The sequence below is a fragment of the Myxine glutinosa genome, chromosome 3 (genome assembly GCF_964187855.1).
Source record: "Myxine glutinosa chromosome 3, kmMyxGlut1.1, whole genome shotgun sequence".
NCBI classification, from domain to species: domain Eukaryota; kingdom Metazoa; phylum Chordata; class Myxini; order Myxiniformes; family Myxinidae; genus Myxine; species Myxine glutinosa.
Genome location: NC_136263.1, coordinates 50,295,611 through 50,367,518, shown reverse-complemented (window position 1 = coordinate 50,367,518; position 71,908 = coordinate 50,295,611). Strand labels below are relative to the sequence as shown.

Genomic DNA, 71,908 nt, shown 5'->3' with positions numbered 1-71,908 from the left:
AATGCACAACTCATCGTACCTTGACACGAATGGGTTATGGCAGAGTTCCACTTCTTTCAGCAAAAAACAAGAACCTGTGGTTACAGTGGGCTAAGGGATGAAAACACTGGACACTGGAGGATTTGAAAAACATTGTGTGGTCTGATGAATCCTGGTTCCTGCTGTTTCACGCTGATGGGAGGACTAGGGTAAGGAGAAAACCACATGAGTACATGCATCCATCATGCCGTGTGTCAACATTGCAGGCTGGTTGTGGTGGTGTGATGGTGTGGGATGTGTTTTCATGGCAAACATTGGGCCCCTTGATAAAAGTGGAGCAATGTTTGAATGCCACAGGATATCTGAACATCATTGCCAATCAGGTGCATCTCTTCATGGCAGCAGTGTATCCAACTGCGAATGGATTTCTTCAACAGATTAATGCCCCATGCCAAAAGGCTAGGATTGTCCAAGAATGGGTTCCATTAACATGACAGCGAATTCAGCTTAACTCAGTGACCTGCCCAGTCACAAGATCTCAATCCAATTGAGCATCTGTGGGATGAGATGGAACAAGCTATTCGGAGTAGAGATCCACTACCAGCCAACTTGACACAAATGTGGGAAGCAATGCAGTCAATATATATGGCCAACATCCCTGTTGAACACTTTCGACACCTTGTAGAGTCCATGTCCTGATGAATTGAGGCTGTTATGGGGGCAAAAGAGGGTGCAACTCAATATTAGGAAGGTGTTCCTAATGTTTTGTTCACCGAGTGTGTATATATATATATATATATATATATATATATATATATATATATATATATATATATATATATATATATATATATATATATATGTATATACATACATGAGAAACTGTATCGATTTTAATTGTGATTTAAAATTTAAAGTTATTTCTAACGACCACCTGTAGATAATTACTATATTGCAGCTCTTTCCCTTGCTATTTAACCTGACATAACATCATCTTTGCCAACTTGATGGATATTTCCAGTTGGGTTGTATGGGGAGGTGGAGAAGTTTGCCCCTTCCTGGGTTGTTCATTTTTCTGTCACAGATGCTTCCCTTGAATGATGACTCCTCTACTTGTGTAATATTGCGGCCTATGCATGGGACTGTTTGTTTTAATGAATGCCTTGAAAATAGTTTCATCCATCCCAATTTGTTTCCATAAAATGGCAGCATGACTTTGAAGAGGTGTTTTTCTCCCTTGTAAGCTAATTGAATCTGTTCCCAGAGGGAATTGGATTTTGTAGCCCTTTTTGTTATGCAGAAAGAATGGTCCCAAAAGATAAAAACGTTTTTTTAACCAATAGACATTCATTACAAATGCTTTTCCAGGGATATAGAAAAGTCCTAAAGAATGTTGGTTTAATATTGGTGTCGCTCCATTACCAGAGCTCCGGCAGACTTGGGCAGTGCTGGTGCTGGCGGGTGCAGTTGCGGCCGCTCTGGGTGGTTTGCTCGCTATTTGTGCCACACCTCATAACAGCTCCTTCCTCTTCCAGGCCGCTGGTGTCCTCTTCCTCATAGCAGGTGGGCCAGTTTGATGAACTGTAATTGAATGGAATGTCCTGTAAGCATTCCGATCTGAATCCTTTGGCCCATGATGTGGGGAACCCAGGTTAAAATCCCAGATGTTTGTCCATTGTGTAATAATGTCCTTGTAATTCATATAAAAGTATGTTGACGTCTCCCAACACTTGTTCTGTGTGTGATTTACATACAAGCTTCTCCACAAGCTATTAGTGTTAAAATAAAATTTAATCACCATTGCATCTGCTTCTCATACTATTGCTGTTCAATTAAAATAAATTTGTAGGATTTTCAAAGCTTTTTTTGTTTTTTAATTTTTAAAGAAATTTTCTATTTTAGAATTTTTCAAAGATTTCAAAATATAGGTCATGAAGATTATATTGTCATAAAAATAGCCAAAAGCTTTGGATTCAAGTCTTAAAAGTTTTTTATTTCCCACTATAAAGCCATCCTGCAATGATTCTAATGGAATGTACCAAATGAGTGAAAGGAAGGAAATGCATATGATTTAACCAGACTCGATGGTGTAATGGTTAGAGTGTCTGCCTTGAGTCTGGGCGATCAGCCGTTTGAACACCAGCCGAGTCATACGAAAGACTTTAAAAATGGTACATCCTGCTTCCTTGTTTGATGCTCAGCACCATTTACCAAACCCTGATTATTGTTGAAATATTATACGAGGAGTTATGCAAGGACGTCCAACACAAGAGGAGACAATCCAGTCCCTCATACCTGCTCAGTTTTGCCAATATCCATGTACCCTGCTATCCTTGATCCTTCCAGCTACCTATCCATCCCCATTTAATACCACGTTCTCACTTGAACGATTTTCTACGTGAATACCATGTGACTACCAAATCGCACAGGGCGTACGGGAGTCGCACGGCAGTCTGTTGATTATTCGCACAGCTTGTAGGGGTGTCGTGTGTAATCACTGGTAATTCGGACGGGTCGCATGCCCGTGCGAGTTTTTTCAGCTGTTGAAAATTTCCATACGGCTGTCGCACGTTTCGCATAGTTCGCATTGGTCGCATCGGAGTCGCACGGATTGCGCGGATCGAACGGCACTTGTACGGTGGACGCACGGCGCTCTGATTGGTTGTACGGCGGTTGTACCGCATGCACACAGGTCGCACGCGAGTTGAACAAAAATCGCATGGCACTTGCGCGGGACCCGTTGAGGTTGTACGGCAGTCGCACGGCAGTCGCACACAACTCACGTTATCAGGGAGGAAAAGTCACACGAGAGTTTAACGGCAGTCGCACGGCAGTTGTACAAGTGAGACTGCGCGGAAAAAAACAGGGGAATTCGTACGGAAGTCGCACGGCTGTACGATCTTTTTTAGCCGCACCGCAGTTGTACAAAAAATCGTTCAAGTGAGAACGGGCCTTTAAACTCTTCCACTGTTCCAGCTGCCACCTTTGCTCCAGGGAGACCATTGCACGCATTAACTACTCTCTGAGTGAAAAACCCATGCCTTAATGTCATCCCAACCCTCCTCTTTGTCACTCACAAGCTATGGCCCCTAGTCTGATCACTATTCCGCTGAATAGCTCTTCCACACTTATTCTCTCTGTACCCTTCCTTATATTAAACATCTCCATCAGATTCCCATGTAATCAACTCTTTTGTAACGAATAAAGTCCAGTCTCCTTCTGCCATTTCTCATCACTATGTCTAGCCAGGCTAAGAATCGATGTAGTCATCTCGTTCTGTGCAGGACCCTTTCTTTCTATGGAAGCTTGGTCCTTTCTCAAATTTGATAACCAAAACGGAGCACAATATTCCAGGTGAGGTGTCATTAAATTCCTGTACAATTGTTAACACTACCTCTTTTGATTCAGAAGTTATCCTTTTCTGAATACAACCTAAAACCCTGTTAGCTTTATGTATGGCTGCCTGGAACTGTGCTGTCTTTACTGCCCGCCTATATAACCACCCCCAGATCCTTCTCCTGTGTGACACGCTCCAAAGCCGCCCATTGCATTATATAATCCCTATTTTCATTATTTCTACCCATCACCTGCACCATACATTTCCTTTATGTTAAACTGCATCTGCCAATCTATGAAAGTATTGTTACGGCACGGGGTTCGTGTCTACTACAAGCGGCTTAGCCTCCATTCCCTCCCGAACTTAGTGGACCTGCGGCTGCCGCGCACGAATAACTTCATATTTCGGCAGGTTGTGAACCAGCAACTACGAACGCCAATTGGTCGGCGTGCGATAGCAGGGTCCAATCGTCTAACACCGCTTACCTGTACCATGTGACGGTTTCAATCGGGGAACGTACCCCGTACATACCCTCCGGCAGTGTACCCCGTACATACCCTCCGGCAGTGTACCACTTTCTTTTGTTCCTGGATGGAAATTTAGATGGCTTAGTAACCGTTGATACCCGCCGGGCTAATGCTAATTTTTCTACGGCCGATCGCTACTCTGGGTGCGAGTAATGGTGAACCAATGGAAGAAAAGACATTCACGGACAGAGAGAAAAGGAAACGTTTAACGATTTGATTTGTGTACAAATATTTACAGTGAAACCTATCGATAGGAAAGAAAAAGGGACAAGAAGAAGAAACTTAGCTTATTCTACACCTTATTACGATCACTACGAATAAACACAACAAGGCGCCAGCACACATTCATGGGGAAGGGGGAGGGGAAAACGAACGTTGGGAACCTGTTGCAAAATGGTACAAGGTTACCCAATGTTTCTCCTCGCAACCCCTTTTGTCTTGACCTCACCAACGAGCACCTGGCCGGAAAACGGCACTCCCCAACATGAGCACGTGAGATGTGTCGGGAACCGTGTAGAGCGAGTGTGTCAGGGAACCGTGCAGAGCGAGTGCCAGGGAACCATGCAGAGCGTGTGCGTCAGGAACCATGCAGAGCGAGTGCATCAGGAACCGTGCAGAGCAAGTGCCAGGGAACCGTGCAGAGCAAGTGCCAGGGAACCATGGAGTAAACACATCGTGATCTCGTGCAGGGTAAAGAGTACATTGTGGCCTTGTGCAGAAAGTGAATGTCGTGCACACGTGCGCCAAGAGGGAGTCCAAGAACACGTGTACAGTCAATGGAATCCAAGGCGAAGAGCAATGCAGGCACGTACTGAGGCCTGTGAGAGGGTCCAGCTTAGAGCCCATGTGCACAGCCGACAGAGTCCAAAAGCCAAGAGCGAGAATAATGCAGGCACGTGCTAGGTGAACAATGTCCAAAACCAAGAGAGAGACTAACATGTGTAAAGGCCTGTGAGAGGGTCCAGCCTAGAGTGGATGCACACTTGCTCAGTGAAAACCGGCAAAGAGGGAGAGGGTAATCATGCAGACACGTGCTGGGTGAACCCGGCAGAGGGAAAGAGAAAACACATGTGCAAGGCCTTTTGTCAGGACCCTGGCGAGGGTGGAGCTGCTGTTCGAGGGTGTCCGGCTCCCGATTGGTGGAGCCCGTCACTCCGCCCCACAAGCTTCCCTGAAGTTCCTCAGGCCTTCCTTCAAGACTATCCCAATGGTCTTTGGTCTGTCTTCTGTCCTTCAAGACTTTATATCAATCTGTGGATGCAATCTTGGTGCATCTGCCTTGTTCATTATCCCTTTATGAGTGGAGGGCCTGTCTTTCCCTTCCGCAATGCATAAAGACATACTAACCTGAAATAAGGGGAAGGGGCTAAGATAATGGTCTGCTATGAAATAACTATTCCAAGGGACCTGTATGGTGGTTGCCATTACTTTTTAGTGGTTTCCCAAAACCACAACAGTATCTAAATTTTCCTGAATGTGATTGCCACCCTCTCTGATATCTACCTTACATCCAAGCTTTGTGTGACCTGCAAATTTAGAATGCTGACTCTTAACCCCACAACCCAAATCATTGATGTAAATTATATCAATAATAATGGTACCAGTACTGATCCCTGAGGTACCCCTCCACTTACTTCTTCCCAGCCAGACATCCTCCCGTTCACAGGCACTCGTTGCTTATGATCACTAATCCAGTTTCCAATCCAGCGGGCTAGTTCACCAGCCACTCAACAAGGCCTCACCCTAGCCAACAGCCTTCTATGTGATACCTTATATCAAAAGCTTTCTGAAAGTCCACACCAACCCAGTCAGATAAACTACATGAATTGTCCTTCTCCCATCAAGCCAGTCTGAAACTGCCTCATATAACTCCAATAAATTAGTTAAACAAGACTTCCTTTTAGGAAATCCATGCTGACTACCTTTAATTAGTTTGCAATTATTCAAATGGTTCCACATCCGTTCCTTAATTAACGTCTCCAACACCTTCCACACAGCTGAAGTCAAACTAACACATATTTTTTAATGATCAATTAATTAGAGCATGATTTTGAAAAAACATTTTGAAAATCTAGTGTGTAGTGTAATAGTAAAATCTTCAGCAATAAAATAATTATATTCAACTTGTAACTGTGTTGTTTCTCACCTCAATGTTGTCGTACTTTTCTATAATAGTCATATTGCTGTGAATACTGTTTTTCTGTATTAAGAGGCAAATACTGTGCAATCAAAATTTGAGTTTATTTTTCGTTTAAAATTCAAAGTAAAAAAAATAAATTCTAAAACTAAAATTCAAAGTTAGGTCCAATTTGGTGAGCTCCATTCACTGCTGCTTGGTTCGATGATGTCATTCTCCAACATATACTGAACCACCTTCCGAAGATACTCCATCTTCACAGGGTTCATCCTATAGGGGTGTTGCTTCACAGGAGTGGCTTCCCCCACCTCAACATCATGATATACCAAGTCAGTACGACCAGGTACATCTGTGAACAAATGTGCAAACTGAAAAATTAGGCTGGATAGTTGTCCTTGTTGTTCCCTCGTCAAATGACATAATTTCACATCGAAATTGCTCAACACTTCCGTGTTTGTAAATCTGGGACAAGCCTGGTCACCAAAGTTATCAAACTTCACACCGGCCTCAACCTCTGGATTCTCTTGCACCCCGACTACAGGCACGACAGGTGAATGCAATTTTTAGGGTGACATAGTCACAATTTCGGTCTTCGAGGCCGGCCGATAGGCACAGTGTGACCAGAAGGGACGAGGTTCTCCTGACCACGTGGCCCTCGACTTGGTGGGGTTTGTCCGCACAATGTGGGCGCTTTCAGGATAACTTTAGCCGGGGAGCGTTTGGGCGCCTCGGTCTGATACTGCCGCCCATGCGCAGAACAACTTGTGAGTGCACGTCGGTCCCGGCGGTCCCACTGGCCTAGCGCTACCATGTTTAGACAGCGAACTCCGTCCCCGGGCACCGGCACCTACTCCCGGAAGTTTGAGAGATCAGCAGTGCCGGGCACGGTAGGACACCCGCGGAGCCCCGGCGGACCAGGGACGCGTGAGCCTACGCGTTAGCGTGCTACGGCGGAATCAACGGCTTCGGCCACGGCCGGGCCGATACTCGGCCCGGTCGCACTGGAAATGAACTGGTTCGACGCCCGCGCTGGAGAGGTCGCGGGCGACTGAGATGTATGAACAAATTAATTAATTAATTTGAGACGTCCGATTTCTAGTGTTTGGAAATTTGGAAGAGCTTGACCCTAGCCTTTCCCTTGCGAGGGCAAGGAGGAACTTAACACTTGACACTTAAGCTTAGTTTGAAGTACCCCCTGCCAGCGCTCACAGTGGGATGGCAGGGCAACCCGAAGGGACGAGGTTCTCCTGACCACGTGGCCCTCGATCTGGGAAGCGAGAGGCGTTCCATTAGTGGACGCGCCCCTCACGCCCGACTTTTGGGCGGCCCCGGCAGGCCGTTTGTTTTGACGTTCCGTGACAGGCCCCGCACCCCCACCTCCGGGCCGACCGGGCGACCGGAATGAATCCCGGTGTCCCGATCCGAACCTTCAGAGAGGGCCGGCTGGGGAGTGACTGGCACCCCGTACCTGCACTTTCCGTCCCTGCGGTCCCAAATACCGGAACCACCCACGGTCCCAAATACACGGTCCCTGCGGTCCCAAATACCGGAACGTGGGACGTGGTGACGTCATCGCGCTTTCACCTTAAAAGATTTATTTGATATAAATTAATATTTTGATATAAGCCTTAGAAAACCAACCCTATAGAAGTCAATACCTCCAACGACACAGGCGCGCATTCGTGCCGCGTGACGTGGTGACGTCATCGCTCTTTCACCTTAAAAGATTTATTTGATATAAGTTAATATTTTGATATAAGCCTTAGAAAACCAACCCTATAGAAGTCAATACCTCCAGCGGTAGGCCAACCAAAGTGAAAAATTTAATCAAGGCCTTCGCAATAACTGCCGCAGTAATTTTCCTAAGAGGCACTGCTTCTGGGAACCTCGTGGAAGTGCACATGATGGTCAGCAAATACTGATGTCCAGCCTTAGTTTTAGGTAAAGGGCCTACACAGTCAATAATGACATGGCTGAATGGCTCTTCAAAAGCTGGAATTGGTTTTAAAGGTGCGGATGGGACTTTCTGATTAGGTTTTCCCACCAGCTGGCAAGAATGGCAAGATTTACAGAATTCCGCCACATCACGTCGCAATCTTGGCCAGAAAAATGTATCAATATTCTGTCACAGGTCTTGTTCACTCCAAGGTGCCCAGCCAAAGGTGTGTCATGCGCCAAACACAATATCTCCATCCGGTACAGGGGTGGCACCACAATTTGGTAATGAACTTTCCACTCGTCATTTGCTGGCACCTCCGGTGGTCTCCATTTTCTCATGAGTATTTCCCCTTTCATGAAGTAACCAACAGGTATCTTCATAGCCTCTTCCTCTGTAACGGCTTTATCAATCAAACTCCGGAGCTCCGAATCTCTGTGTTGTTCTTCAACAAGTCTCTTTCGGACCAGCACCGTTTGTTCAACCTCGTTCCCAGATGTCTCCGACAGACACTCCATTTCCTCTTTTGAATTTTCCTCCAATACCTCTAAGGAACCCAAATCCACATCACCTTCCTTCTCCTTCTCTTCAAAGCGCTTCCTACCCATAGCACGAGTCACGGCACAGGATGGAAGGATACCCGGAATCTCCTGCTCTAACTGTGCGGTGTTATTTTCCATACTGGGCTTTTCAACCAACATTGGATTACCAGAAACTCGACCACCGGCCAAATCATTCCCGATAATAAAAGAGATTCCCTCTACAGGAAGGGTGGCTTGTAAACCTACAGTGACCGGTCCTGACACCAAATCAGACTCTAAATGGATGACATGAAGAGGAGCTTTAACTTAGCCACCAACCCCCTGTAAGAGAACACTAACACCAGTTGCCGTCTTCTCTGACAATGACAAAATGCCCTCAAGCATCAAAGATTGATGTGCTACTGTGTCCCTCAATACCCTAACAGGTCTCTGGTTCGTTAAGTCTCCATCCAGTGACACAAACCCCTCTGAAATAAAAGGTTTGTAACCCTTTTGGACAAGGTCGTTCTGTGATGCCGTAACTTTGGCATGGGAACCTTCACAAGGCACTGTCCTCCAAAGACGATTTCTCGCATTGGCCAATGCATTCGGAGTTGCACGAGTTTGACTCCGCTCCTGTTTTTTCCTTTTCAGGGCGTAACATTGGGACATAAAATGCCCAGGTTTCTTGCAAAAAGCGCAAGTAGGCCCGGAGGAAAAACTCGTGGTTTGCCTCGGGCCCCCCGGAAGATAGGTATGTCTTGGAACTGCAGTCTTCTGATCCCTAAAAGTCGCGGTATCAGATTTGTCCCCATAGTCCTCTCTAGGTCGCCTCCATGAAAATCTGTTCTCCGAGCCTGATTTACCATAACTCCCCTGGCTAACTCTAGGCGGGAAGTTAGGTTTGTGGAACCCTATCCTGTGTGTCAAGGCATAGTCATCTGCCATGGTTGCTGCCTCATACAACTCTGGTACTTTCTTCTCATCCAGATGTACTTTAATGTCCACGTGGACACACTGTTTGAATTCCTCCACCAAGATCAATTGTCGTAACAGGTTGAAGTCTTTCCCAATCTCCTTCGAGTCACACCACCTATCAAACATGGTTTCCTTCATTCTGGCAAACTCCACATGGGTCTCACTCTCCCTCTTCCTGGCATTCCTGAATTTTTGCCGGTAAGCTTCAGGGACCAATTCATAGGCTTTGAGAATGGCTTTGTTCACTATCTCATAATCTGCACATTGGTCAATTGGTAAAGCCGAATAGATATATTGAGCTTTACCCACCAAAACACTTTGCACTAACATAGTACAGGACCCCACAGGCCATTTTAGCATTTGAGACACCTTCTCAAAAAGTAAAAAAAACTTGGCTACATCCTTTTCATTGAAGGGTGGAACCAGCCTCACATGCCTACCAACATCCCAAGTGTTCTGACTGGTTGTCGAAGTAGCCGGCATGGATACTACTTCTCTCCGTTCTCCCAGTAATTCCAGCTCCTTGAGTTTAAGTTCCTTCTCATACTCCATGTCCCGTTCCTTTAACTCCCTTTCGGCTCTCCTTTCCTCTGCTCTTTCCTCTGCTCTTCTTTCTTCTTCAGCTCTCCTTTCCTCTGCTCTTCTCTCCTCGAGTTCCTTTTCAGCTCTCCTTTCCTCTGCTCTTTCCTCTGCTCTTCTTTCCTCGAGTTCTCGTTCCTGTTCTGCTCTTTCCTTTGCTCTTCTTTCCTCGGCTTTCCATTCCAACTCTTTTAACCTTTCCTGGCTCTGCAGTTGCATCTCCATTTCCCGGAGCTCCACATTACCTTTTTCCTCGGGTAACCAATCCAAGGCTACCTCTTCCCATGTTCCTTGTCCCATTAGAGACTCCACCACCAATGTCTGAATCTCAGCTTTCTTCATACTAACTCGGACCTCCAAGTTAAAATATTTGGCCAATATCATGAGTTCCGATCTTTTTAACGCCTGGAACTGTGCCTCATTAGGGGACGCCGCAAACTTTTCTGCATCAAACACCATGGTGACTATCAGTTAGCACCTGATAACCTTCACACAAAAAAAATCCAATTTTTAATTTTTTTTGGGAATGTTAGAAAATTCCAAATTTGGGAATTTTGGGAATGTTAGGGAATTCTATCCCAGACGGGCCCCCAATTTCTGTTACGTGCTCCTCCCCAAGCCCCGGTCACGGTGTACCTCCGAGCCCCGAGAGGAGTCATGGCAGAAAGATGTGCTATTCTGTGTGTCAAAGATCAATGGTGAAACCACACCAATTGTTACCAACAAACAAGTATTGTATTAAGGTCACACAAGAATAACAGTACAATAATAATATTAATCAATTGTACAACCAATATATCATTCCTATGATGGTACCATCAGTTTCATACAATATAACTCACTGTGCTCCAAGTGAGTGAAAATAACATTCCCAATGCCTCTGTCCCAGCTTCAAACCAAAGTCGATCCACGCTCCAATGATCGTCAGAACGATGTTGAATCGAAACCAGAATCCCGCTCGGTTGACAGTCACACTGCCAAAGATGGGCAAAGGTACCCTCAAGAGGCGACTGGGAAATCACACCTTCGGGTATGGACGTTCACCGGCTCCCCACACGGCGAACCGCAAATTCCCACTCGAAATCCACGTCACACATGCAAACCAGGCTAACGGCTGGATGCGTTGAAATGGTTGGAGCGAGGTGAAAAACCTGGAGCGATGCGAAATCGGGCGCGAGACAAAACGGCCAACGGCCCGTACTCGAGACGTAATGGCAATCCAATGATTATCTTCGGAATCAACCGCAAAACCTGACACGCAGGTTTAACTGTCACAGCGATAACAACTCTGTCGCAGGAATCCCTTTCCCAGGAAACCCAAAGTTCACTCGTGACCCCCATTCGCTAGCATTTGTTCAAAACCTCAACGCAGCTCAGCTTCTTCTCCGACCTCACTTGCTCCGCCTCCTTTTCCTTCCTCTTCTCCCTCTTCTTCTTCCTCCGGTTCCCGATTCAGTTTCCAGTTTCTTTTTAAAACATTAACTTTTTTTTACCTTTTGAAAACAGTTATCTCTATTTCACCTAAATGATAATAATAGTACGTGCAACCAATAATGTTTACAGTGGATGAAAACCACAACAACGGAAGTGACGAATCCGTAACATATAATATTTTTAAAAAACGAAAAAAGCCTAAAAAAACATTGTTTCCAGTTTACTACAATGAAAGTACATTGTTCTAAAAAAAAAGTTTTAAAAATATATATTGTTTCCAGTTCACGACAATGAAAGTAGTGTTCTAAAATAAAATAAAACAAAAGAAAAAAGTTTTTCAAAAAAAATAAAAATTGTTTCCAGTTTACTACAATGAAAGTACAGTGTTCTAAAAAAATAAAAAAAGTTTTTCCCCAAAAAAACCGATTGTTTCCAGTTTACTACAATGAAAGTACAGTGTTCTAAAATAAATTTTTAAAACGTTTAAAAATAAATAAATAAATCTTGTTTCCAGTTTACAACAATGAAAGTAGTGTTCTAAAATAAAATAAAAACAAAAGGAAAAAGTTTTTTTCCCCCAAAAAAGATTTCCAGTTTACTACAATGAAAGTAGTGTTCTAAAATCAAAAAAAAAAATTGTTTCCAGTTTACTACAATGAAAGTACAGTTCTAAAAAAATTAAAAAGTTTTTCCCCCCAAAAAAGATTGTTTCCAGTTTACTACAATGAAAGTAGTGTTCTAAAATATATTAAAAAGGAAAGAATTTTTTTTTCCAAAAAAAAACTTTGTTTCCAGTTTATTGCAATGAAAGTACAGTGTTCTAAAAAAATATAAAAAGTTTTTCCCCAAAAAAACGATTGTTTCCAGTTTACTACAATGAAAGTACAGTGTTCCAAAATAAATAAATAAACGTTAAAAAAAAAAAATCTTGTTTCCAGTTTACTACAATTAAAGTTAGTGTAGCAGCATAGCAAACCTGTTGTGCATTTTGTGATACAAGCACCAAATTTGGCACAAATGTACATTAATATGTTGCGAACATTTTCAGATATTGGGCCACTTGAAATTCCGTAATTTTTTTTTTCAAATTTTTTCAAATTTCGTAATTTCAAATTTTTCGGGTGACACCGTCACAATTTCGGTCTTCGAGGCCGGCCGATATAGTGGGGCGGCTTAGCCCAAATATTCAAAAGAATTGTGCATTTTGTGATACAAGCACCAAATTTGGCACAAATGTACATTAATATGTTGCGAACATTGTGTGGTCAGCAATGAAGACGAGAGTCTGAATTACATGTATGCAAAAGACCTTGTGAACCAGTGAAGCAAATACACGGGTAAGCATGAATTAAATCTAGGGCATGATATAATTTCCATGATGTTTACCTCTACACTCAATGGTGGAAGGAGGTAATGTTTTGATCCCAGCTTGTCTGTATGTCTGTTTGTCTGTTAGTCCACAAAATTCCAGACAAAGCTTGTAGTAGTGGTAGTTGTAGTGGTAGTGGTGATAACAGAAATTGTTATATAGAACTGAACTTATATTATTATTATATGCAGAAAATAACTTCATTTCTATATGCCCTGCAGTGGACAGGTTAATTGGTTTATGCACTGAAGGGGTCACCCTGGTGTGCACTGCTGTGTTCTGCCTCACTGAGTTGTTCAGGTATGATGTACTCAGCACAAGCTTCCGGTCGGCCCGGAGGTGGGGGTGCGGGGCCTGTCGCGGAACGTCAAAACAAACGGCCTGCCGGGGCCGCCCAAAAGTCGGGCGTGAGGGGCGCGTCCACTAATGGAACGCCTCTCGCTTCCCAGATCGAGGGCCACGTGGTCAGGAGAACCTCGTCCCTTCCGGTCACACTTTGCCTATCGGCCGGCCTCGAAGACCGAAATTGTGATGGTGTCACCCGAAAAATTTGAAATTACGAAATTTGAAAAAATTTGAAAAAAAAAATTACGGAATTTCAAGTGGCCCAATATCTGAAAATGTTCGCAACATATTAATGTACATTTGTGCCAAATTTGGTGCTTGTATCACAAAATGCACAATTCTTTTGAATATTTGGGCTAAGCCGCCCCACTAAGTACAGTGTTCTAAAATAGAAAAAAAAACAAAAGAAAAAAGTTTAAAAAAACATTGTTTCCAGTTTACAACAATGAAAGTAGTGTTCTAAAATAAAATAAAAACAAAAGGAAAAAGTTTTTTCCCAAAAAAGATTGTTTCCAGTTTACTACAATGAAAGTACAGTTTTCTTTAAAAAAAAAACGTTTTTTCCAAAAAATAATATATATATATATATCCCATGCATAAACATGCTTTGTCCAATGGGTTGCATTTCTTTTTGAACATCCTGTATAATATGCAGCTTTGAATAACACAATCCCAAGGATGTTTGGGACATTTTGACAACAGGAATGACTCTGCCATGTCTGGATAACACCAAAAAAAAGATTGCATATAACATGGCCGTGAGAAAATCGAAAACAGGTGTTTCATGGTAAGTGTATCTGCTGAGTGCAGGTTTTCTTTACCTGCTGGCGCTTTGCCTCTACCTCATCTGGACCGAAGGCCTAGTGGATCTCGCTGCCTACGTTAACTCCGACTGGACGCATGCCAGTTCCTGCGTGACGACCCGATACGGCTGGTCGTTTGGTGCCGCCTGGGCTGCTGTACCTCTGGCCCTCTTTTCGGGTCTTCTCTTCCTGCTCATCGGCTGGGCACACCTCGAGCGCCGTCACAACCGTGACTTGCCAAAAGAGCCTTGAGCTTTGGCCTTGCCTTTTTTAAACTGTGTTTGTATTGTTTGACGCCGAGGATATTCCATTACTCGGTAAGGTTTTATTATGTGAGCTAAACAGAAGAGAATGTCAACCATTTTGTTCATGTTTGGAAAAGAAGAACTGAACAACTCATAACATATCGAGTCATATTTGTACCAGCAATGGTTGATAGTTATCATGTGTGTGCTGATCCTGTTTCGCTCACACATCATGAAGGGTCCTGTCCACTTGAAGAGCAACAGGACAGATGTGTTTCTCTTGTCGTTATTCGTAAAGAAGTTGCGGCACAGCTAGTTCAGACAATTCTAGATGATTATGTTCCATCGACTTGCAGACAACACAATAGTGTCTGGAAGCTCAGTATGTCCATTGTAAATCCCACCAGGGAGGATTCTAGGTAATAACAGAATAATAACAGTTTGCAACTGAATGCAGGTTATCATAGCACTACCTTTAAAGCACTTCCTGGTTCGGCCTCAATAATAATATAGCATCTTGCGGGACGTCTTGTGGAACAAGGAATTAAACGTGATGTTGATTGAGGTGCACTAACTGCCAGGAAGCAAAAGGAAGCTGATGTTTTGGGCGTTAACGCTTGTTTCGGAACAAAAGAGAAGCTGATTTTGCTGTTTTGCACCGATGAGGGGTTAACTTCCGGTTAACGTCAGCTTCTCCTTGCTTCAGACTGTGCTGAGAATACCTCAATCAACGACCTGTTGCCTGTCCCCCGACACAGATCAGTATGACATCATAACTGTCCCTTCGTATGACATCATAACCCCTAAACCTAAATGTTACATTAGATACATTTAGCACTCTCAACTTTCCCAGTTACTTCCTCGTTGACACAGAGAAGAGCTCGAGTAGGTAACAGGCAGCAGGCGTATGTTATCCGAGCAATTTGTGGTCTGATTTTACTGTTACCTTCTTCTTGTCTTTCATAGAATGAGTTATTGAAAAACTAACAAATGCTGTGAAAAGCAATTGGTAGGAGTGGTGGGTGAGGGAGGGCATTTCGGTAGATAAACAAGGGACATTTTGGATATCTGGGTTGGTTTAGGAGGCGCATTGAATTATTTAAAACCCTAAATGATTTGTATCACTAGTATTATGACTGTTTGTATCATAAATCAATGAAAATGATTACCTCTCTGTGTAATTCAATGAATTTCAGTTGTCTTACATGTTAAAAACCTTCAGGTTTGCTTACAAAATGAATGAGGATGAATTTCCACCATTGCATGCTGGTTGGCCGGAACTGCGTGCGTGACGACAGCAAAGTGTATGATGGCTTGATAGTAAATTACAGGTATTAAAGGTTGTATGTGTGGATCATTTTTGGGGTATTACTTGGGCAGTGGTGTTGGCCAGTCTAGTGACTATATCATTGATCGTAATTTCCAAAAGTTTGCTTGGATAACTTGAGGCTTAAGGTCAATGTTAAATAATTGTACACCACTCCTTTCCAATTCCATCTCCAGCCACTGCATGATGTCATCGCCGGGCACCGAAGGGGGCCCAGCGATGACGCGCTGAAAGGGAGTACTCAGTTTTCACTCCGCTTGTTTGTTTTCTTGTTACCTGCGCCACCAAAGGCGGATGGAGGTTATGTTTTCACCCCTGTCTGTTTGTTTGTGAACAAAATATCTCAAAAGGTTGTGGACGGATTCTGACGAAATTTGGCTGAGATGTAGCGTAGGTGACAAGGATGAATTGGTTAGATTTTGGTGAAGATCCAGATTCGGATCCGGGTAGTAGAGTTTTTAAAGTGATTCTTCACCTTTGGGAGATAGGGCCAAAAACAACAAACAGCAGAATATCTCAAAAAGTTGTGGACGGATTTGGACAAAACTTGGTGGACCGTTGGGTGTCTGACAAGGACGATTCGATTCGATTCGATTTTGGTGAATATCTGAATATGGATTCGGATATGAGAATTATTTAATTTTTTAAGTGATTCTTCACTTAATGATATAGCCAACCAGGCGGAGGTACAGTGCATTCAGAAAGTATTCAGACCCCTTCACTTTTTTCACATTTTGTTATGTTGCAGCCTTATGCTGAAATAATTGAAATTCATTTTTTCCCTCATCAATCTACACTCAATACCCCATAATGACAAAGAGAAAACAGGATTTTAGAAAGTTTTGCGAATTTATTAAAAATAAAAAACTGAAATATCACATTGACATAAGTATTCAGACCCTTTGCTATGACACTTGAAATTTAGCTCAGGTGCCTCCCATTTCTCTTGATCATCTTTGAGATGTTTCTACACCTTGATTGGAGTCCACCTGTGGTAAATTCAATTGATTGGACATGATTTGGAAAGGCACACACCTGTCCATATGAGGTCTCACAGCTGACAATGCATATCAGAGCAAAAACCAAGCCATGAGGTCGAAGGAACTGCCTGCAGAGCTCAGAGACAGGATTGTGTCGAGGCACAGATCTGGGGAAGCCCACAAAAAAAAATTCTGCTGCATTGAAGGTTCCCAAGAGCACGGTGGCCTCCATAATTCTTAAATGGAAGAAGTTTGGAACAACCAGGACTCTTCCTAGAGCTGGCCGCCCGGCAAACTGAGCAATCGGGGGAGAAGGGCCGTGGTAAGAGAGGTGACCAAGAACCCGATGGTCACTCTGGCTGAGCTCCAGAGATGCTGTGTGGAGATGGGAGAAACTTCCAGAAGGACAACTATCACTGCAACACTCCACCGATCTGGGCTTCATGGCAGAGCGGCCAGACGGAAGCCTCTCCTCAGTGAAAGACACATGAAAGCCCACAGAATCTTGTTTCTCACAGTCTGAGAGTCCTTTTGGTGCTTTTTTTGCAAACTCCAAGTGGGCTTTCATGTGGCTTTCACTGAGGAGATGCTTCCGTCTGGCCGCTCTGCCATGAAGCCCAGATCGGTGGAGTGTTGCAGTGATGGTTGTCCCGGCTGAGGAATACCTATTATTATTCCGAGAATTTTTCTTATTATTCTTCTACCATATTTTTTCACTTCCAAAAACTTTTAAAACCAATGTTCTCAGCAACCGTTGGTCCGATTGGCACGAAATTTTCACCAAGTGATTGGCTAGGCGTGTGGAATTTTATACTGCTAATTATGACGTCATAGGTCACGTGGTATGGGCGCCATCTTGGAAAATACCTTCAACTTTGGCCCTCTATATCTCCGAAACGGCTCAATGGAAGAAATTGAGTCATGGCTCATTCTAAAGAACTCTGCAATGAGACCAAAAACATGTTTATTTAGGATGATAAAAGTGCTAACGCTGCGAAGTTCGATTTCCACAAATAAACCCCTTGATGCCATGAATATGATTTTTTTTTACATGACGGAAGTGAAAAAAAAATTCAAAATGCAAAAATTTTCGACGTCACACATCACATGGTTCGGCCGCCATATTGTTTTTTGTGAAAAACATTAAAACCCCTTTTTCTCCACAATGGCTGAACAGATCGAGCCCAAACTTTGCATGCAGAATGGCATGCTCATGACAAAAAGTTCCCGCATGACGACGTCATACGTCGCATCGTTTAGGAGTTATGACGTTTTTAAGCATAAACCGTAAATCCTTTCTCCTCCATAATTTTTGAAGATATCGAGTGGAAACTTTACACAAACGTTCCCACAAACGCGATAACTTGCGAACGGCTGAAGGGATCTTAGTCAAACTTGGTGCAGATATGTATAATGAGGTAAAGATTAACTGATTAGATTGTGGGGTCACGAGGTCAAAGGCCAAAGGTCAGAGGTCGTGTTCGGTAAAAATCCTGTTACCGCAATAACTTGTGAACCAGTGATGGGATACTGACCAAATTTGGTACAATTATGTAGAATGATGCAAAGATGACGTGATTTTTTTTTTTTTTTTTAGTATACAAGATCGAGGCTCGTGAAAGAGCTAACATTAATCACACAAAAAGTCAAACCGACACACAAAACACAAAAAATAAGGGGAGCTGCTGACAAGATGGGGAGACAGGGGGAAGGACACAAACACAACATTTGAGAGCAGGGACAACGGGAGAAATGTGGGAGGGGGAGGGCTTTGGGGGAGGTGGGAGAGGTATAAAACATATGAACACTGCAAGGACTTCCAGGAAAGAGGTTGGAATTTCAAAAAAAAAAAAAAAAACTATCTGGGGTGAATTAGCGGGGGAAGAAAAGATCAAGGTTTTGGATGGGGGAAGATAAGAGATGGTGGTGAACAGCTGTTTTAAAGACCTGGAGGGAGGAGTGGGATTGAAGGGAGTGAGGGAGTTTGTTCCAGAGGCGGGAGAAAAGAGGAATGAAAGAGTGAAGGTGAGCAGAGAGCCGAGATTTCGGCAGTTTAACCATCAGAGGGTTGCTGGCAGATATTGTGCGACCTGTAGGAATATTTGCGGGACAGAGCACAGAGAGAGCTGTGGGTGCAAGGCCGGAGAGGAGTCGGTAGAAGACAGAAAGACCACCTACCTGCCTGCGGTGAGTGAGTGAAAGGCCCTCAGAGATAGCTTCATCGCGGGAGATTCCAATAATTCTGAAAGCTTTGGTTTCAACAGCGTGAAGCCGAGCTAGGTGTGAGGCAGGAGCACCGGCCCATAGGGGAGAACAGTATTCCATTGAGCTGCGGATGAAAGCCTTGTATGTGGTGAGGAGCTCAGGTGTGCCGAGGAAGGACTTCGCACGACGGAGGATGCCCAGTCGGCGACTGGCTTTGGAGGCCAGCTTGGAAATGTGGTTTTCCCAAGAAAGATCATGGCAGATAGTGAGACCCAAAAGCTTGAGCGACAGAACTTCTTGGAGAGGATTGTTGAGAAAGTAGAAGGGAGGGTTGTCCAGTCGATCTTTTCGGAGAGACATAGTAAGAGTGTGAGATTTGTCAGGATTGAAAGACATGTTCCACTTGTTTGACCAGTCTGTGATTTTGTCCAAGTCTTCAGAGAGTGAGGAGGCTGCAGACTGCCGATCTGAGGGAAGAGGAATGGAGCGGCAGAGAGTGGAGTCATCAGCAAAGAGATAGAGAGGATTTTCCAGAGAGTCGGAGAGATCATTGATAAAGACCAGAAAAAGCACAGGGCCCAGAACACTGCCTTGGGGAACTCCAGCCTGAACAGGAAGGGGAGATGAGAGAAATCCATTCAGAGCCACACGTTGACTACGACCAGAGAGGAAGTCCGCAAGCCATGCATGGAGATTTCCATGGATACCATAGGAGGAGAGTTTGGTGAGCACAGCTGGGTGCCAGACTGTATCGAAGGCACGTGATATGTCAAGGGAGACAGCTCTGATTTCCTGTTTGGCATTGAGGACCTCCATCCATTGTTGAGACAGCAGAAGCAGCATGTCCAGAGTAGAGTGACCTGGTCTGAAACCAAATTGATGATCAGAGATCAAGCCATTGGAGAAGAGGAAAGATTTGATTTCATATCCGAAGCAATGATGGATTCCATGACTTTGCTGATAATTGGGAGCAGACTGATTGGTCTGTAGTTGCAAGGATCTGTTTTTGCACCTTTTTGTGTAAAGCGGTAATGTTTGCTGATTTCCAGGATGCTGGCAGATGACCTTGAGCAAAAGAGAGGGTGAAAAGAACAGAGAGAGGGTGAGATAGAGCGGCAGAGCAGGATTTTAGGACCCGTGGGCTGATGCCGTCTGGTCCAGTTGCAGAATCAGAGTCGAGGTTAGACAAAAACTCCTCCACTTTGTCAGGAGAGAAGGCCACAGAGTCCAGGAGCAGTTGGGTTCGACTGGGAAAGGTGGGAACAGAGAGAGATGGGTTTGGGACTAAAGATTTTGAGGCAAACACAGAGTTGAGGCATTCGGCTTTGTCACGTGCGATGTCAACTGTGTGGCCATTTGAAGTAAGGGAGGGGATGGAGGGGGAACAAACACCAGAAACGGATTTGACCAGACACCACCAGGATTTGGAGGAAGGAGACAGGTTTGAGAGTTCATTCTTGAGTGTGGAGAGATAGTGCTTCCTGGCACTCCTGAGGGTAGACACACACTTGTTCCGAGCTTGGTGGAAGGAACTGAGATTGCCTTCAGTTGGATTAGCCTTCCAAGAGGCAAAGGCAAGTTGTTTCAGGGCAACTGCCTCACCACAAGATTCAGTGTACCATGGACGGGAGGAAGGGTAAGACAACTGAAGACGAGATGGGATAAATCTGTGCATGATAGAGAGCAGTTTGCTTTGGAAGAATTCCCAGGAAGAATTGATGTCAGAGGCAGTGGAGATGGGAGACCAATCCAGACGATTGATGGCTGCTTGAAGACCGTCCCAGTCGGCCTGAGTGAAATGCCAGACTCGTCGACGCTGAGGAGGCTCTCTGAGAATGGCCAGAGAGATGTCCACTTTGACAAGCACATGATCAGAAGAACCGATTGGAGCAGAAGAAGAGCAGCAGACATTAGCAGGGAAGTTTGTCATAACCAAGTCAAGAAGAGAAGATACTCCATTGGCTGAGATCCGGGTCGGGAAATTGACAGATTGTGTCAATCCCAGTGAGTCACAGAAGTCCTTTGCTGAGGTGCCATGACTGGTGAGAGAGGAACCTACACCCAACCAGCTGGCATGATGACAGTTGAAGTCACCACATATGAGGAAGAGAGAGTTGGGATGAGTGGATAGAAGTTGGTCCATGTTGTCAGACAGTGAAATGTAAATGGAGTCGTCACTGTTTGGAGGACGGTACAGAACACATATGAACAAAAGGTGGGAGCGGAGAGGAAGCCGTAGCCAGAGGTACTCCTGGGGTTGAGGAGGAGAGAGGGCAGTGCAAGGAGAGTGAGGAAGAGAGTTTTTGATAAAGATAGCCACCCCACCACCAGGACGAGGTTTAGGTCTAACATACCGGAGGAGGGAGTAACCAGGAAGAGATATTAAGGAATCAGAGACATCTTGAAGGAGGAAAGTCTCTGTTAAGCAGATCAAGTCTGGATTGTCAGAAGCAACCTGTATGGAGAGATCAGTCAGGTTTGAGCGGAGGCCCCGGATGTTTGAGGTCCATACCGTTAATGAAGAGAGAAGGGGAGCATTGGGTACAGGACAGGGGAGGGGAGGAGCAGGGTAAGATGAAGGATGAGAGGGGGAGGTAGGAAGAGCAGTTGATAGTGTGTCAGAGATTACAGAAGAGTTTCAAGAAAGGGAAGGATGAGGAGGATGAAAGGTTTGATGGTGAAGGGATGAGGCACAGTGAGGGGTTGTTTGAGGGGGGGCAGAGGAAGGTAGAAGGTTGGGGGGGGGGGTGGAGGTATGAGATAGAAGGGAGATGAAGTGGGGAGGAGGCAGCTTTGAGGAGGAGGGGGGAGGTGGGAGAATTGGAGAGGAATGGTATGGGGGGAGATTTGAAAGGGAGGGGTTGGAGGGGGAGTTTTGAAGGGGAGGAGTGAGGGGGGAGTTTAGGAGGGGAGGGGCAAGGGGGGGAGTTTAGGAGTGGAGGGGAAAGGGGGGAGTTTATGAGGGGAAGGGCAAGGAGGGAGTTCTGGAGTGGAGGGGCAAGGGGGGAGTTTAGGAGTGGAGGGGCAAGGGGGGAGTTTAGGAGTGTAGGTGCAAGGGGGGGGATTTGGAGGTGAGGGGCAAGAGGGGAGTTTCGAAAGTGGATGATTAATGAAAGACGAACATTGATAACAAATTGGGTTTGTTGTGATTTTCAAGTTAGCAATCCGATTCAGAACGATGGAGGAGGGATGGAATGAATGTGAATTTAGACCATGTAGTGAGGGAGACGTATATGAGATTGAATTTCTTTTTTTTGACGTGGAATGAGATGCAGAGGAATTTGAAAAAAGCCTTTTAAATAGGAAGAAAAACAGCGTGTTGTAATAAACCACTGAATAAAACACTGAAGGGGAAAGTTTATACATATTTAAATAATATTAAAACAGAACCGTAGACAATCTTATATGCACAAAGTACCAACGGGGGGAGAGCCGAGAGGGACCACCACGAGTCACGTGGACAGGGCAAAAGGTGGATGAAAAGGTTAATCTTGACATCATCATACATACTTGCACCAAATTTGAATTATGTCACTTCAACCATTCTCGAGTTATAGACCGATTACAGACTTTGACCTTTGACCTCTTGACCCCAAATTATAATCATTGAATCTGTACATAATTATACATACTTGTACCAAGTTTGAATTAGATCACTGCAGCCGGTTTCAAGTTATAGACCGACTACAGATTTGACCTTTGACCCCAAAATCGAATAAGTTAATCTTTACATTATACATACCTGTGCCAAGTTTGAATTGGATAACTTCAGCATTTTCCAACTTAAAAACCTCTTACAGATTTGACCTTTGACTCTAAAATCAAATAAGTTAATCTTTACATCATTATATATACCTGTACTAAGTTGGAATTGGATAATTTTAGCCGTTCTCAAGTTAGACCTATTAAAGACTTTGACCTTTGACATTACGCCTCTTGACCAACAACAACAACAACAACATGCATTTTAAAGGCCATTTTCCCTGCTAGAGCGGGGGTTAGCCTTGCGGTCCCCATGACAATCTTCTCCATTTTGCCCTATTTTCTGCATCTCTCCTTGTTAACCCCCTTGCCCGCATTTCTTCTTCCACCATCTTTAGCCAAGTCTTTCTCGGTCTTCCCCGTCTTCGACTTCCTTCGACATTCATTTCCATCACTCTTCTCAACCAGTCACTTTCATCCTTCCTCAACACATGACCAAACCATCTCAACCTGTTCCTCTTCACAGCATCAATCACAGGCTCTATTCCCATCATTTTTCGCAATTCATCATTTGTCTTCCTCTCTCTCAACGATACTCCGCACATCCGTCGAACCATTCGCATTTCCACCCTTTCCAACCTTCGTTGCTGCTCTCCGTTCATTACCTATGTCTCGCTCCCATAAATCATAACACTTCTCACACATGCAGCATACACCTTTCCCTTCAGCTTCAACGACACTCCCCTCATCACCAGCACGCCACTCAGTTCCCGAAACTTCTTCCATGCACATCTCACTCGAGCAACCGTTGCCGAGTCTGATCCACCTTCTCCATTCAGCATGTCTCCGAGGTAGCAAAATGTTTTCACACCTTCCAGATTCACGCCGTCTCCAAGATCCAACTCAACATTTCCTCCATCTGCAGCTCCCTTTGTGCACACCTTACATTTGAATGTAACTGCCACACTGGTTAATGACCCTCTCAGACCACTACATTTTTGATGAACCCACTCAGCACACATTGTACATTGAATGGAGTTCACTCCGACACCCTTCCTACACACAGCACATGGCCACTTCCCAGTTCTTTCCAACTCACCACATGCTTTACCACTTGCCATCACCTTCGTCTTTCCGATATTCACCTTCAGACCTTTTGTCTCCATACATTTCTTCCACGTGTTCATCTTTTCCTTCGGTCCATCCATACTTTCCGCAATCAACACCAGATCATCTGCATACAACAACTCCCACGGTAAACCCTCCTTTACGTTCTGAGCCAGCACCTCCATCACAGCTACAAATAGTAGTGGACTTAGTACCGACCCCTGATGCACTCCCACCTTCACCTCAAACTCACCACTGTTCCCGTCCTTCGTCCTTACAGCTGTGCACGCTCTTTTGTACATTGCCATCACTACTCTGATCAACCATTCCTCCACTCCTAACTTCCTCAATGCCCATGTCAATACTTTGCGTGGAACCCGGCCTCTTGACCCCAAAATCTAATCTGTTCATCTTTACATTATTCTACATAATTGTACCAATTCGGGATTTTGGGGTCAAGAGGTGAAAGGTAAAAGTCTGTAATAGGTCTATAACTTGAGAACGGCTGAAGTGATCTAATTCAAACTTGGTACAGGTATGTATATAGATGTAAAGATTAACTGATTGGATTTGGGGTCAAGAGGTCAAAGGTCAAAGTCTGTAATTTGTCTATAACTTGAGAACTGCTAAAGAAATCTAATTCAAATTTGGTACATGTATGTATTATTACGTTTATGGAGGGTAGATAAACGAATACTGTTGGAGAGGTAGAACTGTATAGGAAATAGCATGGACCACGTGACGTCTAGGAGCATTTTGATATGCTCCTCGACGGTGGTGATGTCACCTAGGGAGAATGTCGCTTGAGGTTGTTTAATTGTGCATCATACGAGGGATGATGCCATGCTAATTAGTAATAGGGTTTAAGGATAGTTTTCCTCTGTGCGTCATACCCTCTGTAATTTTTCCCTAATGTTTTGCTGATACACCCTTAAATTACAACAACCGCTGGCAAAATCCAGGCAAGGGATGGCCGAACTGGGCCCACCCCATGGTCCTCATAAGGCAAAGGCCTCGCCCAGAAGAGGCGGAGAATCAAGGGGGGTGGAGAGGAAGGCCGGCAAGCCACACCCTGAGGGACGCGATTGGCTCAGGGGAGTGAGGAAGAGGAGAATGCGTCTTCTGCTTGGAGAAGAAGGCCGGCGATTTTTGGGGGCTTTCGGAACGAGAGCAGTTGGTGCGACAATCGCGAAGGAGCTTCGACTGCTGGACTCGTGGTGGGCCGAGGCCGCACTGTTTGTCACAAGAACGCAGAGGAGGGAAAACCTCGAGGAAGCAGTAACGAAAGAGGGCCGTCTTCACCACTTGCCTCATGGCCCTGTGCACCCTCGACGTGCGGCGCCTCAGTCGCCATCTTGTGCGCTTCGGCGCGGGAAGTGCTGAACTTCGCCATCGCCACCACTTGCTAAACAGGACCCAGTTTGGGCCAAAGATACGTGCTGGCTGAAGTGTTTTATTTTTATTTTATCATTCCTTGTGTGTGTGGTTGAGTCTGTCTGTGAGGTACCTCAAAATAGGATGTAGTTTTACCTCAACATTTATTTCGTCCATGCCGTATTTGCTTTATTTTCATTAAATCATTTGTGTTGCATTTTAATTTTATTGTGGTGTTTATTTGTTGTGGTTTCTGAATAAACCCGTGTGCTCCGTTCTGTTAAACATCTCGCATCTCTTCCCTCCCACGTCCCACGCGCGCTAAATATAACTGCCATTATCGGGAGGTCTCACCTCAGAGTTAAAGCTGGTTTGGCTATCCGTCCCTGGGTGATCTTAATCGCAGAGGGACACGACAGTATAATGATGTAAAGATTAACTGATTAGATTTTGGGGTCATAAGGTCAAAGGTTAGAGGTCATGTTAGGTAAAAATCCTGTTGCCATGATAACTTGTGAACCAGTAATGGGATTCTGACCAAATTTGGTACACGTATGTATTATGATGCATCGATTAACTTATTTGATTTTGGGGTCAAGAGGTCAATGGTTAAAGTCTGTAATAGGTCTATAACTTTAGAGCGGCTGAAAGGATCTAATTCAAACTTCGTACAGGTATGTATAATGACGTAAAGATTAACTGATTAAATTTTGCGGCCAAGAAGTCAAAGGTCAGAGGTCATGTTAAGTAGAAATTATGCTGCCGTGCCAACTCATGAACCAGTGATGGGATTTTGACCAAACTTGGTATAAGTGACGTCAAAGAGTGTCGTTCTAGTTAAACTATCATTCTGATGACCATCATCTTTTCCCCCACCACATGTTGAAGGAAGCCATTTTGTTCCATCACCCCATGATGACCATACCAGCAAAGGCTTTTCTTTGTACAGCAGGAATTTTTGCAATAGTGGTTATTAAATTTATGCAGGACTTTTATGATGGACCCTTCGGATACACCACAGCAGTGATTTGCCAGTTTTTGGCCAACTATCATCTGAGCCCAGCTCATCATGTAAGAACAGGGGTCTTTCAGTCAGAGCGGTTAATGCATGGATTCATCTCCCTGGAAAGTTAATGACAGTTGAGGGTGTGGATATAACTAGGTTTAAATGGGAATTGGATCGGTACGTACCTGGATGCATTTGAGATGAGATGGGGATTTTGACAGGGCTCGTAGGTTGGCTAACTTGTGTGTCAATAGGTTGGTGCAGTGTAGGTATGATGGGCCGAATGGCCTCCTTCTGAAACAAATAATTTTGAAAGTGGCTTCAAGAGCCTGGATTAAAGTAGCTTCAGGAGCCTGGATTTGAAGTGGTTTCAGGAGCCTGGATTTAAAGTGGTTTCAATAGCCTGAATTTGAAGCGGTTTCAAGAGCCTGATTTTAAATTGGCTTAAACAGCCTGGATTTAAAGGGGCTAAAAGAGCCTGGATTTAAGGTGCCTCAACAGCCTGGATTTAAAGTGGCTAAAAGAGCCTGGATTTAAAGTGGCTTCAGGAGCCTGGATTTAAGGTGGCTTCAACAGCCTGGAGTTAAAGTGGCTAAAAGAGCCTGGATTTAAAGTGGCTAAAAGAGCCTGGATTTAAAGTGGCTTCAACAGCCTGGATTTAAAGTGGCTAAAGGAGCCTGGATTTAAAGTGGCTTCAGGAGCCTGATTTTAAAAATGGCTTCAACAGCCTGGATTTGGAAGTGGCTTCAACAGCCTGGATTTAAAGTGGCTTCAGGAGCCTGGATTTAAAGTGGCTAAAAGAGCCTGGATTTAAGGTGGCTTCAACAGCCTAGATTTAAAGTGGCTAAAAGAGCCTGGATTTAATGTGGCTTCAGGAGCCTGGATTTAAAGTGGCTAAAAGAGCCTGGATTTAAGGTGGCTTCAACAGCCTGGATTTAAAGTGGCTTCAGGAGCCTGGATTTAAAGTGGCTAAAGGAGCCTGGATTTAAAGTGGCTTCAGGAGCCTGATTTTAAAAATGGCTTCAACAGCCTGGATTTGGAAGTCGCTTCAACAGCCTGGATTTAAAGTGGCTTCAGGAGCCTGGATTTAAAGTGGATAAAAGAGCCTGGATTTAAGGTGGCTTCAACAGCCTAGATTTAAAGTGGCTAAAAGAGCCTGGATTTAAAGTGGCTTCAGGAGCCTGGATTTAAAGTGGCTAAAAGAGCCTGGATTTAAGGTGGCTTTAACAGCCTGGATTTAAAGTGTCTAAAACAGCCTGGATTTAAAGTGGCTTCAGGAGCCTGGATTTAAAGTGGCTTCAACAGCCTGGATTTAAAGTGGCTTCAGGAGCCTGGATTTAAAGTGGCTAAAGGAGCCTGGATTTAAAGTGGCTTCAGGAGCCTGGATTTAAAGTGGCTAAAGGAGCCTGGATTTAAAGTGGCTTCAGGAGCCTGATTTTAAAAATGGCTTCAACAGCCTGGATTTGGAAGTCGCTTCAACAGCCTGGATTTAAAGTGGCTTCAGGAGCCTGGATTTAAAGTGGATAAAAGAGCCTGGATTTAAGGTGGCTTCAACAGCCTAGATTTAAAGTGGCTAAAAGAGCCTGGATTTAAAGTGGCTTCAGGAGCCTGGATTTAAAGTGGCTAAAAGAGCCTGGATTTAAGGTGGCTTTAACAGCCTGGATTTAAAGTGGCTAAAACAGCCTGGATTTAAAGTGGCTTCAGGAGCCTGGATTTAAAGTGGCTTCAACAGCCTGGATTTAAAGTGGCTTCAACAGCCTGGATTTAAAGTGGCTTCAGGAGCCTGGATTTAAAGTGGCTTCAACAGCCTGGATTTAAAGTGGCTTCAGGAGCCTGGATTTAAAGTGGCTTCAACAGCCTGGATTTAAAGTGGCTAAAAGAGCCTGGATTTAAAGTGGCTTCAGGAGCCTGGATTTAAAAATGGTTTCAGGAGCCTGGATTGTTCATGTGTGTGGCTAAAGTGCCTAAAGTTCATGTTTGTATGTTTAAAGTACATGTGTGTGTATGTGTGTGTGTGTGTGTGTGTGTGTGTGTGTGCACGTGTTTGTGTATGTGTGTCCGTGTGCACGTGTTTTCATGTGTGCGTGTGTACGTGTGTATGTGTATGTGTGTACGTGTGCACGTGTTTGCGTGTGTACGTGTATGTGAACGTATGTTTGTGTGTGTGTGTTTATGCATGTGTGTATATGTGTTTGTGCGTATGTGTGTTTGTGCATGTGTGTATATGTGTTTGTGCATGTGTGTATGTGTGTGTGTGTTTGTGCGTTTGTGTATTTGTGTGTTTGTGCGTGCGTGTATATGTGTGTTTGTGCGTGTGTATATGTGTTTGTGCATGTGTGTATATATGTGTTTATGCGTGTGTGTATATGTGTTTGTGCGTGTGTTTATATGTGTTTGTGTGTGTGTGTATATGTGTTTGTGCGTGTGTGTGTATATATGTGTTTGTGCATGTGTGTATATATGTGTTTGTGTGTGTGTGTATATATGTGTGTTTGTGCATGTGTGTATATGTGTTTGTGCGTGTGTGTATATGTGTGTTTGTGCGTGTGTGTGTATGTGTGTTTGTGCGTGTGTGTATGTGTGTTTGTGCGTGTGTGTATATGTGTTCTTGTGTGTGTGTTTGTGCGTGTGTATATGTGTGCTTGTGTGTGTGTGTGTGTGTGTGTGTGTATGTGTTTGTGTGTGTGTGTATATGTGTGTATATGTGTGTATATGTGTTTGTGCGTGTGTGTATATATGTGTTTATGCGTGTGTGTATATGTGTGTTTGTGCGTGTGTGTATATGTGTGTTTGTGCGTGTGTGTATATGTGTGTTTGTGCGTGTGTGTATATGTGTGTTTGTGCATGTGTGTATATGTGTGTCTGTGCGTGTGTGTATATGTGTGTTTGTGCGTGTGTGTATATGTGTTTGTTTGTGTGTGTATATATGTGTTTGTGCGTGTGTGTATGTGTGTTTGTGCATGTGTGTATATGTGTGTTTGTGCGTGTGTGTATGTGTGTTTGTGCATGTGTGTATATGTGTGTTTGTGCGTGTGTGTTTGTGCGTGTGTGTATCTGTGTAAATGTGTGTTTGTGCGTGTGTGTCTGTGCGTGTGTGTATGTTTGTGCGTGTGTGTAAATGTGTGTTTGTGCGTGTGTGTATATGTGTTTGTGCGTGTGTATATGTGTGTTTGTGCATGTTTGTATTTGTGTGGTTGTGCGTGTGTGTATATGTGTGTTTGTGTGTGTGTGTGTCCACCCGTCAGTCCCGTCTTCTTTAATAATATGGCACTCCATGCGCGGGCCACTTTACCATCGACAAATACCCCAGTGATGGTCTGCATTGTTCATTTATCTGTGTTGTTACTACTTCCATTGTTTTATTTATTAATCATTATTAGCAAATCAAGCTGGCAGAACGGCCGAGTCGTCCAATAAGTAAATAACTCCTCGTCCTAACATCCCGTGCAGATATTGCATGTTTATTTATTTGTTTGTACTTTGACGGTGCTGGTGCTGCTACTGATTTGTTGGTGCTTTAATGGTGCTGAGACTGTTGCTATGCTGGTGTTTGTGCCAGTAGTACTGTACAAGTGCTGCGCTCGTACTTTGCTGCTGATACTGTGCTCGTTCTGCGTCCAGTACCTCAGCCGTTGTACTGCTATTAATCGCCGTGCTTTGCGATGGCCGTGCCGATGCTGCGCCGCAGCTGGTGATTCGGCACGCTCGCGTACCGTGCTCTTTCGTGCTCCAGGGCCATAGCGCTGAGGTTCCGTGCTGCGGTGCCGTGCGCAGGGCCGGGCGGCGGCCGCGCCTCCACGCCGCTCGACTCGCCCCGTCCCGCTAACATCGACAGCGAATCCGCTCCGCCGGCGACGTGCTCCGAACGGACCCAAAAAGGACTCGAGGCGGGACGACCCGAGTGCCTGGACCGTCGGACTGGAGGTGAGAGAGAGAGAGCGGCGGTCTCGACTAGATTCCCGTGCGGCGGGCCCGGGACAAGATCCGTGGAAAGCGTCGTCCGGGCTCGGCCGGTCCGCGGGCCTCGAACACCTCGGATGCTCTGCTTGCTCTCCATGACATTCCGTCCGTCCGTGCGTGTTTCGTGCAGGAAATGAGGGCGGTGGCGCTACCCGTGTGTGGCATGAGCGGTGTTATGTAACGTCATACCCGGTGAGGTAACTGCGCCACAACAGAAACATTCGGCGGTTGGCGGTTCCATCGGGAGTTTGGCGGTCGGACAGGTAGCTGTGGAATTGCGGGGAGACCGTGGTGGAATTGCGGTTGGAGGGGAGGTGTTGGGGTCGCGATGGGATGGTGGTGATGTCACCCGGTAAGAACACGATGGTTGCCTCGATGCATGAGCACAATAATAATAATACCATGGTTACACTGACTCGAGACTACAGAATGAAGTGTAGTTGTCCATAGTGAAGTGTGGTTGTCCTGAGTGGAGTGTGGTTGTGCAGAGTGGAGTGTGGTTGTGCAGAGTGGAGTGTGGTTGTGCAGAGTGGAGTGTGGTTGTGCAGTGTGGAGTGTGGTTGTGCAGGGTGGAGTGTGGTTGTGCAGGGTGGCGTGTGGTTGTGCAGAGTGGAGTGTGGTAGTGCAGAGTGGTGTGTGGTTGTGCAGAGTGGAGTGTGGTTGTGCAGAGTGGTGTGTGGTTGTGCAGAGTGAAGTGTGGTAGTGCAGAGTGAAGTGTGGTAGTGCAGAGTGAAGTGTGGTAGTGCAGAGTGGAGTGTGGTTGTGCAGAGTGGAGAGTGGAGTGTGGTTGTGGAAAGGAGTGTGGTTGTGCAGAGTGAAGTGTGGTTGTGCAGAGTGAAGTGTGGTTGTGCAGAGTGAATTGTGGTTGTGCAGAGTGAAGTATGGTTGTGCAGAGTGAAGTGTGGTTGTGCAGAGTGAAGTGTGGTTGTGCAGAGTGAAGTGTAGTTGTGCAGAATGAAGTGTGGTTGTGCAGAGTGAAGTGTGGTTGTGTAGAGTGAAGTGTGGTTGGGCAGAGTGAAGTGTGGTTGGGCAGAGTGAAGTGTGGTTGGGCAGAGTGTAGTGTGGTTGTGCAGAGTGAATTGTGGTTGTGCAGAGTGAAGTATGGTTGTGCAGACTTGAAGTGTGGTTGTGCAGAGTGAATTGTGGTTGTGCAGAGTGAATTGTGGTTGTGCAGAGTGAAGTGTGGTTGTGCAGAGTGAAGTGTGGTTGTGCAGAGTGAAGTGTAGTTGTGCAGAATGAAGTGTGGTTGTGCAGAGTGAAGTGTGGTTGTGTAGAGTGAAGTGTGGTTGGGCAGAGTGAAGTGTGGTTGGGCAGAGTGAAGTGTGGTTGGGCAGAGTGAAGTGTGGTTGGGCAGAGTGAAGTGTGGTTGGGCAGAGTGAAGTGTGGTTGGGCAGAGTGTAGTGTGGTTGTCCAGAGTGAAGTGTGGTTGTCCAGAGTGAAGTGTGGTTGTCCAGAGTGAAGTGTGGTTTTCCAGAGTGAAGTGTGGTTGTCCAGAGTGAAGTGTGGTTGTCCAGAGTGAAGTGTGGTTGTGGAGAGTGAAGTGTGGTTGTCCAGAGTGAAGTGTGGTTGTGCAGAGTGAAGTGTGGTTGTGCAGAGTGAAGTGTGGTTGTGCAGAGTTAAGTGTGGTTGGGCAGAGTGAAGTGTGGTTGGGCAGAGTGAAGTGTGGTTGGGCAGAGTGAAGTGTGGTTGTGCAGAGTGAAGTGTGGTTGTGCAGAGTGAAGTGTGGTTGGGCAGAGTGAAGTGTGGTTGGGCAGAGTGAAGTGTGGTTGGGCAGAGTGAAGTGTGGTTAGGCAGAGTGATGTGTGGTTGGGCAGAGTGAAGTGTGGTTGGGCAGAGTGAAGTGTGGTTGGGCAGAGTGAAGTGTGGTTGGGCAGAGTGAAGTGTGGTTGGGCAGAGTGAAGTGTGGTTGGGCAGAGTGAAGTGTGGTTGGGCAGAGTGAAGTGTGGTTGTCTATAGTGAAGTGTGGTTGTCTATAGTGAAGTGTGGTTGTCGAGTGAAGTGTGGTTGTCTAGAGTGAAGTGTGGTTGTCTAGAGTTAAGTGTGGTTGTCCAGAGTGAAGTGTGGTTGTCCAGAGTGAAGTGTGGTTGTCCAGAGTGAAGTGTGGTTGTCCAGAGTGAAGTGTGGTTGGGCAGAGTGAAGTGTGGTTGGGCAGAGTGAAGTGTGGTTGGGCAGAGTGAAGTGTGGTTGCCTATAGTGAAGTGTAGTTGTCCAGAGTGAAGTGTGGTTGCATGAAATGTTAAATCGTGTTTGTGTCATCATTTGTTAAATAATCACACCATGCCATCTTTACAATTGTCATTTCAGGTTCCTTGCCTTTATCATGTTTGCGGCTTTGGAACGTGCACCACCCTTGACCAGCGACTCGTTCTTGCTGGCCGCTTCGTGGAAGGGGTGTGTGCCACGGAGTGAACGGGAGCGTGCAGTGTGCCGGTGTCGCTGCCACACCGAGGGTTGGCTCGCCCTGGGCACGGCGCACGGTGTCGTGGGTGTCACCTACAGCAGCAGCCGTCCACATAATGACCGTCCGCCTCCAACACGTATCAACTTCAATCTCCGTGGTCATAACAGTGAGGTGTGTTTAGTGCACGGCCGTACGTAGTGGTCCTCGGATCTTGTCCGGACATTTCGCTCTGACCATTCTAATGTTTCACAATCATTACTTGGGACTAGTTCTGGAAACCACTTGTGCGGTTGTCCTTCTCGTGTGCATTTCCTTTTACAGGTGGTTCTCGTTCGCTGGAATGAGCCTTACCAAAAGCTTGCCACTTGCGATGCGGACGGGGGAATATTTGTATGGATCCAGTATGAGGGTCGTTGGTCCGTGGAGCTTGTCAATGACCGTGGCGCCCAGGTACCTTCAATAGTCCTCCTCTGCTCTCTTCAATACTTTGTTTATAGAGTCTTTTGAATCTAAAAATTGTGTCCCTTATCCTGCCATATGTGTGACTGGCCAGGTGAGCGATTTTACATGGAGCCACGATGGTACGCAGGCGCTCATATCGTACCGTGATGGCTTCGTCCTCGTCGGTTCTGTGAGCGGTCAGCGCCATTGGTCCTCTGAGATCAGTTTGGATGATAGTCATATCCTTTGTGGGGTCTGGACTCCTGATGACCAGCAGGTGATCAAAATACTCAATTTTTTCTCCTTCTCCTTCTTCTTAAAAAATGCGGCAGCATTCTCGGATTTGTAGGTGACATCGTAGCAACGAATGATGTACACACTTTTGACGATTGCTGTAAAGAGACAAGGTCCACAGATGAGGTTCTTCAGAAAGAGAATGGATGGCTTAAAATAGTGTCCCTTTTTCAGACCTGAAAAACTCGATAAGTATTGGTGACTTTAAACCAAAAGTGTATGATAAAAAAAAAAAATCGTTTTCATTTGCAACAGTCCGGATGCCCGAAGCAAACGGTCATATTCCAAAGGAAGTGATATAGGGCAGTGGTTCTTAACCTTTTTATTTCGACAGGGACCGGCAAAGGTCGGCGATAAATGACAGTGGACTGCAAATTGGGAACCACCTAATTAATGGTCTTTACCGTCGATACTTCAGCATGTCATACATCTATATAATAAAGCAGGAGTGTCTGTCCCTGAACTACTTCCTCAGTTTTGGGGGGAGCCCCGCCAAACTTTCTGTGGAACCTTTTGGGGTTCCAGCAGGTATCCTAAGGGGGGGGGTGGGAGGTTTCATAAATTTCTCAATACAATTATGATTTCGAATTTCCACCCGTATGAAGCTGCTCTCTCTCTTTGCATGTAAACTCATTCATGGGTGTGCTGCTTTTAGGATCCCTACACATGTCCTAAAGTGGGTGGGAGTTCTCATAAAACTTCTCAAAACGTTTTCTCAAATTTTCTCAAAAAAACAGTATTTTCATTTTTTTAATCATTGCCTACTTTAAGAAATTGCTTAGTTTGGCTGCCTTTTTGAAATTGCCCAGTTTAGCTGCCTCTTATGTCACCTACCGTCGAGTACACATGAAGTGCCTCGTTGTTGTACTCATTGCCAGTGAAAAGGAAAAAAAACGCTGACCCTTGCACTGCCACACCATGTGCCGTCATGGTGCCTAACAACAGATCAAACCTACGGCCTAGTCGGAGGTTCGGAGCGGGTTCTTCGCGAGTGTGTAAACATATGTTCATGAAAAGTGTAACTAGAACTGCTCACCATATATTCATGAAGGGGAACTGTTCCCAATTGTGACATAAGTTCTACTACTCATGAATATTGTTATGTTTGTGGGGGTAGCAATGGAATACCTTAGGCCAGGTAGGATTGTATAGTGTAGTGTGCTCCGAATGTCACGAAGAAGAAGAAACTTTCCTGTAAATAAGTAGGGCCAGATGTCGCGTAAGTGTATCTTTGTCTCCATGTGAGGGGTAGAACTATGCTAATTAATTGGGGTATAAAGGTAGCTTCCCTGTATGTAATTTCCTCTGTGGTTTTCCCTTTGTTCCTTATGACACTTACACCACCAGCCACGCATTCTGCATCTAAATTAAACCACATAATCGCCGACCGGATCCGAACACTACCACTGATGCCAACCAGCCGAGCCATCTCAAGAGGCGTCAAGAAGGACCGCGAGGCCCTGCCCCAAAAGGATTGATTGATAGCCATATACTGATGCGATGGCGCTCTTTGGTTGGAGCGCGGGTGACGTCAGAGAGAACATTCTAGCGCCAGGGACAAAAAGAGCACGTCCCGCCATTTTCGCTCTCCCCTGCGCTGGGTTTCATTACGAGCGGATGCTCTCTTGGTTTGTGGCTTTCATCGCAAGCGGTCACAGTTTATACGCTCTTGGTTCCGTTCTTGTCCTGACGCTCACCAAAAGAGCGTACAATACTTCATTTTCACTCCATTTGTTCTCTTGGTTTCTTTCTTTTTTGTTTATCCGGGCAATATCTCAGCCATTCTTTGAGCTAAACAACAACAACAACATGCATTTTAAAGGCCATTTTCCCTACTAGAGCGGGGGTTAGCCTTGCGGTCCCCATGACAATCTTCTCCATTTTGCCCTATTTTCTGCATCTCTCCTTGTCAACCCCCTTCCCGCATTTCTTCTTCCACCATCTTTAGCCAAGTCTTTTTCGGTCTTCCCCGTCCTCTACTTCCTTCTACATTCATTTCCATCACTCTTCTCAACCAGTCACTTTCATCCTTCCTCAACACATGACCAAACCATCTCAACCTGTTCCTCTTCACAGCATCAATCACAGGCTCTATTCCCATCATCTTTCGCAATTCATCATTTGTCTTCCTCTCTCTCAACGATACTCCGCACATCCGTCGAACCATTCGCATTTCCACCCTTTCCAACCTTCGTTGCTGCTCTACGTTCATTACCCATGTCTCGCTCCCATAAATCATAACACTTCTCACACATGCGCATACACCTTTCCCTTCAGCTTCAACGACACTCCCCTCATCATCAGCATGCCACTCAGTTCCCGAAACCTCTTCCATGTACATCTCACTCTAGCAACCGTTGCCGAGTCTGATCCACCTTCTCCATTCAGCATGTCTCCGAGGTAGCAAAATGTTTTCACACCTTCCAGCTTCACGCCGTCTCCAAGATCCAACTCAACATTTCCTCCATCTGCAGCTCCCTCTGTGCACACCTTACATTTGAATGTAGCTGCCACACTGGTTAATGACCCTCTCAGACCACTACATTTTTGATGAACCCACTCAGCGCACATTGTACATTGAATGGAGTTCACTCCGACACCCTTCCTGCACACAGCACAGGGCCACTTCCCAGTTCTTCCCACCTCACCACATGCTTTACCACTTGCCATCACCTTCGTCTTTCCGATATTCACCTTCAGACCTTTTGTCTCCATACATTCCTTCCACTTCTTCATCTTTTCCTTCAGTCCATGCATACTTTCCGCAATCAACACCAGATCATCTGCATACAACAACTCCCATGGTAAACCCTCCTTTAAGTTCTGAGCCAGCACCTCCATCACAGCTACAAATAGTAGTGGACTTAGTACCGACCCCTGATGCACTCCCACCTTCACCTCAAACTCACCACTGTTCCCGTCCTTCGTCCTTACAGCTGTGCGCGCTCTTTTGTACGTTGCCATCACGACTCTGATCAACCATTCCTCCACTTCTAACTTCCTCAATGCCCATGTCAATACTTTGCGTGGAACCCTATCGAATGCTTTCTCCAGATCAACAAATCCAAGAAACAACTTCTTCCTCTTCTCCATGTACTTCTCCTGCAACTGCCTCACAATGAAAAGTGCGTCTGTCGTTCCTCTTCCTGGCATAAATCCAAACTGCATTTCGTCAATCTTCACTTTCTTCCTTATCCTCCTCTCCAACACCCTTTCCAATACCTTCATTCCATGCTCCAATAACTTTATCGCTTGGTACGAGCCACACTCCAGAGGGTCACCTTTCCCCTTGTATAGAGGGATGAGGGTACTCAGTTCCCAATCCACTGGAATGCGGCCTTCTTTCACCACCAGATTACAGATCTCTCTGTCATTCTCTTCACACCCCAACTTCCTGCTGCCTTCAACATATCTCCCACAACTCCCGTCGGCCCTCCCGCTTTTCTACCCTTCATTGCTTTTATCGCTTCCTCAACTTCCTTCTCAGTTATCTTCTCTGCCAGTCCTAAAACTGGGTTAGTCTCTATGTTGCCATCCCATTCATTCTCTGTATTCAACAGCATTTCCATATATCTTTTCCATCTTCCTTTAATTCCATCTGGGTCGACAACGATTTGTCCCACTTCATCCTTCAAGCAACTCACCCCCATCACATCACACCTCTCTTTCGCTGTCTGCTTTGCAATCCTGAATACTGATTTCTGACCCTCTTCCGAATCCAAGCATTCTCCGATCATTTTCCTACATGCCTCCTGCGCCTTTGCTACCTCTTTCTTTGCAGCCTTCCTGGCTGCCTTATAACTTTCATGCTCTGCTTTTTCTGCTCCCGTACCCTTCGCCTTCTGCCACTCCTTGAACTTCTTCCTCTTCTCGTCAATCCTCTTTCCAACTTCATCATCCCACCACCATGTTTCCGAGTGCCTCGGTGGTCCTTTTGTCCATCCACATACCTCACCAACGGCTCCCAACAGACTAGCTTTCATTGACATCCAACCACTTTCAAGCTCAACCACATCATCCTCGACCCTACTCAGCCTCTCTTTTAATGCCTCCCTTACTGTCACCTCTTTCAACCTCCACACCTTCATTCTCGGTTGGTACTTCACCTGCCGAGCTCTCCTCGCACCTTTCACCCTTATGTCGCAGACAACCAAGTGGTGCTGTGAAACAGCCTCCTCCCCCGGGATCACCTTTGTGTCCCGGAGGTGCCCCCTATCTCGCCTACGCACCATCAGGTAGTCAACGGTTGTCGTCGACCCACCTGACGTGTATGTAACAAGCTTATTATCCTCTTTCTGGAACTGAGTATTACAAATCAACAAATCAGCTCCATCAGCAAACTCCAAAATCCTTTCATCTTCTCCATTTCTCACACCATATCCGTAACCCCCATGAACTCCATCAAAACCGTCCATACTCCTTCCCACATGTCCATTTAGGTCTCCTCCTACCACAACAACTTCCTCATCTTTCACGTTTTCCATCAGCTTCTCTATCGCACACCAGAACTTGTCCTTCTCTTCATCGCTTCGACCAACCTGCGGAGCATATCCCGAGATGACGTTCACCAAGAGCTTTCCAATCATCATTTTCACCATCATCAACCTATCACTCACTCTAGTCACACTCACCACACTGTCTACAAACTCCTCAGAAAACAGGACACCAACACCATTCACGCCCTCCAGGCACCTTTGCCACATAAACTTGTATTTCTGTCTCTGCCTACCCTTCACCATTCTCACACCACTTCCCTTCCATCTCGTCTCTTGCACACAACATATGTCCACTCTTCTTCTGACCAATACTTCCACCACTTCTCCTGATCACCCTGTCATTGTCCCTACATTCCATGTCTCAAATCTCAGAAACCGATCTCCACTTCGGGCTGTACCCTGCCCACATGTAGTTGTAATTGTCATGGTTCTCTTTTTGAGGCAATGTTTTTTTATGGCCGGATGCCCTTCCTGATGCCAACCCTCTTTGTTGTCTCTTACGACACGCAGGGATGCGGTGTACCTATTCTAATCCGGGGTAAACGCTGGGAAACGTTTAAAACATGGAAATTCTGGGGGAGGGCGGTGTCAGCATCACGGCTGCGGTTTAAACATATTTAAATAATATTTAAACAAAACCATGAAAAACAATCTGGGAAAAGTCTCTAAGTGAGAACGTGGATTTGAGAAAGCAGGAGCAGAGGTGGAAGAAAAACGAGATATAGGGGGCGGGGCACAAGTCGAGACGAGGAGGAGAGCGAACAAGCATGTGTCCGGGAGGAGAGAAAGAATTAATATATAATTTTTTTCCCTTTGTTTATTTGTTTATTTATTTGTTTTATTTGTTTATTTATTTATTTATTTATTTTATTTGCTTGTTCTGTTTTCAAAACGCTGGACAAAGGGTGAGATGTTCGTGAGAGGTAGGGGGGAGAAAAGAAAATCAAAGAAACAAGCAAATACTATGAAGGAAAGAACCCATATTCACAAAACACTGACGGGGGGAGGGAGCCTGGAGAGACCAGGCCGCATTCTTTGAGCTAGGACGCTGATATTTGGAAACGACAGTGACCAAGTGATTTGGCTATAAAGGGTATTTTTGATAAAGGGAATCGATTCATTATTTAATTTTTCGATTAATTACTTCATTAATTTTCAAGACGTTACAGATTCGGATGAAACAGTGGTGCTTTATTATGCTATTAGCCAATTGATCAAGAAATTTATTATTTTACGATTAATTATTTATTTATTTTAATGACGCAATTAATCAATTAATCAATCAATTATTTTATACCACTCCCTCCCAAGTCCATCTCCTTGTGTTGCATGGTGGCGTCGCCGGGTGTCGAGGATCCCCGGCAATGTTGCGCGCTGGAGATGTTATTTATTAATTTTACATGAGGGTGGTGTAATTTGAATGTAGCTCTACTTGTTATACTTTGGTTTGTGTTGATTACAAGTGTGGTGCATGAGTGTGAGTGGTGGCTGTTGAGAATGGAAGTTATCGGAGATGGAATGAGCTCGTAGATGGAATGTCCAATTGACACGAAATCTGGTGTGTACGGTATCTAGAAAATTTTCTTCACAATATGACTATATTATTGAATTATCGATAAAATGTCGTTTTTAAAAAATCATCTAATTATTAATTAAGGAAGTATGCTAATTTCATGCATATATTCAACTTTGGAAACAAAGTGTTTGGCTGTTTCAAAACTTGAAAAATAAATTTGGTATCAAAAGATGCGCTAGACTTCAAAGAAAAGGGCAATGAAACGGTATTTGGCAATTCGTGGGGGAGACGGATCACAAAATATATATGAGGGGTGGGGTGGCGGGGGGGGGGGGGGGGGGGGAGAAGTACTTTCACCACCCCCTCATCCCTAACCTGGATAGGCTTAAAGTTGTGGACCCGCTGCTTGGAGAGGTTTTTGGATTTTAGGGTCAAACATTGATGAAGAACGTTTCACAGCTGATGATCCGAAGGGCCATTGAAACCATCAGTCAATTGCAAAGGGCAATCAATTATTTCCTCCACCACCTAAGGTGGATGGAGGTTATGTTTTCACCACTGTCTGTCTGTGAGCAGGATATCTCAAAAATATATGGACAGATTTGGACAAGATTTGGTGGACAGGTGGGGGACAAGGATGAATTGATTAGATTTTGGTGAAGATCTGGATCTGGACGTGAGAATTTTCAAGTGATTCTTCACCATTGAGAGATGGGGCCAAAAACTATATATATTGCAATATCTCAAAACGCTGTGTACGGTTCGGCCAAAACTTGGTGGATGTGCTGGGTTGGTAACAAGAAGACAATTCGATTTTGATTCAGGTCCGGATCCAGATCTGACCTATCAGTGGGATATAAGTTTAGACTGTCGGAGGTATGGGCTCTCTTGAGTGCCATTCTGGTTTCATTGTGATTATTGGGCCATCTCGCGAGATCTTGGAGACGGCGGCAGGGATTTTCGAAGCTCCACACGGTCTCCACGTTTTTCGAAGTTAAGTCTGTTCACAATTGTATTTTGTCGAAACTGTATTTATCTTTCGGGGTGTGAAGTTATTGTGTGCAACTTTGGTTGTTTCTCGGTGTTTATCTTTCATAAATTGATCGTCTGTTTGCCGTGTCGCGAGCAAGGCCTTTGCCGCGTCGCGAACGATTTGAAATCGAAGTTAAGTGATTGTTCCCATTTGTATTTTCGTTAAAACTGTATTTATTTATGGTGTTGTACGTATATTGTGTCCCGACGAAGATTTTTCGGTGCAAATCTTTCATACCTGTATTGAAAATCGTGTTAATTCGTGTCGTGTCTTGAGGCCTTGTACAGTGTGCACTGTACAACCTTGAGGCTTTGTTTTTCTCAGCGGTCCGTCGTTTGTGATCCAATAACTTTCGTTCTCTGTATTCCCAGTCTTTTCACCCATAGCCTACTTCCTTGTGTAAATCTCAACAAAAAAAAAAACAAAAAAAAAACAAACAAACAAACAACATTTCCTTCTCTGTTCTCATTCGTTTATTCATTCTTATTCGTTCGTTCGTTCTTCGACCACGTGTTTCTCCCCCATTTCCCCAGATAGTTTTCACTCATTAACCTTCAATGTTTACACTTTCCCCTCAAGTTATGTATTCCGTCATATTTTATAACACCTTTTTCTTCTTCTTCTTTAAAAGGCTGCTTTCGACTTGCTCACCAAATCAATTCATCCCAAAAAAAATATCCATCTCCTATAGTGCCTTTTTTCTACATTCCCTAAACTCTCCTGCACTCCATCCTCCATCCAGCGTCCTTAAACGTATTTTTAACTCGAAGGTCACAAGAAACTCATTTTGCAATAAATGTTCGTTTCCCATAAATCGTACACTTTCAAAAATCCAATCTCACCCCTCCCCTCCAAATCTTCCCCATAACCCCTCCCCTCCAAATCTTCCCCATCACCCCTCCCCTCCAAATCTTCCCCATCACCCATCCCTTTCAAATCTCCCCCCTTGCCCCCTCCCTCCTAAACTACCCCCTCACCCCTCCCCGCCAAGACGCCCCCTCGCCCCTCCCCTCCTAGACTCCTGCCTCACCCCTCCCCTCCAAATCTCCCCCATATCCCATCCCTTTCAAATCCCTCCCCTTGTCCCTTCCCTCCCAAACTCCCCCCTCACCCCTCCCCTTCAAATCTCCCCACCCTCATTGCTTCTCAATTTCCCCCCTCTCACTCCCCCTCCTCAAAGCGTCCTCCCCGCTTCTTCCCCCTTCAAACTCTCACCTCCATCTCCCCCAACCTTCTGCCTCGCTCTTCCCCCTCCTCAAATAACACCTCATTGTGGCTCACCCAATCACCATCAAACCTTTTGTCCGCCCCATCCTTCCCTTTCTCCGAGCTATTCTGAAATCTCTGACACACCTTCAACAGCTCTCCCTACCTCTTCCACCTCTTCCACATCTTACCCTACCCCTCCTTACTCTGTTCTGTATCTGATGCTCCCCCTTCCTCTTCATTAACGGTATGGACCTCAAACATCCGGGGCCTTCGTTCAAACTTAACTGATCTCTCCATACAGGTTGCTTCTGTCAAACCAGACGTGATCTGCTTAACAGAAACTTTCCTCCTTTATGATGTCTCTGATTCCATAGTATCTCTCCCGGGCTACTCCCTCCTCCGGTATGATAGACCTGAGCCTCGTCCTGGAGGCGGGGTTGCTATCTTTATCAAAAACTCTCTTCCTCACTCGCCCTGCACTGCACTCTCTCCACCTCACCCCCAGGAATACCTCTGGCTACGGCTTCCCCTTCGCTCCCACCTCTTGTTCATATGTGTGTTGTACCGTCCACCAAACAGTGATGACTCCATCTACATCTCGCTGTCTGATGATATGGACCAACTTCTATCTACTCATCCCAACTCTCTCTTCCTCATATGTGGTGATTTCAACTGTCATCATGCCAGTTGGCTGGGTGTGGGTACCTCTCTCACCAGCCATGGCTCCTCAGCAAAGGACTTCTGCGACTCACTGGGACTGACACAATCTGTCAATTTCCCGACCCGGATCTCAGTCAACGGAACATCTTCTCTTCTGGACTTGGTTATGACTAACTTCCCTGAAAATGTCTGCTGCTCTTCTTCTGCTCCGATCGGATCATCTGATCATGTCCTTGTTAAAGTGGACATCTCTCTGACCATCCTCAGTGAGCCTGCTCAGCGTCGACGAGTCTGGCATTTCACTCAGGCCAACTGGCACGGTCTTCAAGCAGCCATCAATCATCTGGACTGGTCTCCCATCTCTACCACCTCTGACATCAACTCATCCTGGGAATTCTTCCAAAGTAAATTGCTCTCTCTCATGCACAGATTTATCCCATCTCGTCTTCAGTTGTCATACCCTTCCTCCCGTCCATGGTACACGGATTCTTGTGGTGAGGCTGTTGCCCAGAAACAACTTGCCTTCGTCTCCTGGAAAGCAAATCCAACGGAAGGAAATCTCATTTCCTTTCACAAAGCCCGACACAAGTGTGTGTCCACCCTCAGGAGAGCCAGGAAACAATATCTCTCCGTTCTCAAGACCGAACTCTCTTATCTGTCTCCCTCTTCCAAATCCTGGTGGCGTCTGGTCAAATCCGTTTCTGGTGTTTGTTCCCCCTCCATCCCCTCCCTTACCTCAAACGGCTACACAGCTGACTCCGCACGTGAAAAAGCTGAATGCCTCAACTCTGTGTTTGCCTCTAAATCTTGTGTCCCAAACCCATCCCTCTCTGTACCCACCATACCCAGTCGTACCCTGCTGCTCCTGGACTCCGTGTCCTTTCCTCCTGACAAGGTGGAAAAGTTTCTGTCAACCCTCGACTCTGATTCTGCAACTGGACCCGACGGCATCAGCCCACGGGTCCTAAAATCCTGCTCTGCTGCTCTATCTCACCCTCTCTCTGTTCTCTTCACCCTCTCTTTTGCTCAAGGTCAACTGCCATCTGCTTGGAAATCAGCCAACATCACCGCTTTGCACAAAAAAGGTGCAAAAACAGATCCTCGCAACTACAGACCAATCAGCCTTCTCCCAATTATCAGCAAAGTCATGGAATCCATCATTGCTTCGGATATGAAATCTTTCCTCTTCTCCAATGGCTTGATCTCTGATCATCAATTTGGTTTCAGACCAGGTCACTCTACTCTGGACATGCTGCTTCTGCTGTCTCAACAATGGATGGAGGTCCTCAATGCCAAACAGGAAATTAGAGCTTTCTCCCTCGACATATCACGAGCCTTCGACACGGTCTGGCACCCCGCTCTGCTCACCAAACTCTCCTCCTTTGGTATCCATGGAAATCTCCACGCATGGCTGGCGGACTTCCTCTCTAGTCGTCGTCAACGTGTGGCCCTGAATGGGTTTCTCTCATCTCCTCTTCCTGTTCAGGCTGGAGTTCCCCAAGGCAGTGTTCTGGGCCCCGTGCTTTTTCTGGTCTTCATCAATGATCTCTCTGACTCTCTCGAAAATCCTCTCTATCTCTTTGCTGATGACTCCACTCTCTGCCGCTCCATTCCTCTTCCCTCAGATCGGCAGTCTGCTGCCTCCTCACTCTCTGAAGACCTGGACAAAATCACAGACTGGTCAAACAAGTGGAACATGTCTTTCAATCCTGACAAATCTCACACTCTTACTATGTCTCTCCGAAAAGATCGACTGGACAACCCTCCCATCTACTTTCTCAACAATCCTCTCCAAGAAGTTCTGTCGCTCAAGATTTTGGGTCTCACTATCTGCCATGATCTTTCTTGGGAAAACCACATTTCCAAGCTGGCCTCCAAAGCCAGTCGCCGACTGGGCATTCTCCGTCGTGCGAAGTCCTTCCTCGGCACACCTGAGCTCCTCACCACATACAAGGCTTTCATCCGCAGCTCAATGGAATACTGTTCTCCCCTATGGGCCGGTGCTCCTGCCTCACACCTAGCTCGGCTTCACGCTGTTGAAACCAAAGCTTTCAGAATTATTGGAATCTCCTGTGATGAAGCTATCTCTGAGGGCCTTTCACTCACTCACCGCAGGCAGGTAGGTGGTCTTTCTGTCTTCTACCGACTCTTCTCCGGCCTTGCACCCCCAGCTCTCTCTGTGCTCTGTCCCCCAAATATTCCTACAGGTCGCACAAGATCTGCCAGCAACCCTCTGATGGTTAAACTGCCGAAATCTCGGCTCTCTGCTCACCTTCACTCTTTCATTCCTCTTTTCTCCCGCCTCTGGAACAAACTCCCTCACTCCCTTCAATCCCACTCCTCCCTCCAGGTCTTTAAAACAGCTGTTCACCACCATCTCTTATCTTCCCCCATCCAAAACCTTGATCTTTTCTACCCCCGCTAATTCACCCCAGATCCACCTTGTTTGAAATTCCAACTTCTTTCCTGGAAGTCCTGGCAGTGTCCATATGTTTTATACCTCTCCCACCGCCCCCTTCCCATGCCCCCCCCCCAAAGCCCTCGCCCTCTCTCAGATCTCTCGATGTCTCCATGTCTCTCGGTCCCTGCTCTCAAATGTTGTGTTTGTGTCCTTCCCCCTCTCTCCCCATCTTGTCTACCGCTCCCGATGTTATATGTTTTATGTGTCGGTTTGTCTTTCTGTGTGATTAATGTTCGCTCTTTCACGAGCCTCGATCTTGTATACAAAAAAAAAAAAATAAAAAAAATAAAAATAAAAATAAAAATAAAAATTGAAGGTTGGTATAAATTAGTTTGCCTTAAGAATGGGAGATTTGTTTGGATTGCCTGCCTTTGTGGCACTAGTGGTATAAATATGTCTGTTTGTGTTCAAAGTGTTGTATGAGTTCAAGTTGAAGGAATTCTTCAGCTATGTCTCATTGGCCTTTCAATCTAAACCGATTTTTGTAGTTGAGCCTTTGCTTTTTGTTTTCCATTTTCTCGTTGCAATCTTATCTATTGATGGAGACTGTAGTGGCATTGAGGATGCAGCCACATTTGTCCTAAAATACGAATAATGCAAATATGGAGAATTTATCATTTGGTCATGGTACCACCATGAAGAACTACTCTCTGTGAATGATTCTGTAGGATTCGGACATGATCAAGGAATGCAAGTAAACATCTAGCTCAACATCCTCACTGAGGAATTGTGTCCTATATGATACAGTGCTTTCTTGCTAAATTTGAATATGAGCAACATGCCTAAATTTGAGCGGTGAGTGGTCATTTTTATGCCTCTGCCCCCGAATGTGGCCGGAGGCAATATTGTTATGAATTTTGGGGTAGGGGAATATCTAGATTTAGGTAGATCTGCATAGGTAGGTGTCCGGCTGTCGTGATGGGGAACCTCACCTGTAATTTCTGTTCAGGCGGTTTGTCGGATTAAGGTGTGTCTTCGTCCCCATTATGAGGAATGGGGCCTGATAAATAGTTCTAAGGAATATGGATAAGACCCCTGTGTGTGAAACCTCGGTGATCATTCCTTTGTCCCGTATGGCAACACACCACATACATTAGCTAGATCCATTAGTGCACCACATTAATTAATTCCCCCTCCGCCACAAGACGATAAGACTGACAGGAGGAACCAACAGGCAGTGGCCATGCAGTATACCACCATGGCGATGGAGCATCGTGCAAGGCAGGCTGAGGCCACGCCCACTTCACACGTGATTGGTCAAGAGGGTTTTGATGGGAAGATCGCACAATGGGGTAAGAATCTGGCCACTGATTGGTGGAAGAAAGATAGAAGAAAGCGGCAGACTGGCCATCAACGGATGGCATGACACGAAGGGCAAAAAAGCGCTCGGCCAATGAGAGGGCACCAACGCGGTGAGAAGATTCGAGAAGTCGAGGGGCACCGCGCTGGTTGGGGGAGAGGAGGGCTGACGTCACGTGACGGCGAGTAAAACCTCTCGTTCGCCGGCATTGTCCTCTCTTCCCTTTGCCTCTTGCCTTCCCTTGACTGTCCCTTCGTGTTGGACCTGTTCCGCTTTGTGGACGTTGGAAAGACGGTGGGCGCCGACGGTCATCCTCGCCTGGTGCCTGCGTGCAAGTGCTGTGCTGTGTGGCATGGGACGGACCGTGCAGGAGGCCGGTGTTGGCGCCAGCAAACGGGGCCGAGTGGTTCGCGCTGACCAGAGCCACGTCGACGGAGCCTGAATGGACCGACCCGAAATACAGACTGAGATAAGCCCGACACAAACGCGCACACAACGTTTCTTTTATTTATCCTCCCATTGTTCTGTACTAGGGCATGCCCGTACTATATATATATCTAAAATTATATCCCCCCCTCTATTTACATGAAATGGTTTGGTCCATGAAATGTTTTGGTTCATTCGCAACGCCAAAGCGAACGGCGAACGCTTTACATGAAATGGTTTGGTCCATGAAATGTTTTGGTTCATTCGCAACGCCAAAGCGAACGGCGAACGGCTTGCGAGTACAGTGACAATCCCCCCCCCCTCTATTTACATGAAATGGTTTTAATTAGTTTTAAAACATAGTTTAACGCCAACATAGCGGCAACATAGTTTGCCAACGTGAAATAAATGAATACGCTCTCAAATGTGCCGTCCGAGGCAGAGTGTGTTCGCCACGTTCGGCACACGCGATAGCTCGCTGCTCTCTGATTGGTTGAATCGTTTTTTGGACATAGCTCGGTAAGTAATTGTCCGATTAATATGAAACCTTGAAAAGGCACATCCTCGGGTCCCCAGCAATATACCTGGCAAGTTTAAAGTATATCGGACCGGTAGTTGTCGAGAAACAGCGGTCGCATACACACACACAGAGATTAGTGGAATTATAGATAGATGTGAAGTGAGGGGTGCGGGATCCCGATTTAGGAATATTGTTTAGTTTTGATCTTCGCGTTTCCCTGTCCTGATATTTATTAAATAAATCCTTGCATTATTTTCCCCTGTACATTTCACATTCGTTTCGGTTTGAATTATTTCCCTCAGGTTGAAGACATCGGACCGTGAAGGTAAGCGGCATTGTTCATTCCGCCTCGTGTATGATCCGCCATCAATTGGGAAACGCCCCGTTAAGCTCGATTCATCCGTGGTGACGCTCAGTCTTAACTGAGCAAACCACACGACATTGCTAAATTTGAATATGAGCAGCATGCTTAAATTTGAGCAGTGAGTGGTCATTTTTATGCCTCTACCCCTGAAGGTGCCCGGAGGCAATATGTTTTTGGGTTGTCCGTCTGTCCATCCGGGCTAAACCTCGTTTTTCTCAACAACCATATGTCTGATTGAGATGAAATTTTCAGGGTAGGAGTGACACCCATGCAAAATGTTTTGAGGATGATTGTGACGTCACGTGTATGGCAGCCATCTTGGATTAAACTCCAATAATTTAAAATATATATTTCTCAAAAACTGCTGAATAGAAAAATGTGAAACTTGGCACATTATCAAGTACTCCGAATGCGGAACGAAAGCATGATAATGATGGCATCATTGGTGAAGTGGTATACCAGCCATAAATGGTTTAATTGAATACCTTATCCTAAAAATCTGAAATAGCATGCTCATGATTTCTGACGCATTTGTATTGAAATATTAAATTCATGACATCATAGGTCACATGGTTTGGCAGCCATATGGGATTGAAGGAAAATATTAAATAATTATATCTCTGAAACAGCTTACCCTATTGATGCAAAATTTTACAAATATCATCTCGCATCATTGTTGCATATAGTTTGAAAATGATGATGTCGTAGGTAACTTGGTTTGGCAGCCATCTTGGATAGAAAAACAAACCTTATCCGATTAACATGAAACTTCACAAACGTGATACTCTACTCATACATATATGCAGAGTGTAATTTTTTACGTCACATGTCACGTGGTTTGGCAGCCATATTAGCTTGAAAGCCGATGTTTAAGAAAATCCCTTCTCCGAAAACGCTTCGCTAATCGATGTGAAACCTGTCTTGTGGTAAAAATGTCATACTTCAAAACAGCTGAAGGGATTTAAACCAAACTTGTTTATTTTTCGGACAGTGAACGAGGGAATCTACCCACTGTCACATGCAGGGACTATGTGGAGGCATATTGGTGACACAGTTGCATTGGTCTTCTTTTTTTTTCCTTATTTTTGTAATTCCCATTTTTCTCCAAAAAAGTGATTGCATAATACTTTATGGAACCACATCAGAGCATTTGCTTTGCATATCTGGCTGTGCTTTTGTATTGGGACTTAATGTTCAATATGTATATTTGGTTAATTTGTCAAAAGGTACATCGTGTACATTGTGTGGACATTCGGGGAAGTTCTTCTGACAAATTATTTGCTATTTTCATTTATGTGGCATTACACTTTTGTTCTGTGGATGCTTCAATATGTTTATTTCTTGTTTCTAACGCAAATTGAGAAGCTGTGGGATACTTTAAAGACTGAGAAAAGTTTCTTTATGTACATTGATAGATTATCATATTTCAATAGTTTCTGGCCCACATTGTGGCAAATAAGCTCCAGTAGTTTCGTGGCTGAATCCTTGAATTCTAAAGGCAAGGGTTATACTCATAAGGTCTTTGCATGGTCTGTGCAGGTACTGTTTGGGACATCGGATGGACAGGTGATTGCCATGGACTGCCATGGACGTATGCTTGCCCAAGTAGTTCTGCACGACTGTGACAGTGTCAGGGCCCTAGCTTGGAACCGCCCTGCCTTTCACATAGGAGACACGAGTGAGAGCGAGAGCGATTCGGATGAGACGGGCCCCATGGCACCGGGTTGGTTACTGTCAACATGCCACTTATAAATACAGTGATAGAGCAAGGATACAACAATAATAATATAAGAAGAAGAAAAACTAGACCACATTTGCAATGGTGATTGTGGGGTGTTGTACCTTTTCTTCATGCCTCCCAGTAGAAAGTTTGGCTGAGATTTCTCCGGCTGTAAGGCCACCTGGCCCTGCATTGCTTACCGTCACTTTTGGCTGTGGAGACGTCGCTCTTATGAGTGGTTATGACGACCTGACACCAACGCTGCTTAAAACTGGTCTGAAAGGTACATTAGGTGTTGTGGAGAGAAGAATCCCTTGGAGAGTAACCACCTTATTTTGCTTCTAACCTTTCATTGCCCTGCGCTCGTAAAGTGAAAAGCAAGGTTAGGCATTCGGTTGCGTACGTGTGGTGTACGTGCATGTCTGCATTTTTAAAATTCATTTTCTCGGCAACCGTTGGTCTGATTGACACATAATTTTACCATAGGAATGCCTCCATCTGTAGAATTTTTGCATTCATAATTATGACGTCATATGTCACGTGGTACGGGTGCCATATTGGAGAAACGTTACACCTCTATATCTCCCAAACCGCTCAATGGAAAACGTTGAAACAAGACTCATTGTCAAGTACTTCCCATGGGGAATAAGATATGTTGATGATTATGTCATCGGTGCCTTCATTATGACGTCATAATTCAACAAGTACAATGCTTGATCTGATCAGTAGGAACATTTTTTCCCCCTCTGCATCTGTTAGTCCGATGGACACGAAATTTGGACCAGAGGAGCACCTCCACCTGTAGAATAGTTGAATGAGAATTATGACGTCATAGGTCACATGGTACAGGCGCCATCTTGGAAAAACTTTGCACTTCTATCTCTGAAACCACTCCATGGAAAAAGTTTTTAAACATTGTTCATTGTCAAGTATTCCCCATGGGGAATAAGATATGTTAATGATGATGTCATCGGTGCCTTCGTTATGACATCATAATTCAACAAGTAAGACGTTTCATCTGATCAGTATGAATTTTTTTTTCTCTGCAACTGTTGGTCTGATGGACACTAAATTTTCACCGAAGGAATGCCTCCTCCTGTATAATATTTTAATGATAATTATGTCATAGGTCATGTGGTACAGGCACCATTTTGAAAAAATCGAAAAACGTTGCACCTCTATATCTCCAAAACCACTCTGGAAAAAATTGAAACGTGGCTCATTGTAAAGAACTTCATATGGGGAATGGGTGTTAACGAAGACGTCATTGGTGCCTTAGTTATGATGTCATAATTCAACAGGGACAACGCTTAGTCTGATCAGTTTGAAATTTATTGAGTGTGATCTACGCAACAATTATATTAGAGAATGTAAATTGAAGATGTCATCGCTTACGTGGTCTGGCAGCCATATTGGATCAAAGAAAAAAGAAAAAAAAAACCTTCAAAAACAGAAGAGTTGGCTCGCACCAAGTTGACTACGTGGGTTTAGTATTCTATGAATACCATCTAGTTCAACATGCGATTTGTTGTTTTCATCCCTCTTACTATTCCCTCACAGATGTTGTGGCCCAGTGGAATGCTGCTGGGGATATCTTAGCCGTGGCTGGAGTTGAACGAGGAGCCTTGGCACCTGACATTGGGCCTCAGGTCAACAGACGACATCCTGTCAGATTCTACAACTTCTCTGGTTCTCTCATCTCCTGCCTTGACATACCCACACAGGTATATGGAACTCTCACCTTGCCTCGGTATGCTAAAATTTACTCAATTCTTATTTATCTCACCTATTTTCGCTTTCTTTACCCTAACATGTCCCATTCCTCAACTTTTTTTTTTTAATGCCAAAGATCCAGGTGACATCACTTCTCCAACTTGCGAGAGTAACTTGGTAAAAAAGTAACTTTTCTCTCTTTTGCACCATTTGTACATTCCCCTTTGCATCCTCAGGTGTTCTCTCTTAATTATTTCCCCAATAACCTCAGCATGCCATCTCAGCGCTGTGCTGGGGACACAGAGATGAGCGGTTGTTCATTGCGGCGGGTGCGTCCCTACACGTGGCACGTGTCCAGCCTGGTGTGCCTGGCCTCCAGCTCCTTTGCCGACGTGTATTGGCCATGGCGCTGCATGACGAGCGGTCTCTGTCACGGCTCACTTTACCACCACGTCTTGCCTCGGATCTCCAACACACTTTTGCCGCAACGATAAAGGTGTCTTGCTTGCTTGATCTCCACAGATAAATATAATGCTAATGATATGATGCTACTTGTGTAATTTCTGACCCAACAGGGTTATGTTGCTTACCATGATATAGCAGACACTGCAGGCCCTTTTCCTATACATCGTCGACCTAGAGCTAGTAAACTGAACGGATCGGGAAACAACAGGACAAAAGTAACAACAGAGAGAGGGGGGAAACGCCAACAGCAGGGTTAAAGGCCAAGATAAAGGGAGACTTGGGCAAACAATGGGTAGGGGCAGGAATGAGGGGCAGGAGAGGATGCATAGGGTGGACAAGATGGATACAGAAGGAAACTCTCAGGAGGGAAAATTGGAAATTTGGAAGGAGGAGGGATTGTGGAGGGGGATTAATGAGGGTAGAAAAGATCATGTTTTTAGATTGGAGATTATCTGAGATGGTGGTGAACAGTCGCCTTGAAGATCTGGAGGGAAGGATGAGATTGAAGTGGATGTGGAAGTTGATTCCACATGTGTGGAAAAAAGAGAAACAAATGATTGGAAGTGAGTGAAGTGATCCTGGATTGAGGTCGTTTCACCAGAAGGGGGATGATGGTGGACCGACCTTGTGTGCCCTGTAGAAACCTGAGTCCCCTTGGAAACAATAGTGGGACTGAAGATTCAAACCCTTCTTCTACATGTCCTCAACATGCCATCTAAGCACTGTGCTGGGTTCTTCTGGTACTGTCGACCTCGGTCTTTGTGTAATGTCACAAAATGATTATAATAATTTGTGGATGACGTCAACAGGTCGTTGATTGAAGTATCCTAACTTCAGTCTCCCAAACACTGCCGTCGGAGCATGAAGGGTTCTTGCCAGAAACTTCAGCTTCTCCTTGCTTCCCATGGTGTTTAGCATACCTCAAACAACATCCTGTTGATTTCATCCATTGATACACCCGTCTGCTGATGCAGATCGACACTAGCCTTCATTGTACGTATCGTAATTTGTCCTTGCTTGGCTGATCCTGCAGATTGTTGGTTAACAGCAAAATGCAGCCACCAAATTGACGATGCAAGACCTCAGACAGGACAATTTTACAACACTCCTGGCTCGTGTGCTCTGGATTTCAATCTGTTCTCCACCATGGGCCAAAAAGTAATGGCATTGACAAAATTATTGACACTCGACTTAATATTTGGTAGCACACACAGCCTTTGGACAAAATAACTGCAGTCAAGTGCTTCCTATAGCCATGAATGAGATTCCTCCACCTCTCTACTGGCAGTTTCACCCACTCTTCTTGTGCAAACTGCTCCAATTCTCCCAGATATGAAGGGTGCTTTCTCCCAACTGCTGTTTTCAGATCTCCCCACAGGTGTTCAATGGGATTTAGATCTGAAACTCGTTGCTGGCCACTTCAGAACAGTCCAGCGTTTTATCTTGAACCATTCCTGGGTGCTTTTTGAAGTGTTTGGGGTCATTGTCCTGCTGCAAGACCCAATACCTTCGACGGAGACCCAGCTTTCTGACACTGGGTTGAACATTGTGCTCCAAAATGCCTTGGTAATCTCCTGATTTCATGATGCCAAGCACACATTCAAGGCACCCAGTGCCAGGGGCAGCACAGCAACCCCAAAACATCACTGAACCTCCATGTTTGACTGCAGGGAAGGTGTTCTTTTCTTTGAAGAGTTCATTTTGTCTTCTGGAAATATGGAGATGATGTGCTTTACCAAAAAGCTCTAATTTGGTCTCATCTGTGCACACGACATTCTCCCAGAAGGATTTGGCTTGTTCATGTGTGTTTTGGAAAACTCCAGTTGGGCTTTCTTATGTCTCTCTCTCAGTAGTGGGGTCCTCCTGGATCTCCTACCATAGAGCCCCCCGCCCCGCTTTCATTGAGTTGGCGACAGATGGTGTGAGTTCAAACTGTCGTACCTTGTGTCTGAAGGTCAGCTTGAATCTGTTTGGCAGTTGATCGAAGTGCTTTCTCCACCATTCGAACAATCTTTCGCTGCAATCTTCAATCAAGTTTTCTCTTGAAGCCACGTCCAGGAGCCACGTCCTACGAACATTGCATAGGGTGGACACCTTGAACATCAGGGTCTCTGGAGATGGGCTTGTAGCCTTGAGATTGTCCATGCTTGGCTACAATCTTGTGTCTGACCTCCTCAGACAATTCTCTGGCTTTCTTTCTTTTCTCTATGCTCATTGCGGTGCACACAGTGACACAAAACAGCAGAATGACTCCTTTTCTCTATTCAAACTGGTTGAATGAGTGATTTTTTTTGTATTGCAGGCACCTGCAACTCACTATGGGTGAGTTCAATTCCAAAGTAAAGGTGAATCACCTGCTTGAAATCTAATTATTTCTCACAACTTCTAAAAGGTGCCAATAATATTGGCCGTGCCATTTTAGGATTTCTGTGTGGAATAAGCTCGGATTTAGTAATTTTTTTCAGCTTTTTTTGTTTTGTTCTACTGCAAACCAAAGAAATACATCTGTGGATACCAAAATATATTTTAATTTCAACAATTTCCTGGAAGAAATTATTTGAAAAAAGTGCAAAGGTGCCAATATTTTTGGCCATGACTGTATATCTACACTGTAAGCTCATTTAAGTATTTAAAATTGGTCTATAATTCCTATTGAAGGATTCTTGCTTACTTAAGTTTTAAAATATCCTTTTTATAATTCATGGACCGGTGTGTTATTCACGGACTGTGAAAACATTTTGCTACCTCGGAGACATGCTGAATGGAGAAGGTGGATCAGACTCGGCGATGGTTGCTGGAGTGAGATGTGCATGGAAGAGAAAAGAGAAACAGGTTGAGATGGTTTGGTCATGTGTTGAGGAAGGATCAAAGTGACTGGTTGAGTAGAGTGATGGAAATGAATGTGGAAGGAAGTAGAGGACGGGGAAGACCGAGAAAGACTTGGCTAAAGGTGGTGGAAGTAGAAATGCGGGCAAGGGGGTTAACAAGGGGAGATGTAGATAATGGGGCAAAATGGAGAAGATTGTCATGGGGACCGCAAGGCTAACCCATGCTCTGGCAGGAAAAATGGCTTTAAACTTCCTGTTGTTGTTGTTGTTGGTGTGTGTTTGTCGTGCTACTCTTCTTGCAGTTTTGGGCCGATTACATCCAGACATGCTAGATAGGATCAGCATGACCATAATCAGTACACACGGATGTTTTAACTTTGCCAGTGGTCTTGGGGGTGAGGGTGACGCAAATGATCTATGTAAATGTGTATCGTGTAGCGTCGCCTCGAGGTGGGAGAGGGTATTACAAGTCCCAATCTTTACAGTATAGTATTGCTGTCTCCACCTTTTCTAGTGCAGTGAGGTGTTTTGAATTATAAGCAGTAGGCATGTTTTTGCTTCATGCACATAACCTGGGTTATTTTTTTTCTTTTTAATTTTCGGGATGATTGAGGCAGCTGTCAATTGCCTATACACTGCCCAAATAAAAGTATGTCAGAAGAATGTGTTGCATTCTTGGAACAAGATCGCCTGTAGGACGGATGCTCTGTTAGTATATGTAACGCAGTTCTACCCTACCCCAAATCCTTCTTTAGATTGGCTTGAAATGATGACGTGCTTTATAAATACCACATTATTACAATTATTATTGGTTCATCTCATCTCGATTCTCGAAGAGATTAACTTATAAAATGGGCCGTGATGTCCAGATGTCTGTCCATCCGGTCGTCCATTAACTTTTTGCTATTTTTTCTACTCCTTAATTATCACCTGGCAGCATTACACGATTAGGTCACAATGAAATGGATATGTAATTATTCAGTATTTATCTCTGTAAGAGGATTGCACCTCAATCTGTGCCCCATGATGTCACATAAATAAATCGCAACAACAATCACATACAGGGTGTCTCAAAATACATGGAACCCATGTCACTGCTAATAATTCTGCCAATATTAATGTTCTTGTTCTTTTTTGTCAGATTTGAAGAGAGGAGACCATAACAACTAATAATTATCAATCAAAATGCCTTGGACAAAGGAGGAAAAAATATTTTGCGTCACTACTTATTTGGAGACGAAATCATTCAAAACGGTGCAAGCAAAATTTCGCAGGAAACTCAACTTCAACAACTATCCCCAGAAAAACCAAATTTATCGTTGGGCACACAAATTTCAAGCCACTGGATCAGTAAACAATCTCAACAAGAAGGCAGAAACACCCAGTTCTGGCAGGAAGCTGACTGCAAGATCTCCTGACAATGTGAATGCGGTGAGACATTCTGTCGGAAGGAGCCCGAAAAAGTCCATCCGAAGACGTAGCCAAGAGCTGGGTCTTTCACGTGCGTCAGTGCAAAGAATCTTGATCAAGGATCTTCAGCTGTACCCATACAAGATCCAGATCAAGCATAAACTCACACCAGCTGACATGGCAAAACGTGTTGTGACGTGCCGGTGGTTCGAGAACAAGATCGAAGAGGATCCTGACTTTCTTGATGATGTTTGGTTCAGCGACGAAGCACACTTCTTGCTCTGTGGGCATGTCAATAGCAAGAACAATGTGTTCTGGGGCACACAAGCCCCAGACGAGGTGCTTCAGAGGCCCTTGCACTCTGTGAAATGCACGGCCTGGGTGGCCATCTCAAAACATGGCATAATCGGCCCGTTTTGGTTTGAAGACGCAGACGAGGAGGCAGTCACTGTCACAAAGGAGCGTTACATTGTGGTGCTCAACAAGTTCTGGAGGGGACTTGAGAGACGTCGTGGCGTGAATCGAGATGTGCAATGGTTCCAACAAGATGGGGCAACTCCACATACAGCCAACATCACGATGGAGTGGCTGGACCACCGATTCCCTGATCGGCTGATCAGCAGGCGCCGTGAACCCGAGTGGTCTCCGCATTCACCCGATCTGAACCCCCCAGATTTTTATCTCTGGGGGTTCTTGAAGGACCACGTGTATGAGAATCGTCCTCAATCCATTTCTGAACTGAAAGTGGCCATCACCCAGAAGATTCGTGCCATCAGGAAGGAAGAGTGTGTCAGGGTGATTGACAACTTCGCTCGTCGGCTTCAAGTGTGTCTCAGGCGCAAAGGCGGTCATTTGGAACATGTGCTCTAATAAATGTATCCTTTGAGCTAGAGACCTCAAATCTTCAGTTTTTTAAAATTGTTATCATATCAGCTTCCAGGAAATGTAATCTTTTTTGGAGTTTCTTGTCTGAGTAATAAATTATTATCATGTTAATGGGTTCCATCTATTTTGAGACACCCTGTATTTGGTTTTTTTTATGGTGGAGAGTGTATGTATTATTGATTTATGTGAGTAACCTTATGTAAAGTTAAAATTTAGGTTACATATGTCAATTCTAACTTTGTGAGGCCCTTTAAATGGTGAATGCCACCATAATTAATTATATTCGAATTCACTTCCTGTGCAGCCTCCCATTCCCGATCCCAACAACCTGCGTGACTTTGTGAGTTTCCCACCGCTGGGACGTGAACGACTGCACTGCACAATTCGACGTCTAGATGATGGGCCTGATGGGCCAGGAGCTACAGGAGGTGTAGCAGGAGTCGGGACGGGGGTCAATAGTGGAGGAGGTCCGACTTACGTGTTGTACCTCGAACACCTTGGCGGGCTGGTTCCGGTGCTCAAAGGGCGTCGTGTCAGCAAGCTGCGCCCAGAGTTTATTATCCTGGATCCTGGGTCAGAACCACGAGGAGGTGAGAGTGTCAGACCAAAAGATGTAGGCATGCTCTAGACTTTGTAGCCCAGCTATTTGTATGGAATTATTCATACCAAACAATTTTCATCAAGAAAATGTTATTTTTAAATTGTGAAACTGATTTGAGGCTTTTGATATCTTTGCAGATGAAGGTGGGGGTGTGGGAAGTGCAGGTTGCGGCTTTTTTGACAGTGGAAATGGGTCAGACGGAAGTGATGGTGATTTGGGGGATGAACCACCATCACGCCGCTCACCACGTTCCCGTCCCAGCCGCTCGCCGCGCATACCTCGGTATGGCAGTGACATCCACCATTTTGTCAGGACAATAGCAATGTGAACCCCCATTCTTTTTCTTCTTATTTCTCCTATTCCTCTGGTTTTGAAAAAATTAATTTTATTATAAAAGATTGTCATAAAGAAGCTTCATGAGACGACTGCTTATTATCTCACATAATTCCTGATACACCACTACAGAATGAATCTGGAAACTCGGCGCTCCCCAAAACTGAGCCGCAGCTGTGGTGACAGCACTCGTTCTCCACGCCTGCCAATCCGAAAATCATCACTCGGCTCGCCAGGCCTGTCAAGACGTGACCTACTATTGGATGAACCAATGCAGGTTAGCCGAGTTCTTTATATTCATATATTTTTCCTGAATATGATCACTGAGTTTTATATATTCCTTGCTATCCCCTTTATTAACTCGATTATTACATAATTTTGTACGGTATTACATGAGCGAGGTTCATGGAACAGTGAGATGATAATGGGGAACAAGGTGTATTTATTTTATCCAACCTCACGTATCCATCCTTCTCATTCACTTTCCTCGTGGTTCTTGCTTTGACCTGTCGCTTGCTGTCTCTCACACTCCAAACACGACCCAATAGCCTGGATTCCTGGCTCAAGTTACGTCTAACATCTGGGGCACAAAGTTCAAGATTGTGGGTCTTGCACCTTTTCTTCCCACCAACCTTGGTGCAGGTACCCTGTCTGCTTGCACCTATACTTCCAACCACACCTTTTTCCTCTCTCTCTCTTTTTTTCCTTTTCAATTTTGATATAATTGTGAAAGATATGTTAGCCGCTATATCATTTATTTTGAAATGTTTTTTGAATGGAAATGAAAATTGTTTTATGAATGGAAACCCAAGAGGTAACCTCTGATTATGTGAATGCTGGAATGGAATTCGAAACAGGGTATTTTATTTACTTGCTGCGTGTCATATATGGAGAACTAGAATGGGCACTCGGTAGAACCCATACCTCCCCCAGGCTGAAGAGTTTACGTTTTGTATCCCACTGATAGGCCGGATCCGGATCTTCACCAAAATCTAATCTATTCGTCCTCGTCATACATTCAACCTGTCCACTAAGTTTGGTCCAAATCTGTCTCTAACTTTAACTTTATGAGATATTGTGCTATATATCGTTTTTGACCCTATCTCTCAATGGTGACAAATCACTTTAAAAAATTCTCTGATCTGGATCTGGATCATCACCAAAATCTAAACAAATTGTCCTTGTCACACACCCAAACTCTCCACCAAATTTCGTCCAAATCTGTTCATACCTTTTTGAGAGGTCCTGCTCAAAGTCAAATAGGGGTTTGGAGTAAAATATTTGGAGTAAAAAACCATTAATACCCATTTTTAAGATACCAGACTTCTGCTCTTTCTATCCTTGACTCACAGTGATTTACAAGACAAGTTTGCTGCATCTTCAGCCACGACAGATGACCATATACCTGCCCGAGGTGCGGAAACAGTTGGCTGGCTTTCCTCCGCCACCTGCCTTCACTGCAAATGTGTTCAGTGAAGACGAGGACGAGGTTATGGGTAGGATACATTTTCTCCACAATTTTGTTGTTTCACACCACAACTTCTGTAATTTAGTGTTTGTTTTAATTTCCTGGTTTGTTGCAGTTATGCTTCAGGAAATAAATGGACTAATTGTGTGTGCTGGATAACTCTAAACAAGTTATCATGTGGTATAATATGCTTTTTCCATTTGTACATAGTCTCTGTACTATTTTCACAAACTCGTGCATGTGTGTGCCCACCCAGCACCTGGAGTTGCTGGTGCACAAGAAGCAAGCCCACCCTGCACCATGAACATTCCAATTGCACCAGTATACAGTGGAGCACAAACCATCTCTCCCACTCAGAACTTGGGTCTCGCACACTCATTGTTGGCCAATCAGAATGTTCAGCTGGATATCCTCGCAAATCCTCGGCCAGGGCCTACTCATCAGCCAGATTGTCAAAGGCCGCTGCCACCTCCACCACCTCCTCCAGCCTTGCCACCAACAAACCAACAAATGGCTTATGAAAGACCACCACAAATGCAAGCCCTTCCTCCTACATCAAGGACAACTGGTCCTCAGCCGGCATTATCCAATCAGTTTCTGCCACTGGAGATGCTGGCCGGACGGCGAACAACCCCAACTAATCAGAGTGTGACAACTGATAAATTTACCAATCAGAGGGCTGCAGCACTGGCGCTTGAGCTAGTTGCTAATAATAGGGTAGCACCAGGAGTTTCCCGTGCAGACAGTACCACAAATCAGGCTGGAGCAGAGGTTTTTGGGACTTTTCGCCGACCTCTGCTTCATGCACAACTGCGACAAGACCCTGCACGACCTTGTATAGACACCCCTCGAGTGTCAGAACTTGAAAATGGTACGATAAATGGGGGCTTGAATGTGCCCCCTCCATTACTTGGTGGAGATCACAATGCTGCAGTGGCACACATTCGAAAAGGTGGAGAGGCTTTGCGGCTTGGTATGGTAGAACCTCCAACTCAACCAGCTCCACCTCCAGCACCGCTCTTGCAGTTACAGCAACAACAGGCACACTACCTCCTGCAACAATTGCAGCTACCACAATCACATCATGTGATTCCACCACCACCTCCCCCTCCTGTCCCACAACCACTGCAACAACAGCAGCAATTGCCTGGCCTACCACCACAAACCGTACCGCATCACTCACTGCATGTCCTGCCAGGACAGTTCCCACAATCACATGTTCAACTTCAGCAACAGCAGTCCACACATTTACAACAGCATGCTATTCAGCAACAGCACGCTATTCAGCAACAGCATGCGATTCAACAACAGCATGCGATTCAACAACAGCACGTGCTTCAGCAACAGCATGCGCTTCAGCAACAGCACGCTCTTCAGCAACAGCATGCACTTCAGCAACAGCACGCTCTTCAGCAACAGCACGTGCTTCAGCAACAGCACGTGCTTCAGCAACAGCACGCTCTTCAGCAACAGCACGCTCTTCAGCAACAGCACGCGATTCAGCAACAGCATGTGATGCAGCAACAGCATGCTATTCAGCAACAGCAGCAACAACAGCATCAATCTACACATCAACACCATATTCAGTTTCAGCAGCAACAGCCTACGCCATCACAATTGCATCTTTCACAGTTTCAGCATATGCAGCAGCAACAGACACAGCCTGCCACATCTCAACACTCACAGCTTTTGCAGCTGCAGCAGCAGCTCCATTTACAACAACAAATGCAGTTTCAACAAATGCAGACAGGACAGGCTGCTCCACTGCCTCCACAATCACTTCAATCACTAGGATGCAGTTGCCCTCCGGTCTCAACACTCGGCTATGAACGCATTACAACCTTTGATAGTAGTGGAAATGTCCAGGAAGTGTGTCGGCCACGCTCCTCACCCAATGCGCCTACATCTGCTGCCCCACGCATCTCGGGCAGTTTCACTCTTCGCATCACTGCACCCACGTCACCACCTCTTGGCTCTATCAAAGCAGCATCAAGTAAGCGGCAAGGAGATAAAGCTCTGCCACCACCTCCACCACCACCACCTCCAGCATATCCACGACCTGGTCGAGCTACACTTCCAGCACCATCACGGAATAAAGTTCCATCAGAAGGTTGCCCCTGCTTGCAGCGTCCAGCACATGGCATGTGGGGCCAGGGACCCACCAAGAACACTGTAATTGTACACTCAGCAAGTCTTGCAGCACGCTCCACCTATAGCTTGCTCGGTTCAAGTGCCAATGGACGTGCTTCTATTACAGATCGTATCCAAAAATCAGTAGATGGGTTGGGTGAATATGTTAATGGAGCTTTCTCTGAAGATGACCCATCAGAATGTACAGCCAGCAGGCCCAAGGAACCAGTGAAATCAGAAGTTCTAGGTGGTCCTCCACCCCATGGCCCAGTACTTATAGGTGGTACCCTGAAACCAAGCAGGCCAGGACAGGGTCTTATTCCCAATATCACAGCACCTGCCACGTTCTCAACACTGCCACGGCCTGTACCAAGCTACCGTGACCCCCCTACACTCGGGCCTTCAGCGGACCTCTGGTTTCGGCAGGCTGTGCGAGCTAAATCAGCTGCTGCACAGCACAGGTCAAAGGTCCCTTCTGTCAGCCTAGCATCCCGTGGACAAACAGCTGCTGCACAGTGCTATGCCACTCTTCGTCCAGCGGCCACCAAAGTGCCTGGTATCAGCGCAACATTGGGCCATAGCTATGCCGACGGGGGTCTTTCAGGTCCACGTCATAGCCTGGCGACCAGTTACCTGCCTGGCCTGGCCTATGTGACATTACCACGACCTGGAAATTTGATACTGGAGGACGGACAGGCTGCCCGGCCTGACTCTGACGAGGGGCCATTGTCAGCATACTCTGGTGAGGGTGCACTGTTGACAGAGCCACAGAGTGACAAGCGTAAGAGTCGCAAAGCACGGGCCGATAGTGGTCGGGGTGAAGACGACATAATCCAAGTCGCTGCAGAGGGGCTGCAAGGTTGGTCTTAAATGTCATTAAAATAAATGTCTTTAATGCTTTTTGGGTTTTTTGTGGAGTGAAGTTTTCTTTATTTTTGGGATTAATTTCATCACATCCGTTTCCTTTTTAAATATTATTTCAAGTTACAAAAATAATGACTGACAAAGTGGCATGGATTTTAACTTTGTTGTTGTTACTATTATTAACTTACTTTTCAATAAAGCAACACCTGTCTTTTAATCTTTAAAGTTAATAGTTATTGGGGCAGTCAGTAATACTCTTCACTTGTTTGTGCAGCATCATGTAAAGACATGTTTAATGCCTTGCTGCCGAGTCCTCGATTGGCTCCAAATGAGCGGAGGAGGTGCATGCCAGGGCCCAGGCCTTCGTTGGGAGGGTCTCGCAGCTCAGGAAGTGGACAAGGCGAGCCAGCTGAGAGTTCGGACAGTGAGCATGAGGTCATGGTGGGTACGGACGAATGTCAAGGGGCAGCTGGTTCGGGTCGTAAGGCGTGGAAAAGTCGTCGATCTGGACGACTTCCTGGTGATGGTGACAATGGTAAAGGTAGGATTTTTTTTTTTTTGGTGGTGGTGGGAGTGTGAATTGACGAGTAGTCTGTCGTTCTTCAGAAGGGTGTAGTAAAATGCCACATTATAGAACCTACCAGAACAATGCTTTGCATAAAAAAAATTAGTATTCCAAGACGATGTCCTGTGTTGCGTCACATATGTTCCTCTGTTTGTCCATGTGTGTGTGGCAGCTCCACTCTGAGCCTTAGATCATGCTAAAATAAAAAATGCTATAAAGGAATATGTTTTAGAAATCCCATCACAGCTGTCGTTCACTCTATCAATGGTACTGGTTTTGCCTTTCCCGCTTCCCACCTTTCTGTAAGGTCGCCGAGGTGCAGATCGTGAGGATGGCCGGCTCGCGGGGATGGCTCATGGAGTGCATGTAGGCCTGCCATTGGCTAATGTTCCGGTATCCACAAACAGCTTGGTTGGTGGACCAGGGTTCGTATTTGTAATGGCAAACAAACAGCCGCTGTGGAATGAGGCTACACAGGTGTACCAGCTGGACTTTGGAGGACGGGTCACCCAGGAGTCAGCCAAAAACTTCCAGATTGAGCTGGATGGGAAGTTGGTCAGTCAAATACACTTTTACATTTCACCTTGTCATTTCACCATGCCATCCTGCCACTCACCAAACTGATTCAGTTTGACTCTAATAATTTCTTCCCCAATAATAATCTCTAATAATGACTCCCTGACCCCCCATAATACCTTCATCAGAATGTAAACCTTTCTCCCTTTGCTTTTCAACTCTCCAATGAAGCTAGACATTGCACATAAAAATACAAGGAGCTGATACTCTAGGTCCCCCGCCTTTAGGGTGGTATGAGAAATAGATCTGTGAGGTATGAAAGCTAAATCTTAAACAGTTTTTTAAATATCACGTACACAAGCCAATTTACCGAGATGGTTGCCATGGCAACACAATTCAGGCAATATCAGCCGTGATATAATTGTTGTAAAAATGCGAGTCTCACAACAGCTTTCTCGTTCCGAGTTTAATCTGAATCAATCTCGTATAGCATCTACAAAGAATACATGGCAACCGTCATTTCACTTCTCTAATAAGCATGAAGAGTATACATCATATTGGGTACACATAAGCAAGCCTCATGCCGGCATGATTTCTCACCTTCCTAAATTAGAGCGTAATTGTCTCAGGTCTCCGATTTCGGGTCTGCCCCTCGCTGTCAGCGAGTGGATATTTATAAGAGTACTGTCGTGGACAGACGATGTTACTGCACCTGGGCCAGCTTAGCTGGCTAAGTTTCACCACAATAATCAGGTTCAGGTAATGTCATGAGGAAATTAGGAATAGATATCTGCATTCTGCAATATGAAAGCTAAATGTTCAACGGTTTTTGGAATATCGCGTACACAAATGTAAATGGATGTATGGTCGGTCGGGTGATCGGTCGTTCGGTCAGATGGAGCTCTTTTTAATGTATCCCCCGTATCCGACATTGTCGGAGTGGCGGGGACAACAACTTGTCTGCCCATAAGTTACCAGTCAATGATCCTATTAGCTGATATAGATTAAAGTTGTACATTGCCCTGCCAATCTGACCCTGACAATCTGCCCTGACAATACTGGTAATTCCCTGCTTGTCGTTAAAGGCGGCAAAAAGGGTTGGCGTCAGGAAGGGCATCCGGCCGTAAAACATTGCTTCAAAAAGGGGACCGAAAAACAACAACAACCACGGTTCCCGAAAAAGGCCAACCCCCGCTTGCGGGGAAAAATGGCCTCTAAAGGTGTTTTATTTATTTATTTATTGCCCTGCCAAAATAAAATGACCACCCCAAAATAGTATATTGGGCCATTTCTCCAAGAGTACTTTAGACTTTAGAGCTACAGATATACAAGTCCAAGCATTTCTTACCTCAGTTGATTGTATGAAACGTGCTATGAGTAAGTCTTTTTTTTATTTCTCTGCAAGGCTTAAAAAAGAGCCTGCACACCACCTTCTTCTTCTTCTTCTTCTTCTTCTTCATGCGTAGGCAGCACATGACTGCGGGTAGCATTATTTTCTGGAGGAATGGATGTGCTGCTGGTGCAATGCTCCCTGTGGGATAGAGCAGTAATTTGGAAATTGGCCAGGGTGCCGGCGATAGCTCACCTACGTGATCACGTAAAGGAGAAGGCAATTTAGGAAACATTATTGTACTTTTAGCCTGGTGGTGGCTTAACAGTTAAGGTGGCTGGCAGAAGATCTTAATGTCCTGAATTGAAGCTCTGATCCATGCCATATATTAACACCAGGTGGGTCGGCTCAGCCTGTCATCCTTCTGAGGTCGGCAAAATGAGTACCAGCTCTGGGGAAAAAAACGAGTCATTACAGTATCCTGCATCGGGGTGATTACCTGCAGATTGTTCCCCCTAACTAATGAAACTACCTGGGCAGCCCTTTGCGACTGACGGCGCAAAAGGAATGGTTTTTGTTGTACTTTTAGTTGAATCATAAGGACATTATTCATCGAAAATAAACCTTTTTGTATAAAAAGGCGAGGCTTCTGGAAGACTTAGAACACTGAATGGATCGGGTCGCAACAGAAGAAAGGGAACAGTAGAACGAGGGGGAAAACACCAACAACAGGGTCGAAGTACAAAATTCGAGGTAGACTATGAGAGGCCGCATGGGGTGGACAAGATAGATACAGAAGCAAACTCTCAGGAAGGAAAGACTGGAAATTTGTAAGGAGGTGGGCTTGGGTCGGGGAGGGGATAAATGGAATTTGAACCTTGGAACTCAACATCACAAGCTATGTATCCAGATGGGAATGCCAAACAGGTCCACCCATAATCATATGCCAAGGGTCAGAGTTGCAAAAAGTATCAACGTTATTGATGGAAGTTGTGATGCACAAACGTATGTACATGCGCACACGTGTTCTGTTTTGCAGGTGATGCAGTTTGGTCGGATCGATGGCAATGCCTACATTCTCGACTTTCAGGCCCCCTTCTCGGCAGTGCAGGCCTTTGCGGTGGCCCTGGCTAACGTCACACAGCGGCTCAAGTGAACTTAACGGCTCCACTTCTCGATGAGGATTTTTTTCCCACCGATACCCACTGAAAATGCTGTGAAATCTGAAGCTTGTGATTGACACTGCTTTCAGAGGGGTCTGCCCAGTACAACCCGATTAGGCTGTCAAGGTACGGTGCAAAGCATTCGAAATGTTTTATGAAGCGTATGGTGGTTCAGGTTGGGTTGTATCGATTCAGACTTGTCCATGCAAAGAGCAGTGGGTTTGAAGACTAACCGGTACAACTGCTGTGGCTGGTCAAGTACTAGTCTCCATGCAGTTAGGATTGCCGACTCAGCGTTCCTTTTTGAGTGACGATATGTCGCAGAACGCTCCGCCAGCCATTTGGCGTTGAAAATTGGCCTGTCAAGGCTGACACTTGCAGCTTGAAATTCTAGCCAGAAAGCTAGTACTGCCTTTGTCTGTCCTTCTTCAGTGAGTCACGTGACCATCTACTGCCCTTTTTTTTTTTTTCCTTCAATCTCCTTTTCCTACCTCAAAGAAAGCTCAGAATGAACACCATGGGGTACCCTCGATGGATCCCAAATTTTCCATTGGCACAGGATTGTGGCAGGAATATGGAATTTGCTTGCCGCAGTTGTTCTGGAATGTTTTGCCTACATTCGATGTTGCATTGCCCATTCGATGTTGATCGTCATCATCTCAAGAATACAAAAATGAACACACACGATCACTGAAATATACGGCCCTGGCGTTTTAAGGCCTACTCCAGTACTTGAGGATAAGATAGCGCCCTTCCTTCTGACTGGATCTTTTTTTTTTTTGTCCTGTCTTGCCTCTTTATAAAATAGACCAAACATTTTACTTTTTACTTCCTCTGTTGTCCGCTACTTTGAAGTTACTGAAAGTTTGTCAGCAAGTAGACAACATTTGGAATTTAATTGAGAATTGTGCTAAAAGTAAAAATATAAAGATTGTGTTAATGTACATGTTTGAGCCTTTAACAATGTTTCTAATCCTGTGGAACCTTTTCAGAGATATTGCTTCCCTGTTGTACGTTCTTGCAGTCCTGCCGGTTTATTGACACAAGCAAGCTCACTTTGTGTTCATAATTTATCGGTTTGTATTAAAGTTCTAAAATAGTTTCAAAACTTTATGAAAATAGTTTATACAGCCCCCATGTGCCGATGTGCAATCATTTTAGCGAAACGGACACTAATACCATTTTCCTGGCAGTGCGGATTTGAATCCCAAAGTCAGCGGTGAAACGTCTTGTGGGGGACGGAGGGGGGGCAGGAGGGGGGACTGAACCCCCGATTTAAAACCACTTTATGCCGAAGCAGTAGGCGGGCGAACCTGATGGTGTTTCCAATAAGTTTTTTTTTTTTCAAGGTGCTTTATCCATTATTTTTTTTTTGAATGGATTGGAATATTTACAGTGTTAACTATCTCTTTTTGGAAATGCACCTATTTCAAGGCCTGTCAAGTGTTACGGTTTGGAAAGTTCCAATGGGGGAAGGAGTGTGGGCTGCGGGAATGAAACAAATTTCAATATTTTGGGGGCACGGGACGTTTTTTTTTAAAACACATTAGCGTAAGGTCATGTTCCACATCTGTTCCCCAAGCTTGTACTTCATGGGAATTTGATGCCATTTTGTTGAACCCATCTACAAGTGGAATTAACCGGGTTGTCACTTATATAGCTAGATATGTATATCTCAAACCAATTCACCGTCTTGGTCACATTTTCTCGGAATATTTATTGACAGCAAATGTTTACTTGATAAGCAGTAATCAAGGGACCATAGAATATATGCCAAATCAGTATCTTTTTTTTTTCATTTTTTTTTTTGTTTGGGCGATTTTGGGTAACAGCAAATAACATACATGCAAAATCAGCTGCCTGATTGTGTCGTGATTTAGTTCCTCGAAGGAGTCAGATTGCTCGGACTTTTATCAACGAGCTAAACCGCCGCTCTTTAATTTTCATTACGGATATCCTTTTGTTTTATTATTACTTGATCCTTTGCTTTTTTGTCACGTTTCACTGGAGGTGCTCGACCAGAGCTGCCGGACAACTGCCTTACGGAACCCGGTCGAATATCAAAGGCCTTACTGGGTGTGTCTCGATCATCACGTGATGCATGAGTGCCAGACCAAATCAAACCCGCTAAAGCTATGCCGGCAATGTCTAACAAGACTCGCTGTCATTGCCGATTAAAACACAAACTTTCTATTGGCTGAAAGATACAGTCTGTTATTGATGTATCGATTATGTCAGAGTGCACTGCCAGCAAGAACAGCCAGATGCACTAACACCAAGCTGCCATTGTCGCGCTAATCGACTGTTGTAAGCGTTCAATATGATGCAATAACGGCATCTAATTGGCCATCGTGCTTCCCGCCCATGTGCAGCTTCAATGTCTGCTTTATTACTTCTGAACTTTCATTCTTAAAAAAGTGTTTATATTGTTTGTTGTTACCTTTCTCGTAGAAATGAAAAGCATGTTTAGCATCAAGAAATAGTCAGAATTTATAGTTGCATGGTGAATTGGTTTGAGATTAGTACGTGATATTTGCATAATGGTTGTGACGAGTGAAATGTCTTGGGTTATTAGGTTTTGAAACGTGCAAAGTGTCAACCTGCAGGAGGGAAAGAGTGATGCTCGACTGACCGTTTCATTGATATCCTTGTGGCCATAGCGATCACGTCTTTTGAAGTTCCATCACCGTATGTTGATCAAGTTCACGGCTTTGAGCGATTTGCAACTTTTTTCCCCCCTCAACTCTCCACTGAGCATAAAACTTAAAGTTTAAATCCTGGTGAAATTTTGAGGCCGTATGTGATGTCGTCATGTCGGTAAGACACGATGCGCCACGAAGACTCGGGTCTCTTCACTACCCCGTCAGATGTCGTTCTTTGTGGCCAGCCCTTGCCACGCACCAGAAGCAGCCTATCCAGCTCGTACGTTGGGTTACTTTTCCATGCCCAAAACTATGGTCAAAAACACTTGAAGTGGCAAAAGGCGAATGTTTCGTGATGACTGTCATGAGGAAAAGGCATCGCCCATGAAGCCATTGTTCCGCACCCTGTTACTTGGCACAGACAGGACCGAGCTCTCTCTATTCGTGCCTGTTGTGATGTTCTGCCTTGTGTTGTTTTTGCTTGAAATGTCAAAAAAATAAAGCTGCCAAGCTTTTACATGTGGGCTTTTCCTTTTGTCTTAAAGCTGTAACAATTTGCAATATGGGATGGATGCTTTTGTACCGCGATGTACCATAGCTACATTATTAACTTGTGCAACCCACAACTCCTCCTTCTAACACGTGTTTCTTGTCACTCACCTACTGACCTTCCTCAAGTCTCTTTCCCTCACCTCACCTTTCCTTTGGGGGTACAATAAGACTTTGTAAATGTGTTCTGATTACTCCCACTTGCATACTTCTGGAGCCATGCCATGAATAGAGCCCGAAGTATGTTCAACATGGCATCAAAGGAACCCTGGAGGTGGTGGCAGTGGGCATGGCCACAGGTAGTCTTGCCCTGTACTGCTGCAATTTTTTAAGGAACACCTTAGTGATGTGAATTACTTGCATTGTACATACTCATATTGGCTAAAAATGGAATCTGCTGCTTCTTCGCCATTAGAGAGGGAAGAAACTGCGGTGTCAGCATGAACAGGCCAATCTGAACAGATTCGTCACAGTCCATTATAGGCCTGTTTCCAAAGATTTGTGAGTGCATGGTAGTACATATTAGTACCTGCCTGTTTTTGGCGCTACCCTGTTTTTCCTCGTGTGCTTCTTCCTTTGTATGCAAACTTGATCTTTCTTACTTTATCCCGACATTGCGGTTGCATACACTTGGATAACAGCTGCACTGATATTCGATGGAACACCTTTTCATTCCTTAATTTGCAGTTTAGGTCAGTTTGAGTTCAGCCTGTATTTTCTTTGCCCAAAGTGCAAACTTTTGAATATTGAAGTAACATATCGGTAGAGGCTGCACCAGTGCACCAATCATTTTATCGGTGTTGCAGGGAGCATAATGACAGAGAATGGGATTATGATGGCCTGTCGGTCCACCACGAGTGGCTGAGGGGAGTCGGCATCATGCTTAAGACCGTCCAGTCACATTGAAGGTGGGATTTCCTCATGTGGGCAGGTTTATGCGGAGAAAGGGATGCTGAACTTTTGCCAACACAGGAACAGAACAGCTCATGGTGTGAACCCGTACGCTCTGACTCTCTGAGACGGTAACACAAATAACATTATCATAAATAATAACTGAAGGTGTTTCCCCTTCAAAGAAACCTTTTAAAATATATTGGGAATAGATCAACTATTGAAAAAGTGCATCATGCAAAATGGATTTTAATTCTACACACTGTAGTCAGATGGGGTGAGAACAAATCTACCAGGCTCATGCCAGGCGGCAAAAAGTCTGGCATCTCAAGGCTGCCTTTCTTTGATGTCAGGCAGCTTGGCAGAGGCTTACGGAGGGAGAACTGCATGTTTACAGCTAATATCTGGGGAATTCGGCCATTGAGGAATGTTGTTGTCGAAGTAACCAACCGGGGTCTCCTTATTGGCTGGATCACTGGGGCCCAACTTTGTGATGTCAATGTTATCTCCTGAAGCCTCCTACCCCCCCCCCCCCTTTCCTCCTTTCCTCCTTCTCCACCCTCCTTCTCCCCTCAGCCTCCTGCCTTGGCAACTTCAAACTCACACAACCACCTTCTCTAAAATAAACAGCTGAACCACTATAAATGGTTTTGTGCAAGGACTCGGGGAGAAATATGAGCTGGATGACTTTATCCTGTAATTGTTTATGTGTATTTGGGTATCCGTGTATTTCTGCTGTGCTTAACGTCATACCATGCTTTCTCCCTTTCGTGAAGGCAATAAATGCTCATGTTAAACCACAACAAATGGAGGATATTTCATGTAGAATTCTTCCACAGTATACTTTTCTTGCTTCGTACCTTTTATTTCGCCCGACTCAGGCTGTCCTAAGTATGTTTTCTGGCTTTCACACTGACATTTTGCAGTGCAGTATAAAGAAAAGATTGTGGTATGATGTTTAACATGGGTTCAATTTATTTCCATACTATTGCAAATTAGCATTATTTAAATAAAATAACTATTATTGTCACCAATTCTTCATCGTGTGTGTGTGTGAGAGAGAGAGAGAGAGAGACAGAGACAGAGACAGAGAGAATTCAGAAAGTATTCAAACCCCTTCACTTTTTTCACATTTTGTTGTGTTGCAGCCTTATGCTGAAATCATTTAAATTCATTTTTTCCCTCATCAATCTACACTCAATACCCCAAAATGACAAAGAGAAAACAGGATTTTAGAAAGTTTTGCAAATTTATGAAAAAACAAGTACAAAAAGTTTTAATTAAAACAAAAGCCGCGTCGATGTTACACAATGCCTAGATGCAGCTGTGCCTATAACGTCGATGTTACACAATGCCTAGATGCAGCTGTGCCTATAACGTCGATGTTACACAATGCCTAGATACAGCTGTGCCTATAACGTCGATGTTATAGACACAGGACATTCCTATTGATTCTATTACTTGATGTTATTTTTGTGCAAAGTGAAAATATATCTCGGCAATTTCCCGTGTGTGGCGACGAATTTTTAATATATCTCGGCATTTTCCCGTCTGTTATTTCAGGCGGTGTATGACTGACCATGCCGCGATTTAAAAAAAATATATCTCGGCAATTTCCCGTGTGTGGCGACACGTGAACGAAGCTATGCTCCTCTCTCCACATTATTGTGACGACGTATAAATTAAATATTTCATCGTGACGATTGTCATCAAATGGACGAATTTTTAATATATCTCGGCATTTTCCCGTCTGTTATTTCGGGCAGTGTATGACTGACCATGGCGCGATTTAAACAAAATATATATATCTCGGCATTTTCCCGTCTCTTATTTCGGGCGGTGTATGACTGACCATGCCGCGATTAAAAAAAAAAATCTCAATGGACTTGAAGTTACAGGCTTTTGAGAATTCATTTCGTTCTATAAAGGGCAACTTTCATCGGATTTTCTTCCCGTTTTTTTTCAACCGAGTCTAAAACTATGCTAGCGACTGTGAAAAATGAAATGATATATCGAATTTGATTTGAAATAAAACTGTGTGAGAGGAAGACACCACGGGCCTACAAAACAGGCCTCAAAGCTATGCGAGTTAATAAAATGGTGGATATTTGTTTATATGAAGCCTCTCCCACAATGGGTGGAGCTATGGTTCCCAGAATGGGTGGACCTTTGAGGTTTTGTCTTCTCTGCAAGAACAAGAAGAAGAAGAACAACAACAACAGCAGAGGACACGATGAGCAGCGTCTGCGACGCGGCTAAAAACACTGAAATATCACATTGACATAAGTATTCAGACCCTTTGCTATGACACTTGAAATTTAACTCAGGTGCCTCCCATTTCTCTTGATCATCTTTGAGATGTTTCTACACCTTGATTGGAGTCCACCTGTGGTAAATTCAATTGATTGGACATGATTTGGAAAGGCACACACCTGTCTATATAAGGTCTCAGCTGACGATGCATATCAGAGCAAAGACCAAGCCATGAGGTCGAAGGAACTGCCTGCAGAGCTCAGAGACAGGATTGTGTCGACGCACAGATCTGGGGAAGCCTACAAAAAAATTTCTCTTCCTAGAACTGGCCGCCCGGCCAAACTGAGCAATCGGGGGAGAAGGGCCTTGGTAATAGAGGTGACCAAAAACCCCATGGTCACTCTGGCTGAGCTCGAGATCCTGTGTGGAGATGGGAGAAACTTCCAGAAGGACAACCATCACTGCAACACCCCAATGATCTGGGCTTTATGGAAGAGTGGCCAGACGGAAGCTTCTCAGCGAAAGACACATGAAAGCCCGCTTGGAGTTTGCAAAAAAGCACCTAAAGGACTCTCAGACTGTGAGAAACAAGATTCTGTGTGACCATCGG

At 44.9% G+C, this 71,908-nt stretch overlaps 2 protein-coding genes across 4 annotated transcripts in view; both read left to right on the top strand.

Moving 5' to 3' along the window:
- The window catches only part of LOC137423587 (transmembrane protein 182-like), a 55,857-nt gene extending 40,310 nt beyond the window's left edge, over positions 1 to 15,547 (top strand). Inside the window, exons 5-6 of the mRNA XM_068110891.2 lie at positions 1,405 to 1,542; positions 13,953 to 15,547. Coding sequence (XP_067966992.1) covers positions 1,405 to 1,542; positions 13,953 to 14,197 — 383 coding nt within the window. The 3' untranslated portion in view covers positions 14,198 to 15,547. The remainder of the gene's footprint in view (positions 1 to 1,404; positions 1,543 to 13,952) is intronic.
- Positions 15,548 to 29,615: 14,068 nt separating this feature from the next.
- On the top strand, positions 29,616 to 68,122 carry TULP4 (TUB like protein 4). 3 transcript variants are annotated; one of them, XM_068110895.2, is made up of 18 exons: positions 29,616 to 29,815; positions 29,982 to 30,203; positions 32,156 to 32,423; positions 32,574 to 32,702; positions 32,806 to 32,970; positions 48,512 to 48,695; positions 48,838 to 48,975; positions 50,253 to 50,416; positions 50,677 to 50,901; positions 56,298 to 56,583; positions 56,732 to 56,876; positions 57,060 to 57,204; positions 57,476 to 57,569; positions 58,280 to 58,423; positions 58,652 to 61,384; positions 61,664 to 61,930; positions 62,262 to 62,509; positions 64,840 to 68,122. In XM_068110895.2, exons 3-18 carry the CDS (start codon positions 32,172 to 32,174, stop codon positions 64,954 to 64,956), a joined length of 5,436 nt encoding a protein of 1,811 aa, XP_067966996.2. In that variant the 5' UTR covers positions 29,616 to 29,815; positions 29,982 to 30,203; positions 32,156 to 32,171; the 3' UTR covers positions 64,957 to 68,122. The 3 variants fall into 3 exon arrangements, with proteins under 3 accessions (XP_067966996.2, XP_067966993.2, XP_067966994.2); XM_068110892.2 differs by having other exon boundaries at positions 48,835 to 48,975; XM_068110893.2 differs by having other exon boundaries at positions 29,807 to 30,203; positions 48,835 to 48,975.
- Positions 68,123 to 71,908: the final 3,786 nt, after the last annotated feature.

Bases quoted from the DNA above. Each gene is read 5' to 3' on its own strand.
- TULP4 (XM_068110892.2), top strand. From the start codon at position 32,172: ATGTTTGCGGCTTTGGAACGTGCACCACCCTTGACCAGCGACTCGTTC. The intron at 48,696-48,834 runs GTTGGTTACTGT...CATGCCTCCCAG, and splicing joins GACGGGCCCCATGGCACCGG to TAGAAAGTTTGGCTGAGATT. The intron at 61,931-62,261 runs GTAGGATTTTTT...CCTTTCTGTAAG, and splicing joins TGATGGTGACAATGGTAAAG to GTCGCCGAGGTGCAGATCGT.